The sequence below is a fragment of the Delphinus delphis genome, chromosome 12, assembly GCF_949987515.2.
Source record: "Delphinus delphis chromosome 12, mDelDel1.2, whole genome shotgun sequence".
Taxonomy (NCBI): Eukaryota; Metazoa; Chordata; class Mammalia; order Artiodactyla; family Delphinidae; genus Delphinus; species Delphinus delphis.
The window spans coordinates 19,516,750-19,588,838 of NC_082694.2; positions in this window are offsets into that span (position 1 = coordinate 19,516,750).

Sequence of the window (72,089 nt, forward strand, 5' to 3'; positions counted from 1 at the left end):
TTGCTGGAAGTGGAATTGAGTATGAAGGTAGTGGACATGGTAGTCATTCTCAGTAGGGGTCAGGAAATGGACAAAAGCAAGGAGGTGTGTGTTATTGGCACTCAACACTAGGCCATATCTTCTATCATTTGTGTTCCTACTGATACTGTGCAGGACCCTATGGGGCTACTGAGCACAAAACCCTTCCTGTGTCCCCAATTTCTTTGATTAGGAAATAGGTTTCATTCAGTCTCCATGGCCTTCCCTGAGTTCCAATGGGCAGGTTCAAATAATTGCTAAATAGGGAAGGGGGGGGATGCCAGACAAGGGAGGAACAGTCAAGAGAAACAGTAGGGCAGCTTTGGGGCAAGGTCCTGGTTCCATATCAACAGACACACACAACAATATCTTTGAGCTGTTTTGTAGATACTGAAGCCCCCTCTAGATAGGAGAAGTTAACAGTTAACAACAGTATGCTGCCCAGAAGCACGTAGACCCCAGACCTGTTGTAACAAGAAGGTTGATGATGCTGACTCCCACTTACCTCACCACAAACCAATAGGAAGAATGTCCAGGAGCTGATCACACCCTCTTTGAATCATTACTGTAAAATTTCTCACTACCCCCTCCATGTTGGGACACACAGTTTTGAGGGCACTAGCTTGCTGTGGCCCCCTTTGCCTGGCAAAGCCATAGTTATTCTTTTCTACTTCACCCACAACTCTGTCTCTGAGATTTAATTTAGTGTTGGGGTAGAGGCTGGATTCAGCTTCACTACCACCTCCAAGACAGAAGAGCAACAACCAGTGTCACAGACCAGCACTTGAATACAAGGTGCTGCATCCAGGGAGGATGGAGGTGGAGAACTGGACCCATATTACCTACGTCAGCTGGGATCATACCTTCTCTTTGACATGGTAAGAGAATCACTGCTAGTGAATAATCATTAAATATTTATACAATAATCTAGATGACACTGGGCCCTGTCTGCAGTTGGGCACTTGGAAAAAATAAATAAATAAATAAAATAACAGCATACGAATGAGTCCATTTGGGGGTACCAAGTGAGATCTAGCCAACAGCCATTGCAAGAGATAAGCCAAACAAAGAAAAACTTAGAAAGGAAAACTAGTGGCAGGAACAGCAGGGACGAAGGAAGAGGCAAAATAAGCAGGAAACTTTAGGTAACCTCAGAGTTTTGCCTTGTTTGTTTTCCCAGTGGAAAATAAAATGTTATCTTGTGTCTTCATCAAAATTAAAACTGTTTGTCCCTTGACCACTACCATACCCACACACTGGCTGGTTTCCCCAGACTCTGTTTTTGTTCTCTTCCTGACTAGTGTGTGCAAGAAAATCATACAAGGTTAATAAGAACAGCAAAGAAGATTAATAAACCCCAGCATTTATCTTCACTATTTAATCAGAATACACTAGGATGTCCCTGTAAGAGGACCAGAGGAATTTCTATATTTTTGCAGCTGAACTTTGGTAACAGAATTATCCAAAGTAGGATCTTTTCTATTTAGTAAATGTGGGACATTGGATAAAAGTAATTGTACATTCTAACTTTACTTTCCGAAAATATAAAAATCTGTGATGTTCAAACATAATTTGCAGGGACATTCTGAGGATTAGGGTGATATGTGATAGTATTTAGCACAATGTTTTATTCATCACAAATAACACATACACACACACTAGAAACATAGCTTCTCCTTTTCTTTTCCCTTCCCTACTTGGAAACAAAGACTGGGTGGTAAGATTTAGGTAAACAGTGGTCATAACATAGAAAGAACATTTGACTTGGGGATTTGGTTTCTGGAAACTGTTTTGCTATTAAATAGGTCAAGAATAATGGCAGATGATTCTCAATCTACAATTAAATTTAGCACAGTTACATAAGATGCTAAGAGTAATATAACCTCTCCAGATTTCAGTAATTGTCAAGGTCTTTCTTGGCACTAGTACTGGAACTCTGGCATAGAGTAATTATACAACAGGACAGACATGCCGTCTCTGATCTCTGCATCCAAAGAAGGTACAGAATGTTGTGAAGTTAAAGATGAAAAAAAGACACATTCCCTCATCAAGTTATAATTGCCACCTATTTTACAGATTTATACGAATTGTTAAAATATATAAAAACAAATAGAATTATACCATGATCTAACATACTACACAATAGCCCATTGAACTGAAGAGCAATGACATTTATTTATTCATTCATTTATTTAACAAAAAAGTATTTAACACCATCTATGAACACTATACTGCCTACGTGTAGCCTCTTGTTCTATTAAGTTATAAAACTTTCTTAATAATAGCTTGAGATCTGCTTTTAGGATACCAGTTATACCCTCAAAATCAGATAAATTTTGTAAAACCACTCCTTTCATCCAACCTTGCTTCACTTGAGTGGTGATGAGGATTACATGAAATAAACACCATCAATTCTAACTCAGCTATCCACATCACCATGTAATTAGCCTTCATATTTATAAAAAATAAACTTCTCAAGTGCCCCATACCTTACTTAGCTGCCGGAGTCCTTGGTTGCTGTCATACAAAGCATTGCAACAGGTCAATAAATGCCACAGAGAAACTGGAGTATATTCATTCAAATAGAAGAGAAGGTTGTTTGTAAATATATATTTCCAGCTAGGTCATGCCCACCCCCATCCTACACCCTCTCCATCATTCATATTAAAATGATGAGGAGACAGTAATTTTAACCAGGCAGTGGGGTTTCCAGGGCATTCTCCCTTCATTGTCCATCATATCTCTTTCATCTCAGACTTTAATTCAGACCACTCTTGGTTCTTAAAGACTTGCTTTCTCAAAAAAATATTAAAATTGAAGGTGTCAAAATATTTTGGCCTTAATGTTCTGGGAACAATTTCTCCGTCACATTATTTTCATTTCTTTGTATGTGACACCTTCCTCTAGAAAGTAGTTTTGCATTCACACAGTGACTTAAAAAGTCCTAGATGGAGTGGGAGTGGTATTTTTAGTCTAAACAGCACCTTCTAGTTCACTCAATGAAGGTAGTCACTTAATCTGCCTATTTACACAGCCCACTTTGGCAGGGATCCTAAAGACCACAGGTTAGTGGTAGTCTTCCCTACTCTGTTCTGATTGTATGTGGATGTGCTTTTTTTGAGAACTCAATCAATAAAAAGCTATATCTACAACTAGGTAAAAATCTATCTATCTAGACATGTATCCATATTTGCTTTGTAATATGAAAGAGAGCTTGAGGATGAGCTAACTATATAATGAGAGTCTTTGGAACCACAGCATCATCAAAAACATAGTAGTAAGTAAAAGTAATTCTGTTTTGTCTGGTGTGACAAAATTGAGATCTTTATTTTTTAAACCACTTAAAAATTACATGGCTTTTTCCATTTCAAAATGGAAATTTCATCACCCTGGCATCAAGCTCTATGACTCCAAAGCCAGTAAAGACTATATAAGGAACTGGGATAATGAAAGAAATTGAAGTTAAACATAATTGCTTTAAAGAGGGTATGAAAATCCATTAACATATCCTTTGACAATAGTGGAGCAGCTAATTTGCTGTATTTTCTAAGTCGTAAACTAGAATACAAAAAAAAAAAAATCCTCATAATGAATCCAGTCTGTGGGAAGTAATTAACATATTAGCAAATGTTCATTTTCTGCATAGTTCTTTGCTAAAGACGTTAAGTGAGTCATGTATTTAATCCACACAACAGTCCTGTTATGCAAGTACTTATAGATCTCCATTTTAGAAATAAACAGAAAATGAGTGAAGTTGGAAGTCTGTGCCAAGTCCACAGCTAGCAAATTTTAGATCTGAATTTAGAACCTCTCTACCACAAAAGCCCAGCACCTAAAACAGTGCAAGGCTCAAAACAAGCTCTCCCTTAATATTATCAGTGCTAGTTAAATATTACTTTCTACTGTTTTACATATAGCTGTAGCAGACAATGCACATAGATATGGCTGCCACATAGCTACTGTGATTTTGTGAGCTCTGTAGGCTTTGCTCCAATGAATGATATATTCATCCCTCAAAGTTAATTTTAAAGTTCACTCTTGGATTGTATCTCTTTACCATTGTTCTTTGATTTGCAGAAATGTCAAAATTATTTGGGAATGTGAACCATAAAGTAGGAGTTTTATGGAAATTGTTGCAGTTGGGTAGGGGAGGAATAGTCATGAGCCTCTTAACAAGCAAGATAATTTACTTTGTAGATAAATTCCACTCCATCTCCCAATCCCCAGACCCACCGGAACCAATAGTAATGGACAAATAGTAATACAAATAGTAGTGACTTTGTCTCTCTGTTAAAACTTCTTAGGACAGGCTTCATGAAATTAACAGTGTTTTGGGGGCCCCATACCACCTTGTTCATGCAAAAATAAAGGTAAAAAATTATAGTTGGCAGTTGACTAAAAAAAGGATAGAGACTGGAAAGTTGCTTGAGTGGGAAAGGAAGTATTATTCTCTCCATCTTGGAAGTAAAGCTATTAATAAGCTACTGAAAAGTCAGCTGATAGTATTATGGGAGTTCCCTTGTATGTAAATTGTTGCTTCTCCTTGCTGCTTTTAATATTTTCTCTTTACCTCTAATTTTTGCCATTTTAATTATAATGTGTCTTGGTGTGGTCTTCTTTGGGTTGAGCATGTGTGCGACTCTGTAATTCCTGGACTTAGATGTCTGTTTCCTTTCCCAGATTAGGGAAGTCTTCAGCTATTATGTCATCAAATATGCTCTCTACCCCTTTCTCTCTCTCTCTCCTCCTTCTTGCACAACTATAATACAAATAATAGTATGTTTGTTGTTATTCTAGATGTCTCTGAAACTGTCATTTCTTTTTATTCTTTTTTTTTCTTTTTTTTGGTTCAGCATCAGTGAGTTCCATTACTTTTCTAGCTAGCTGACCTGTTCCTCTGTATCATCCACTGTTGATTCTTTCTAGTGTATTTTTGTTTCAGTTATTGCATTCTTGATCTCTCTTTGGTTCTCTTTATATTTTCTCTTAATTGAAAATGTCTAACTTCTCACTCTGTTCATCCATTATTCTCTCAAATTCTTTGATCATCTTTATGATCATTACCTTGAACTCTTTATCGGATAGATTGCCTATCTCTAATTCACTTAATTCTCCTGGGGTTTTATCTTGTTTCTTTGTCTGGAATATGTTCCTCTGTCACTTCATTTTACCTTATTTGCTGTCTTTATTTCTATGTAGCTGGTAGGCTGGTTACATTTCCTGACCTTAAAGAAGTGGCATCTCTTAGGAGACTTCCTATGCTTCCCAGCAGCACACTCCCTATGGTCGCTAGAGCTGTATGCTCTAGGAGTGCCCCTTATGTGGACTCCATGGGTCCTTCTATTGTGGTGGCTGTGGGCAGTCTGGTGGGCATGGCTGGCTCCCTGCCCAGTTGGTTGCCAGGCCCTGCCACTATTTGGTGGAGCCAGGTCATGAGGTGGTTGGCTGCAGAACCCCAAGGGGTCTTGGGGATGGTGCTAGCTCAATGGTGGACAGAGCCAGGTTTTGGCATGTGTGGTTGTGTGGCCAGAGTTTCTGAATCTAGAGTCAGCCTCCTAGTGGGTAGAGCCATGGCCCAGGGAGTCCTGGGGCTAATGCTAGCTCACTGGTGGGCAGAGATGGATCCTAGGGTCTCTAGCTGCAGGGCCCTGGGGTCCTGAAGCTGGTTTCAGCCCAATGGTGGATGGGGCAGGATCTGGGGGCTGGTGCCCATCCATAGGTGTATGAAGCTATGTCTGTGGCTAGCTGTGTCTTGGGGCCCAGTGGTGGGCAGAGTTGAATCTTGATAGGTGAGGCCGGTTCCTGACACAGCTTGCTACAGTGTCCAGGGTGTCCTGAAGCTTTTGTGTGCTCACTTCTTGGTGGAACTGGATTCCAAGAAAGTTGGCTGAGGGGCCCAATGTGTCTCAGAGTTTGTGTTGGCCTGCTAGTGGACCAGGCCAGGGACCAGGGGATCCAGGGCTGGTGCTGGCCTGCTGGTGGGAGGACTGGGTTTTGCCACAGCAGGCTGAGGGGCTACAGTAGCCTGGGCCTGGTGTCCACCCACAGTGGGCATTGCCAGTGCTCTTGGTGTCCTGGGCTGGTGCCTGCCCACTAATGTGTGAGGTTGGTCCCAGGACCAGTTCTATCTCTCTGGTGGGCAGAGCCAGGTCCTAGTGTCTCTGCTTGCAGTGCCCTGGGGGGGGGGGGTCCCTGAGTTTATTGTCAGCCTGCTGGTGTGCAAGACTTGGGCCCATTGGGTCTTGGGGCTGGTGCCAACTCACTGGTAGGCAGAATGGGGTCTCATGATCTCCAGCTGCAGGGCCCTAGAGGTCCCATGGTTGGTGTGTCATCCCACTGGTGGTCAGGGCTGGGGCCTAGTTAGGTCCTGGGGTAGGTGCTTACCCACTGGTGGGTGAGGCTGATTCCAAGGCTAGAGCTGCCTCACTGGTGGGCAGAGATGGTTCCTGGGGCCTCTGGCTGCAGGACCCTGGTTGTCCTGGTGTTAGTGCCTGCTCACTGGAGGGTGGGGTATGGTCCTGGGTCTTTTGGTGGATAAAGCCATGTCCCAGAGGGGCTATGGGATTAGGGAGTCTTAAAGTGTCCTGCTTACTGGTAGGTGGGGTAATATTCAGTGCTAATAAGTACAGGGAGAATTAAAAGATATCACTCGCCTATACCAGTATCCATGTTGTAGAGTGAGCTCCTGAAAATTGTTGCCACCAGTGTCTATGCCTCCAGGGTGAGCTCCAGTTGCCTCTTGCCTCTTTGGGAGACTCTCCAAAATCAGCAGGTACGTCTGACCCAGACTTATTTCAAATTACTGCTTCTTCTCTGGGTCCCAAAGCAGCTGAGATTTTGTGTGTGTCCTTTAAATTGGAGTCTTTATTTCCCACAGCATCTGGGTCTCCTGAAAGCAAGCCCTGATGGCCTTCAAAGCCAAACTTTCTGGGGGTTCATCTTCCCAGTGCAGAAACCCAGGGCTTGGGAGCCCAATGTGGGGCTCAGACCCATTACTCCTTGGGGAGAACCTCTGCAATTATAATTATCTTAGTGTTTGTGGGTCACCCACCAAGGGGTATTTGTCTCGATTCTACTGCAAGTCCATGCTCCTATCTCGTGTTGTTCCTTTTTTATATCTTTGGTTGTAGATCTTTTTTGCTGGATTCCAGTATTTCTCATCAACAGTTGGTCTGTAAACAGTTTTAATTTTTGGTGTGCCTGTGAGAGGAGTTGGAGTCAGAGTTTTCCTCCTCCGCCATCTTGGTCATTCTCCAGGAAATCCTTTGTGAAGGGATAAATGCTCAACCCAGACCTTTCATAATTCTCACAAAAGCCCTAGAAAATATGAGTTCAAAAAGAAGAAAATTCACCATATGAAACTCTAAGCCAAATCAAAGCAAACAAACATGGACATACAATTATTAAACATAGCTATAAATAACTATGTGACCCAAGTGTTTAAAACAGAAAACATAAAAATGGACAAGAAATAAATAACAAAAGTATCAAATTGGTTTGATTTTAAAATAACCTTCTACTACTTTATCCCCATTAGAAGGGCTATAATTTTAAAAGAAAAGAAAATGGCAAGTGTGTTGGTGAACATGTAGAAAAATTGGAAACCTTATACATTGCCATTGGAAATGTAAAATGGTGTAGTCATTGTGGGAAATATTTTGATGCTTCCTCAAAAAGTTAAACAGGGAATTATGCAGTTGTGGGGGCTGGGAAGTCTCAGTTTTGTATGGCAAGCCAGCACATGGAGAGGCTAGAAATTTAATCAAGAGTTGATATTTCAATTTTGAGTCCATATTCTGTGTGGCAGCAGTCTAGAAACTCAGGCAGGATTTCTGTGTTATAATCTGGAGGCAGAATCCTTCTCCTTTAGAAAACTTCATTGTTGATTGAACAACTGGGCACCATAGTCTAACTACTTTGACACATAAAATTAACCATCACAGCCACTTTCTGGTAGGAGCTTTCAGTGCCAGTATCCATTGGCCAAATCCCTTTCTTTTGTGAGAATGATAGTAGAAACACATTTTGAGACAGAACTTTTGTCAGTCCAAGATCCTGACCAACAGATGCTGGGCATGTAGCACTAGTTAGAAACACCCACCATTGGTTACTTGGGGATTTTTATTACTGTAGTATAATCTAGCCTCTCCTACATGACACAACAGTAGTGTGTGTGTGATATTCTCTACTCAAATTAAGAAAATATGCCTTAAAATGGTGGCATTTTAGGAAATGCAAAAAGGTCTGAATCTACAATATTGTAGCAAATCAATCATACTAAAGACATTTAAGTGGTATTACTAGTGACTCTTAAATTTTTGACATTGTCAATGACCTGAAACTCATCAGACTGTGACCAGTTACATTTAGTTGAGGAACGTCTGAAAGAATATTTATTGGATGCAAGACCATTCTCTTTACTGTTATGAATTTGTACGTCTAAAAACATCACTGTGATATGAAAGACTTATCATTGATTGTAAATATTTGGGCAGTGTTAACCTACACAATGAAGAAACACAATATAAGTTGGGTATTTTGTGTAGGACTTAATTATTCAGCTGTATTACTGGGAAGAAGTATAGCTGGAAAGTAAATTACATGCTCCTCTCCTGCATGAACTCAAAAATTACTCATCAATCAAATAGTAATGTTAAATATGTTTCTTTTCTCAGCACAATTCCTGATTAAAGATCTACCATAAAAATGGACTTCTCTCTGGCCAGCATTATTGGTGTTATAGTCTAAGCAGCATAATAAAGGTCCCTGCTTCCATTATTTTGAGAACTTTCTTATCTAATATATTATTTATAATATAGTTAAAAGAAATCATGAAACTATCTGCACAGTGGCTGAGCAATGAAAGAGATATTTGGTAGTAAGTCAGTTCAAAATAGCTCAAATGCAGCTTCCCTTGTGACACAGTGGTTAAGAATCCGCCTGCCAATGCAGGGGACATGGGTTCAAGCCCTGGTCTGAGAAGATCCCACAAGCCACGGAGCAGCAAAGCCCATGTGCCACAACTACTGAGCCTGTGCTCTAGAGCCTGTGTGCCACAACTACTGAGCCTGTGTGCCACAACTACTGAAGCCCATGTGCCTAGAGCTTATGCTCTGCAACAAGAGAAGACACCACAATGAGAAGCCCACGTGCTGCAACAAAGCATAGCTCCTGCTCGCCTCAACTAGAGAAAACCCGCATGCAGCAACGAAGATCCAACACAGCCAAAAAATAAATAAATAAATAAATAAAAATAAATTGAAAAAAAAATAGCTCAAATGCATGTTGTAGGCAGCATCCATAAAGGCAGTCGGGTCTGAGATGTGATTTTTTTTATGCCTTGGAACAGGTTCACTGCATACTTAGTAATGTGCTTGTACTAGCTTTCTTCTTAATATAGGGAGATGATTTGTGACAAATTGTAGATAATATGTAAGTCATGTCTTCCTTTCAGTATGTCTGACTCTTCAGACTTTGTCTGTGTGTAGAAGAAATAAAAATGTTCAATTAATATTAAAAAATTAAACATCTCCAGAAATAGTACTCAAAAATAAGGGATGTAAAAATGCTTTGCTTTTTAGATTGGTCAAGATTTTTTAAATTATAATTGATGGGGAATCTCGTGCACTGCAGGTAGTAAAATACTTCCTTCCAGAATATTTAAGAGAAATATTGGATGTAAAAAAATACGCACAAGTGTTGATTCAAAAATTCCACTCATAATAAATTGTCCTGAAGAAAATATAATGGAGAATAATACATGTGTTTTGCGAAGTTGTGAAAAATGAGGCAAAATCTAAGTACTTACTTGTAGATATTAAATAAAACATGGGTTAGCATTTGGATAGATAAAATTTTAGACATAATGTTGGTCATCTATATGGAAAATATGTATATCATCCCATTTGTGAGGCAATCATTTAAATTTTACAGAATATAATCATACAAACATGTCACATTGGATATCTATCAAAATATTGATAGTATTATATGCAGACAGTGTGAGTACATGCTTATATATAATTAGACTGTTTGCTTAATTCATTTAATCCTTTTCCTTAAATGAGCATGTACTATTTTCATAACAAAATAACATTCTTATACATATTAACTGAGTCATCTACAGGTGGTCTCTAAGTTAGGCTAGAGACTGCACATTTAAATCTAAGTAGCCTATTTTTTATTGACTTTTTGTGGTAAAAAAGATGACTTTATTCAAGAGTGTAAACCAGTAAGCACAGCGGAACAAAGTTCAGGTGATTATGAAATATAAAGTTATGTCATTTTGCTTATATATCTTTTCCCCTCATTCATGTGTCACATACAGAATTATTCCCATTTATTCCAATGAGGATAAGTATGGTGAGGAGGGAGAAGGGGATGTCAGAGTAGGAGAAGGGTAATTATGTCTTTTTTTTATTCCAGGTAATTTCTTGATATAGAAATCCATGGGTTAAAAAATAAATAAATATAAATATGAGGTGCACTGTATTCTTCAATGGAATCACTTTTCAAGTATGTGGTTTTTAAAAATGCTAACTATAGGGCTTCCCTGGGGGCGCAATAGTTGAGAGTCCGCCTGCCGATGCAGGGGACATGGGTTCGTGCCCTGGTCCGTGTGGATCCCACATGCCGCGGGGCGACTAGGCCCGTGAGCCATGGCCGCTGGGCCTGCGCGTCCGGAGCCTGTGCTCTGCAACGGGAGAGGCCACAACAGTGAGAGGCCCACGTACCGCAAAATAAATAAATAAATAAATAAATAAATGCTAACTATAAGGATGACAGAAAACACACACAAAAATTTAAATAGAACTTTATTTCCAAAGATTGCTCTACAATTGAGATAAATGCACTCAGTGAACTAATGGTCTTTATTGCTCTTCTTAATCTTCTTAATTCTAGTAGGAAAAATAGCTCATGTAGGCCTTTGGAGCTTAACCATTCTGAACATGACTGAAAATTAATTTAGCAACTGAATCGATTCATGGGTAATCTTTTAATTGCACAATCCCTCATTTTCAGTGATTTTGGATGGTTCTATAAAATGCAAATTGTTGAAAGATTAGAATTACTATGCGGCTGATGGAGGTAGTACATTTTTGTAGACTTAGGACGTATTTTGATGTGTATGTTTTTTCCATGTTTAAAATAGATTTAAAGGCCTATAGCAAAGACTTTCAAATTATCCCATGCAGAAAAGAAAAGCTAAGAAAATAGATCTTAGGGCCCAGCCTCAACTTCAATGACAAAAGACTCAGTTTTATCTATAGGACAAAAAAAAAAAAAAAACAACCAAACTTGAAAGGCGTTGAGACTCTACCCTCAGACTCCAGTGGGTAGAAGCTCATGAATTTTTACTGTAGTTGCCAGTATAAAAATATACAGGGGTAACGACATGATTATTTTCCAGGCAAAGATAATGTGAAAAGTAGCTTTAAACATGACAATACATTTTACACTCAAATTAATCCTATCCTCTTAACCAAAGTTCATTAATAATTAAATGTAATGTAACCCTTAGAAGAGTTTATTAAGTTCTTTAAGATTTTGATTAGATCATTTTCACCTCCATGTCCTCAAGGCAGTAGGTTTCTTAGATAGCTCTCTTCTGACAGGATGATACCTATCTTCACCTGTGTAGCAACTTTACTTGCAGCACCTTTAAGTGGAAGGAACAACCCACTTTCAAATTAGGATATCTTACTTTAAATCACACCTGTGTTATTATCTATATAAATTTGAGCAAATCTGTTAACTTTGCCTAGTCTCAGTTTCTCAACATAAAATGTGAGTATCTATGTCACAGTTATTACACAAATTTACTGAGATGGTTTACTAACAAATTTGTTCAACAAACATATATTTTGAACCTACTATGTGCTAAACCATTAGTAGGTGCCTGAGATGCAGAGTTGAATCAATCAGAATGAGGTTACAGGCATATAGGGGAGAAATACTTTAATATGTCATGCAAATAGTGGTAGGAACTGCTAAGATTCCAAAAAAGAAAGTATGATAAAGAATTAAATGGTGTATACTGTAAGGAAGAAGAAAAGCTTCTATAAGGAAATGATATGTAAGCTGAGACCTGAACAATATTAAGAGACTTCCAGGCAAAAAATGAGAGGTAACATATCAGAAGCAGGCCAGATGGTAACTAAGGTGAGAAAAAAACTTTAAAGTCAAAATAAATATTCTTCAATAGGTGACTGGGTAAGCTAACTGTAGTACATCTATATGATGCATTGATTAAAAAAAGTGAGCTATCAAACCACAAAAAAAATGTTTAAATCTTAAATGTATATTGCTAAGTTGCAGAAGCCAGTCTGAAAGGACATATACAATATAATTCCAATTATATGACATTCTGGAAAAGACAAAACTATAGAAACAATAAAAAATATCACTGGTTTCCAGAGGTTTAGGGTTGGCTCACTAAATCACAGAGGATTGTTTAGGGTGGTGAACTACACTGTATGATACTATAATTGTGACTATATTACATTATGTATTTGTCAAAAACCATTTAACTTTATATAAAAAAAAGAGTGAACCTTAGTATATGCAAATTAAAAAATATTCAGGAGTTCAGTGGAAAAAACAGCATGTAATTAAGAATGTGAAAAAATAATCTGACTGTATTATTAACATGTGAAACAACCTCCTTGAATGGGGAAAAAGCTGCTGACCTAAGTGACTTTGGAAAGTGGAATCTATAAAACTAAAGGCAAAAGATACTTTTCACAAACACTGTACTCCAGTTGATAAACTTATGTCTCAAGGGGATATGAATTAACAATTCAGATGCTTTTATTCATGTATACCAGAAATGAAAAATTAAGTAAATGGTTGGCAATTGTGATAGGTAAGTTTTTCACTGTTGTAGTGGAAGTGTACAGATAAGCAAGAGGAGGAGGTTGTAAAAATCAAAGTGGTGATAGATTAGAATTGGAGATATCAGTACAAACTCATTTTTAGCTTAATATAGATGCATATTGCTATTACAGAAATACTTATGGATATAAGTGTGAGCATATACACAGGTATTTCCGTGCTCTGTCAGCCGACAGAGTCTAGAAGTAATGATATCCTAGTAGTAACCTGGTGCCTAGTAGGCACCAGGTTTTGGTTTCTAATAGCATAAATGGAACCAGAGGTTCTTGGAGAAATTGCTGGTTCTAGGACAGGGGCAATGAATAAATAAGATCAACTTGGAGCATCTTGTAATGCAAAGAAGTAAGGAAATGCGCAGAAAGACAAATCAAAAGAAAAACCCCTCAATAATGGGAATATGTCAAAAGGAAACAGGAGCCAACAACAAAAAAGCTACTAATAGCCAAAGCTGGAGGAATTTGACCAAAAAAAATAAAGTAGCACTGGATTAAAACTCAAAGTATAAACTAAATATCCAGAGTGTGTATTGACACAAATACATGCCATACATACCTAAATACATTACGTAAATTGATAACTGGGGGCGGGGGGGGGGAGAGACAAAACTCCCAGTCAGAAGAATTCCAAATAATGTTTGTATATATTCTACCCTGAAAGAAGTGGAACACAACTCCTCACTCTTTAAGTGTGGGTTGTGCGGAGTAACTTCTTTCCAAAGAGGAGAATTAAAAAAGTGAAAAAGAAAAGTAAATTTATGGTGGAGAGCCCTGACAAACACTACCTTAGTCAGGTTATCAAGGTCAACATCAACAGTGATGAGTCTTGTTGAAAGTAGATATGCTTGATATAATGAGATCAGAAGAACGTTTTCTCTCTGTGGTCTTTCTCCCCAAAACCCTAATCTCAAGTGTGATCATGAAAAAAGAAAATCAGACAAATGCCAATAGAAGCCCATTTACAAAATCCCCAACCAGTATTCCTCAGACTCTTCAAGGTTATCATCATAAATAAGGTAAGTAAATCTGAGAAACTGTCACAGCTATGAGGAGCCTAAGAAAACATGATGACTAATTTTTTTTCTTTTTTTTTTTAATATTTCCTGGAGTATAGTTGATTTAAATGTTGTGTTGGTTTCAAGTGAACAGAAAAATGAAGCGGTTATACATATATATATATATATATATATATATATATATATATATATATCTCCACTTTTTCCTTTTTTAAGATAACAAAATAATGCAATTTGCAGCAACATGGATGGACCTAGAGATTGTCATACTGAGTGAATTAAGTCAGATACAGAAAGATAAATATCAGATGATATCACTTATATGTGGAATCTAAAAAAAAGTGGGGGTACAAATGAACTTATTTACATGATGACTAATTTTAATGTAGTATCCTAGATGGAATCCTGCAGCAGAAAAAAAGGTCATTTAGTAAAAACTAAGGAAATATTAACAAGGTATGAACTTTGGTTATTAATAATATATCAAGATTAAGTCAGTAATTAAAACAAATATACCATATTACTATAAGATGTTAACATTAGTGAAAACTGGCTGTGGGGTTTATGGGAATTCTCATACTTCTCTCAGTTTTTACATAAGTGTAAAACTGTTCTAAAAACTAGAGTTTATTTTTAAAAAACTGAAAGAAAGAAATTGGGAACATGGAAAGCTAGGTAAGGGTCAGGTCACACAGGGCTTTGTAGTCCATCAAAAGGTGTTTGGAATATCTTCTCAGTGTAATGGGAAGCAATTGGACAATTTAAATCTGGTGTGTGATATGATTCATTTATGATTTAAAATTATAACAAAATTCTAGAAGTATTGAAGAATGGATTGTAATTGGAAGTAGGGAGGACAGGGATGTAAGGATTAAAACAGGGGCAACACAAAGGAAGTTCCTGTAATAGTACAAGATAAAGATGGTGGTAGCTGAGAAGATTTGGATGGAAGTACATGAATTTGAAATACATTTTGGATATAAAATGGAAAAACTTGGTTATAGATTGAATGTTGGGTTGAGGTAGAATGAATAATGATATAGATTTCTAGCATTCTGGTCGGAGAAAATTTACAGAGATATATAGGACTATAGGAAAAAGTTGGGAGGAAAACATCCAGAATTTTGTTTTGGATATGTTAAGTTTGCAAAATTTTGAGTCATGTAAGTAAAGTTATCAAGCAGTCATTGAGTATGCTCAGAAGAAAGGTCAAAATAAGAAATAAAATTTGGTAGTTAAGACATTGTAGATGATAGTCACAGACATGGAAATGAATGAAGTCATCTAGAAAGAGAGACTACAAAGCAAAAAGATGGAACCAGGAAGAACTTAGGCATTTGGATAGCATAATAGGAGTTAGTAGGGAAAATAAAGAGAGATTGATAATCTGGGTACATGGAAACGTGTTTCAAGAGGAGGAAATGGTCAACTCTATTATATGCTGCTGTGAGTTCCAAAAAGATGAGAACAGAAAATGCTCTTTTGGAGGCATGAATATAGTGTTCATTTTCATGTTTTAAGAGCAGCTTTCACGTAATGGTCTGCACAGGAATCATGCACTGAAGAGTGAATGGAAGGTGAGAGAGCTGATACAGCAGATGTTGAACATACTAGAGAAATATAATTAACCACCTTGCACTGCCAAGTACTCTTTAAAGGAGGTAATTGTGACATTATAGAGACAATAACATTCAGGGGGTTTAGTGAAGAACAGAGAATGCAATTGGTTTATTGCATCTCAGGTAAAGGTTTTGACAGAAGTAGAAAAAAAACAAGTATAGATGTGTGAATTAATAAAATGCTAAATATAAGTATGGGTCATAAAATACCAGCTGGATGAAAAGGGAAGTAGAGGCAGAAAAAGTTTGTTAAATACTACATAAAATGTTAAGGGGTCAATTGATTATAAATGACAGCAGATTGTATTAGTTGGGATAATTAACACTGGTTGCTACAACAAACAAATCCTCAGATTCTCATTGACAACACAACAAAATGTAGTTTCTCTGGCAAGAAAGGTTTGAAATGTACTAGTGAGGACTTTATTCCATCTAGCAACTGGTTGGTTTAGAGTCTCTCCATTTAGTGGTGCTATTATCTCAATATGTGTCTTCCAAAGTCATTTAAGTAGAATAGGTAAGGAGTAGAAGATGCACATCCTCTCTTTACTGTCAATACTTTAACCAGAATTAACCACATGAACTGAATTGTTCTAAGGGAGTTTGTTGTATGGGATATTTGACAAATGTTTTCTAGGTTGCAGACGCCAAAGGTTGCTTTCAATGCCAAAGTAAATTAGATACGCTGGAAATATAGAAAGCTATAGAATATTTGAATTCATTGTGTTGGTAATTTGAAGTGTTTGTTAACAACAAAAATGTCCCTGGGATTGTGTGGCTGAGATAGAGAGGATGAAAAGGACTTTGGAGATAAGGTTGTTAGTAACTAAGCACAGATGAAAATTTAAATGAAAAATGTAGGTTTCAGCAATCAGATAGGGAAGAGTAGGTTATAGGTTATGAATAAACTTGAAAACAGCTGATAATCTTAGAAAATGAAGAAATTTATGACCTAGAAGAGACACTAAGAGGATGAAAATGAAGACATTCCCACTCTCCACCATGAGATACTTTGGGTGTGAGAGGATGTGAAGTATCCTCTGGAGCAGGGATTTGATGACACATCAGAAGAGAGTCAGATTTTAGTTAAGGCAAGATGATTGGGGAAATGTTCCAGAAAAAATATCTGAGAATACTAGGGAGCTTGTATAAACACAAGCCAGCATAGAGGTAGAATTTGGGAGGGAAGGGTGTAGTGAGATCAGCTGAAGAGATAGGGTGTGTGTAGGCCATTATGTGGCTGACATTTCAGGGAACAATGAATAATCAAAAGGATCTGAACTCTGTAACTGAAGTTGCAGTCTTAAATACTATAAAAACTTATGAAAGAAAGAAAACTATGTTGAAAATAAATTGTATAAGAAATAAAATATAAATTTATTCTATGATTACTTTTTGTGTTATTTCAACTTTTTTTTTCCTTTTTGCTTCTCCAAATAGTCTGCACATTTTCCCAAAGAAGAGATCATATGAATTTCCTTATATGTTTTTAGTAATTATTGAATATTTTTGACATATTATCTATGTTTTCCTTGCTAAGATTAACTTAACAAAATAGTCATAGCTTATATTTACCAGGCCATCCTTGGATTAATAGACCTTTTCAGTGACTAAAGTAACAATATAAAGGAAAGTCAATGTGATTATTTGAAGTCTATAATTTTCCTGAATAACTAAAGTGTTTATTCTCTTTTATGTTTTCCTCTTATCCCTCTCTCTCTCTCTCTCTCTCTCTCTCTCTCTCTCACACACACACACACACACACACACACACACACACACACACACACATACACACTTGTTTCCTATACACAGCCTTAGACAAACAAAACTTAAGGATTTGGTGTTTGTTATAGAAAAGGGGTATGTATAAACTTGATTGAAATCCTTTCCTCTCAAAATGAAATTAACTTTGATTACTCAAGTAAGGCTTTCAAACTTCAAATCACTTGATCTACAACTCTACAAAAAACATTTCTGCATTATAGCTCTCTTCTTCAAAAATCAGGGGTAGTGGTGAAAAATAAGAAACTGTCAAAAATTGGATGGAACCCAGGACATGTTCCAGTATGCTGTTTAAGAAATGAGCTACATCAAACTGAAGATAATTATGGGACATAGATTTCTAAATATTTCTGAAAATGAAAAAAAACAAAAACAAAAGCCCAAAATTATTTAATGCTCATAAACCAAGACAATTTATGAGCAACATCTATCCAATTTTAACAGGCTCTCTATGCCACATTTATACTCACCTCCCAATCCACCATTGTCAAGGGTACCATGTTTACTGTTATTCTTCTTCATGGAGAATAGAAGGAAACAAGTTTCCATGAAATTGAGAAATATAGCTAAAGCTGTCCCACAGGAGAATGGACTGTTTATACCAATAGAGAGGTCTCCAATCCTAGAAATGGTGAAGTCCACATGACCATGTATTAGTTAGAATGTAGTGGTAATCTTTCACAGGTTGATAGACCTAAGTGTCTTCTACTACAAAAAATGTAGGTCAATAACTTGACTACAAATGCATGGCATTTCTGCTGGTTTCACAAGCCTCAAGTACAAGTTTAACTGAATGATGGGTGATTGACATTTTCATTGATTTGTTGTCAGCACAACATATGTTCAGAGAGCCCTTCTTCCTGCCTGAACTTAGAAGACTCCATGTTGAAGGTTTGCTTTGAACTTGGTTCCTCTAAAATTCATGCAGCTTCAAATCAATGTCTGCCTACTTAGAGGCTCAATCAAACCCAGGACTGCTGCTGATTGCTAAAGGGAAGAAAAAGGCTCCATAAAGAGAATCTCATGTACCCCTGCCTCAGCAGCCATTCTCCTGTTTCTATGGAAACATTCACTAGACAGCAGCATGCTGTACTGTGCAAGTGAATAAGAAGGTATGTTCCATTCATCACCACATCTCCTAGAGTGCAATCACCTCTTAGAATGAAAGAATGTGGTGCATACAATTCTTTATTCTGACAGATAAATTTTTCAGGAGAATGGTGAGTTCTCTTCAGAAATTCTGTAGTGTTAACTTTTTTTTTTCCCTCCCTCACAGTTGAGCATTTCCTTCAGAACAATTTATATAAGATTGGGGAAATGAGGAAGGAAAATAGGCCACATTTAAAAAGTGCCTACTGTGCACTAGAAACTTTGCACACATTTATTTTTAACATCTCCCCAGGAGGAAATGGAGATTTAGAATTTACATGGTTTGCTTAAAATGGCACAACTTTCAAAATGGAAAGCCAAGACTAACATCAGTCTAGGTCTGATTGTGAAGTCCAATGTGTTCTTTGTTCCTCTGGCAGAAATGAAGGCCTCTGGGAGGTAGGCAGGCAGATAGTGGGGAAAGGGGACAGGTCCAGGACCCAAAAAGCATGCTTTAGTCCTTTGCAGACAACCGTCACTCATTCTGGGGTATAATAGAGTAATACCAAGAAAAACATATCATTTTATTAATACTAAGTGCTGTTCACTTTAGGGAAAAGAGCTTTGGAAAAAGGCTGACTTAATACATGGCCTCAGCATATCATACCAAATCTATATAGTTCTATCAACATACTCAAATATTCTGAGATAAAAAGTGGTGATTGGGTAAATTCCGTATATTAGCTGCCTCTTTGAGAAATGTACAAAGCGATGTATCACACTCCATTCTTGCCATTGCTGAGGTCTTTATAGGTGTTCAATCTCTTTTCTGGGTACCACAGCCTTAGTAGCCCAATCCTGTCCTGGATTTCTGATGCCCACTGGAAGAGAGGGATCTCTGGGCTCCTCCTACACTTCACTCAATTTATCTCACAGGGTCTGCTCCAAGGAAGAGTCAGCATAAAGTTATGGAAAGTGATTAGATCATAATCTACTACTACTACTGCTTCAGGTTTCTTTGCCTAACAAAGCAGAAAACCTGCTTCTAACACCTGCATATCTTCTTCTTCTGAATGTGTGGGTTTGTCCTCTAACTCCAACCCTGTTCCCTGCTTTTAGTAAGCTTCTGATCTCTTCTTCCCATTCATCACATATTCTCATTAGCCATTTTTCTGTCTTTTCAGCTAAACTGTAAATTCCTTAAGGCCAAGGACTTTGTCTCATTCACATTTATATTCCCAGTATGTATCAGAGTGTATGATATGCCACATATTTTTTTAACTGTTTGTGAATTAAGTTGCACCATCTATGTTATTGGATCTTACATTGCTCACTGGGTCCTCATAAACAACTCTAATCCTTTTTCCACATGACAATTTTTGATATACATAAGACACTTAGAATGCAGCCCGTAATTAATCATTTGTTTTTCAATCCTTACATCTCCTGTTATTTCACCCATTTTCCTTATAGCATAGTTTTGAGCTTGTTCATCATTTTGATGGCCTTCTTTTCAGTGTTTCCCTAAAAGTATGGCAACTCCATGAGGAAGGTGAGGTGGGGAGGATATGTCACAAGGCAAATTCTCATTCTCTTTGTGTTTGACTGTAGTCCTATGTATGGGTAGCTATTTCTCAAAGGCAGATGAAAAAGCTGAAAATCTTGATGAGAAGGAGTGTCCTATTTCTTTCACTTTATCTCTATTGAACTATTTTCTTATAGATTTCAAATTTCTTCCCCCTTAAGATATGTTTATATTTATCTTTTGGTACCTGTGTCCTCCCTTTATGCCAATTTCCAGTTTCTCAGTTCCAACAAGAGCCTTTCATTTCAAATGCTGATATGCCTGAGTTTTGTCAAGTTTAGATAATGAGTATTATTTATTTACCCCTCTTCTTTTGATCAGACTGCACACAGCAAGCAAAAGGAATGCAACCTTCACTTAAGAAGTATAGCCCAAAAAATTCAGTTTTGCATTAAAGGTTTTCTATCATTTTTACCTAAGGAATTTCTCTATCCTACATTCAAATCCAAATCTCTCGTCCCTCCATATGCCCCACACTGTAGCCAGAAGTGCTTTTTCTGTCTTCCAGCATGTGCATTTCTATCCATTTGATATGCTCATAATCATTCTTTCTAGAACAAATCTAAATATGCTCGATAAAACTTTATCAAAATTGTTTTCTTCATTTTGCCTATTCTCACTTTTTGGTGTTTTCAAAAGGCATCAAATTATATATATATATATATATATATATATATATATATATATATATATATATATATATACACACACATACATATACATATATATATACATTTTTTCTCACAGGGTTACAATCCAAATGTTGGGGTTGAGTCATCTCAAAGTATCTACTTCCAGGAGCACATAGTTATTAGCAGAATTTAGCCCATAAAGAGCTGTTGGACTAGAGGTGGCCCACAGCTCTACTTGGACCATGTGGTCCTCTCCAACATGGCAGTTTGCTTATCAAAGTGTATAAGACAAGACAGTAGAGAAAGAGTGCTAGTAAGAGTCACTATCCTTCTTAACCTAATCACGGAAGTGACAATACATGACACTGTGACACTTTCTGTTAGATAAAAGTGAATCACTTGTTCCAGCCCACATGGAATGGGACAAGATTAAATACCAGATGGTATCATTGGGGGACATCTTAGAAGTCAGCCTACCATGAAGGCCTTGGGTGGGATCCTATATCTGGTTAACCTAATAGTGTTAAATTAGTGTTGAATTTAATTGATGTACTTTTTCACATTTTTCTCTTAGTGGATGATAATTTAAAGTGTGAAATTTTCAAGGTCATGTTCATTAAAAAAAAATGCTCTATGGGCCTCTCCCATAGAGACAACTGCTGCCTTACACTCTGCCATTTTTTCTTCTAACCTGTAAGCTAAACTCTCTCAATGGCTGGTTTTCTTCCACTGAATCTCAGTTTCCCTGTGACTAGGTTTCCAACATCAATTTCTCTCTCACTTTTAAATGTTTTTTTTTACTGGATAAGTACCAAATTTTCTTGGCTAGACTGTTACCTCAAATATAGCAATACATTTGTATTTTTGATGATTTATTGATTTGTAACTTGGGAAGTTCATATTTCACTTCAATTATTTTAGCATGTACTCCTTTTCCTCAAAGCAGTAGAACCATTTTGCTTTTAATTTCAAGTCTCTGATTTTAGAAAGTGCCTTAATTCCAAGTTCTGTACTTTCTTTTCAGCCTCTGCCTGTTCAAACTTCACCCAGTGGCCAACAATGAAAGCCTGGTCTCTAAGGCTCAGCCCTTTGTCCTGAGACATTGAAAACCAAGCCTGGCATTATACTGAGACATTTCCTTCCACTGGTTAGTGGAGTCAAGTAATATTTTACATACTGGAGCCCAGTTACAGACTGTCTGGGATGGATAAAGCCCTTGGACAGTATATTTATTACTTACAGATTGTGCTCCGCTTCATATCATAGATAAATCAAATAATAGTGATTAATTGAGATTTGTTTCATTTTTATATTACTCAAAGTCTTCATACGAATGGTTGCTGACATTGATTCAGTGATCTGAGGGAAACAGAGCTGAAGTCTGAGAGTTTCTTGGACTTTTTTTCTATTGTATCAAGATGGTCGTTTCTGCTTTACTCATCACAGAAAGAAGAAAGGACTAGATTACAAAAGTGCTTATATCCGTTCTTCTATTTCTTCTTTATTAAGAGAACTCTGAGTTTGTTGGGGGCATCAATGTGCCCAATTTAAAATAAACAGATAAACAAACAAAGAATTAAAAACAAACAGAAAACAATCCTATATTTCCTACACTCTCTTGCAGCTGGATTTTGTGATGTAACAAAATTTTACATATGAGATACATACAGAAGTCACAAAGTAGGTTTTTTGGAAAAAAATTTAGAATGAGTGCTGATTCAGTTAACACATACCCTTCTGTTATTTTCCTTTCCTCTTGCTCTTCCTTTCTGCCAGAAGCATTGGTATAAAATTTGAATTGAAGCCAGAGCTCATATTCAGCTGCCATATCCTAGTTCAGCTGTGCTGGTTGTTTATGCCCAGAAACCATTTTGGCTGGCCAGGTATCTATTCTTATTAGTTCTATGCCCATGCCATACTGGTAGTTCTACTGGTAGTTGTGAATATTGAATACCATGTATGTTTTTGCCACATCTCTTGAATAGTCATCAAAAGAAGCCTCATGAGAATTACAATCATCTCAGCACTTATACACTTGAGCCAATATACCAGTTCTGTGCTATTTACTTACCAAATGTTTTGTTATCTAAGATGACAACACTTTTATCTTGTTTAAGTCTATGATGTCTGCAGTTTCTATTTAAGCTGAATATAAATGTTGACTAATAGTTACTTAAACATTGACCTACAGCCTCTTCACAGAACTCTCTTTGAGTATACACACAATGTGTTTAATACACATATTACCTGGAGTGCTTTCATTCTAAATACCTTCAGAGTTTAGAATCTGACCCCGAATCTGAGTCTAGCCAGCTGTGTAACCCTAATCCCAATGTCAGATTCTTTTTTATATATATTTTACTGAAGCATAGTTGATTTACAATGTTGTGTTAATTTCTGCTGTACAGCAAAGTGACTCAGTTATACATACATATATTCTTTTTCATATTATTTTCCACTATGGTTTATCACAGGATATTGAATACAGTTCCCTGTGCTATACAGTGAGACATTATGGTTTATCCATCCTATATATACTAGTTTGCATCTGTTAATCTCAACCTCCCAATCTTTCCCTCCCCCACCCCTCTCTCCCTTGGCAACTGCAAGTCTGTTCTCTATGTCTGTGAGTCTGTTTCTGTTTTGTAGATATATTCATTTTTGTCATATTTTATATTCCATATATAAATGATATCACATGGTATTTGTCTTTCTCTTTCTGACTTACCTTGCTTAGTATGATAATCTCTAGGTCTATCCATGTTGTTGCCAATGGCATTATTTCATTCTTTTTTATGACTGAGTAGTATTCCACTGTGTATATACACCACATCTTCTTTATCCATTCATCTGTTGATGGACATTTAGGTTGTTTCCATGTCTTGGCTATTGTAAATAGTGTTGCTATGAATATAGGGTTGCACATATATTTTTGAATTGTAGTTTTGTCTGGGTATGTGCCCAGGAGTGGGGTTGCTGGATCAGATGGTAACTCTATTTTTAGTATTTTGTGGAACCTCCATACCATTTTCCATAGTGGCTGCACCAATTTACAATCCCACCAAGAGTGTAGGAGGGTTTCCTTTTCTCCACACCCTCTCCAACATTTATTATTTGTAGAATTGTTAATGATGGATATTCTGAGTGTTGTGAGGTGTCAAATTTTTGATGTCTGCATTTTACCTAAATCCCTTCCAGACAGTAAGTTCTTTCTTCAGCTTAAATATTTGATTTTGATGTTTTTCTGAAGTCAAAATGTTTTCCTGCTCTGGAGCTCCTGCCAGTACATGTTTAGATACTTTGGGTGCTGAAGGTAAATTATACTGTAGTCAGTAGTTTGTTAACTGAACACCTGGCTTATGTAATTTTCAGGTTTGATCCATAGTTAGCAGACCTAGAGGCTGAAAAGCATGGCTTCCCATTCATAATAATGCTTTTTCAAATATTTTGTTTCTATCCTGGTGTTATCACAATTATTCTTTTTTGCATAGTTCTGATGTAGGTTGGGTAGTTTGTATTATTTATTTTATTTAAAGGAGGAGGAAATAGAAACCTAGATGGCTTGTAGAAATCCTGTCAAATATAACACTATTAACCAATGGCAGAGCTAGATTAAAATTGTGGAAACCATCTAATAAACTAACATATGCTTACATTGATGCATTTTGCATAATAGGAAGAATAATAGTTATAAGACTATAAGTAATTGGATAAATTTATTTAATAGGAATTCTAAGGCATGTAGGATATCTATCTTTTAATTTCTTATTATTCTAAAATAAGTAGATGAAATAAGACATACTGGTTTTTGTTCTGACTCGAATATATATTTTCAGTTTGTAAGGTAGATATTTGGCAAATTATTAATGATAATTTCTTGCACATAAAAGTAATTCTTATATACTTAAGTATATAGTTAAGTATATAGTTAATATTATTTATTTTCTACAAGACACCCTTTTGTGGTGTAGCCATGATGCTAACAATGGAACGTATAACAATTCATCATCTCCAAACTGGAAGATTTTTGCTATCACCATCCACCAGGGGTCCTATGCCAGAAACCTAGGGGTTAAGTTCTGTTTCTTCTTTCTCCTTACACATTCCTATTAAGAGTAGTCACCAGATCCAGTGGTTTTTATTAAATATTGCTCCTGATAACTTTTTCACTATGTTCCTACTTCTTTCACTATTATTCTGATCTTCATCACACGGACCCACTAGAAAATATCCCCTAAATTTTTTTCTGCCTTGAGTTTTTTCCTCTTTCATTCTGTTCTCCACTGAACTATATGAGTTAATTTAATTAAACAAAAATCAAATCTCTTTCTCCAAAACTTAAAGTACTTGAATGGGATATTTCACTACTAAATAGAGTCTGTGCACACTTTCCATTATCTAAAAAAATGTCTCCTTCAACTCTCTATCTGTTTTTCCAAAGCTTCTTTCTATCTTTGAGTTTTAACCTGAGCCACATCTAAATACATATTACTTTCCAAAGACAACATAATGCCTTTTTATTTTTCTTTTCTTATTTTATCTCATATTCCTTGGGCTCCTCTTCCTCCTTTTAACTGTGTGTTCTTTGAATGTGGCTTCATCCACTAGGAAGGCCATTCCATGTCTATTTTTGTTAAAAGATGTCTTTCTCCAAAACTCTGCTCAGCTGTTGCTTTTTTTTTTTTTTTTTTTTTTTTTTTGTTTTGTTTTTTGTTTTTTGTTTTTTTCAGCTGTTGCTTTTATTGACAAGATTTTTCTGACTTAGGAAAAATAAACACTCTTCCCTTTGTCCAATTCATGTGTCTTATGCATACTTTATGATATGTGTCACTGTGGATCATATGTTGATGTTACTTTTTAATCTAGTCCCCTTCATCCTCCTGCTGTTTGAACTAACTCTACCAAACCAGTACTTACTTAATTAATGTCTGATGCATGGCTAATATGCTCCCAACAGCTAGTAAACTTATGGAATGATAGAAAGATGAAAGGAAAGAATTAAGTGGAGAAAAAATTTGCAAAGCCTCTTTTAACAGGGAATATTTCAAACAAAGTAGCTTACCAAAACTGCAGATCAAATCTATGTAAGTACAGCTACAGTTAAACTTTTATCTACCCAAGAAATTATTCTATTTATCACAAACTTCTTTATTTTGGGTGGGTAATATAGTTGAAAATTGATAAGCTCCACGATGATTTTAATACATTTCTGGACAACATAGTATCTTTTTTTTTTTTCAATTTTGTGATCAAAGATATTTTGTTAAGTAAAAAAAAATAAAATAAAATAAATCAAGGTTCAGAATAGGAACTATAGTGCACTATTATTTATATAAAGAGAAACAAAATATGTATCTGCATATGTGTGCATGTGTTAATTTCTATATTAAAAAATAGTTCAGAACAGTTGTTACCTTTGAGGAGAATACTATGTGGCCAAGGCCAGGAATGGGAGGAAGATTTAGTTTTCACAGTGTACTTTTCTAATTTGTTAGTTTTATTCCATATAAATATGTGCATAATTAAACATTTAGTAGTCATGATATATTCAGTCAAATTATGGTGAAAATAGAAAAAAAAGAGTCAAATGAATAGATAAGTTTTCAGATTATTTTTTGAGCAGAATCACCCAAAGATTTACATCCATTATCAAGAATTTTAGATGCCTTCAGGTTTAGTTTTTAACAGGATCACTGGACCTCCTAAACAGACCAAATAGATCTGTTTTGCTGACTTTTCCCTCTGTAAATTAACTAAATTCACTCATTTGACAAAGTGTTCTATCATCACATACATAGAGTTCAAGCTTTCATCTCCAGGAATAATAAAGCAAAGCCACTGGTTCATTTAATCTGTAGAGACATCTTTCATGGATAAGTCACACAAACCTAAATGATTTTTTTTTCTCCATGACATTCATTACCTAAGCTCCTACTTTCTCAAGTTCTTGTTCCAGTTGGTGAAATTAAACCAAATAAGATAGTAGGAAATGTCAAAAAGAAGCAAGATTATCCTGCCAAAGATGGGAAACAAATGCTTTGTGTTAACTCTTCTATCAGTGGCAGATTTTTCCCAGCAGAAGTGCATTTCAGCATGAACTCAAAAGTTAACTTTTCTCTTTCTGACTTAGTTCACTCTGTGTGACAGACTCTAGGTCCATCCACCTCACTACAAATAACTCAATTTCGTTTCTTTTTATGACTGAATAATATTCCATTGTATATATGTGCCACATCTTCTTTATCCATTCATCTGTCGATAGACACTTAGGTTGCTTCCATGTCCTGGCTATTGTAAATAGAGCTGCAATGAACATTGTGGTACATGACTCTTTTTAAATTATGGTTTCTCAGGGTATGCTAACAAACACATATATATGGAATCTGAAAAAAAAAATGGTTCTGATGAACCTAGGGGCAGGACAGAAATAAAGATGCAGAGGTAGAGAATGGACTTGAGGACACAGGGATGGGGAAGGGTAAGCTGGGACGAAGTGAGAGAGTGGCATGGACATATATACACTACCAAATGTAAATAGATAGCTAGTGGGAAGCAGCCACATAGCACCAAGAGATCAGCTAGGTGCTTTATGACCACATAGAGGGGTGGGATAGGGTGGGTGGGAGGGAGACACAAGAGGAAGGAGATATGGGGATATATGTATATGTATAGCTGATTAACCTTGTTATAGAACAGAAACTAGCACACCATTGTAAAGCAATCATACTCTAATAAAGATGTTAAAAAAAAAGAAAATAAATAGTGATAGTACTACATGTATATCCTAAAGAATAAAATAAATAGCCATAAAAAAAGTTAACTTTTGAGGTGATTTATAAAGCAGAGGTAGGTCATAGCTATCCAAAGTAAATCCATTGAGAAACATCGACAAAGCAACCATTTCCTACCCTTTCATCACATCGTGGTACTTAAATGGGAATATATTCTTCTCAAGAGGACACTATCAGACTGAACTGCTGGTCTTTTGAATGGAGTTATAGCTTTGCTGGTGTGAACTCATTCTCCACAATGGTTTGCTATCAGCTATGAATCTCCATTCACTTCAGGGAAGCTGTAGTTCTTGAAGAACTAGGCACTGCACATGAATGGATTGCTATTGACAACAAATCTTTAGCAATAGGAGTAAAAGAAAGAAAGAAAACTCTCCTAGTCATAATACCTGCAGCTTAACCCAAGTATGACATTGCAATCAGTATACAAGGCTGAGTGGTTGGGCTCCTTACCACTCCCTTCCAGAAAGAATAAAGTCAATGATACTTCTTGGGTGAAACTTTCTTTTATTCCTCACATTTCTCCTTGGGTATAGGCTTCCTCCATGAATCTGGCTGTAAACTGATTCCTTATGTCTCAGAGCAGCTCCAAATCCCAGATACAACATGATTTCTAACTCTTAGCAAAGCCTGACCTCTAATTACCAACTAAACATAAAACATGGTCACAGGCTAGTTGGTAATGCCCTTTTGAAACCAAGCAGAACCCTATGCCTCCCCGCCTAAATAAAAAGCCTCCTCCGTGTTCCCTGCCTCTTGTTTGTAGAAAAGCTGAAATCTCCCACGCCTCCCTAAGTCACAAAAGAGCAAGTTCAAGTAGTTAATGACTAGGACAATAGAGTCACAGACTCAATGTTTGATGCACATTCCTGAGTCATTTTACAGACACTATAACTACACCAGAGGGAAAAAAGCTAACTGCAAGAGATGACCAGACTGCAGCCATGACATAAGCTGCTCCATCATGAGCAATACTGAATCTATGGCTAGCGCAATTCCAATAATTGGATTTAAGAGAATAGGATTAACACTATTGCTTAAGAGAATAGGATTAACACTATTGCTCATAGTAATCTATATCTTTGCAAGCATCAAAATAACCGTAGCTTTCTCTGCCCATGTATGTAATCAGGCAACTAAAATTATCAACATAGAGACACTACAGACCCATGTTGGCATCTTCCACTCTAAAAATACAGTGCCCTATGTTAGCTTGAAGAATTTACAGAAGACAAATAGTGACCTATAATCCCATAGACATGGAATGATGTTCTGACAAGTGGGGATTTGTAAGCAACTTTTGGCAGAAAGAGCTCTTTGCAGGAAGAGCTCTTTTTTATTATTTATTTATTTATTTTATTTATTTATTTTTGGCTGTGGTGTGTCTTCATTGCTGCGTGCATGTTTTCTCTAGTTGTGGTGAACGGGGGCTACTCTTCGTTGTGGTGCACGGATTTCTCATTGCGGTGGCTTCTCTTGTTGCAGAGCATGGGTTCTAGGCACATGGGCTTCCATAGTTGTGACTCGCGGGCTCTAGAATGCAGGCTCAGTAGTTGTGGCGCAAGGGCTTCGTTGCTCTGTGGCATGTGGGAACTTCCCAGACCAGGGCTCGAACCCGTGTCCCCTGCATTGGCAGGCGGACTCTCAACCACTGCACAACCAAGAGCTCTCTGCAGGAGGCCCCTTTTGTCTTGTCACTTTAGCAAAGCAATATTGTAACTAACCTTAAACCAGGCATCACCATGCTTTACTCATTGCTGGCCCAGGCACACCTTTCAAATCTTTTTTTTTTTTTTTTTCCTTTCAAATCTTTTGATCACACAATACCTTGCCTAACCTGTTGGTTCTTTCCATAGATCTAAGAAGTAGAAATGAATAATAAGTAATTAACAGATGACCAAATCTCTTCCCTAGCTTTCCCTTCAGTAATCACATGAATAAACGGTATGAACGAGATAGCATCTAAAGAAAGATCATGAGGAGTCGGCAAGACTGCACACAAGCCTGCACACAGTGGGAGCTGTTGATGAGTCTGACTCCCTATCTCAATGATTAACTGAATTACCTCCCTTTTTCCCTTTAAAAACTTTCATGGCTGAGCAGAATCTTTGGTTGGTTTGGGGACACAAGTCTGCCTTCTCACCAGATTGCTGGTTTTCCAATTAAAAGCAATTTTTCCCATTTCTACCAACACTTGCTTCTCAAGTATTGTTTTCTCAAGTGGCGAGCAGGCAGACCTGAGTTTGGCAACATGCTCACATATTTGAAAACTGTGGTCAAATAGTGAATGTTTAGGAATCCCTCCAGCACTACTCATTCACGTTCACAGAAAAGACCCTAGAAGACCAGGACCATGTTACAAAGCAGATATTGAGAAATAACTTCAGATGCGTTATTTTAGAATATTCAGAAGAATATATCCTGTTCTTTCTGAAATAAGATATGATCTATAGTACCTAGGAACACCTACCCAGTTTAAAACACTTTTACATTCACTTCCTCCTTGAATCTTCACAACAACCTCAGTGACAAGTCAAGTTTTCCAAAAGCAACTCTGAAGCAGAGGTTAATAGACAGAAGTTAATACTATAAATACATCTCAGAGGAGAGGAGGCAGCAAGATTGGGAAAAAGAGAAGCCCAGCTGCATAGAGCCCCAAACAACCACTTAGACCAACCCCACAGTAGCTCTGAAGCTACAATGTCCCGTCAGAGTTATCTCATACTGGCCTGAAATGGCCAGGCTTGTTTCCATCCGTTACTCATGTGACCTGTCCCCAGAAGGACCTGGCCTTAGGTAAGTGGCAGCTGAGGCAATCTTTGAAGAGGTGGCCAGCTGAAGGCTGTTTGCAGATACCACTATCATCACCCAGGGCAACAAGTCTTTCTTTGAAGGAGAATCTGGACAGCATGTTTCTATGTTCATTCTCTTTTTAAAATAGAAGAGAGATTAAAAGAAGTTAATGTGTGTAAGATCTCTTTGCAAGTGGTAGATCCAGAAATCACAAAAGGGCTTGTGGATTCTAAGTTCACAGCTCTTGCCAGTAGGCTAAGTTTCCTCTTCAGAACTTAAAAAATTGGGAACTTTTTAATAGCATCCTATTTAAAACCACTTGTAACATCCTCCTTAAAAACCACCTTCCCTTCTTTCTATCAAAGCATTTCTCAAAATAGTCATCATATTGACTTTTTTCCTTGTCTCAGAATAATCAGCTTCACTTCTGTTTGAAAAATCCATTACCTGAACATTTCATTTACCCTATCTCTTCCTCAGTATATCTGAAAACTTGCACCATCCATTATTCTTTCCATCTGATCTTCCATTTCCCCCTCATGGCTTACTTTTCTCATCATATTTAACATACATCCAAGGTTTCCTGCTTCTGAGAGAGAACTTCCTCTATGGCGTTCCTCAACCGACTGCCTCTACTTGCATCTACTTGAGGCCAATTTCTAGAATCTTTGAAATTTAGCTTTATCCCGATTGTCTATATTCAAACTGTTTCTCACAGTGCACTGATGATATAGAAATTTGCAAATGAAATTCTCTTTTTTTTCCCCTTTTGTCTTCTTTCTGAAAAATCAATCTTTTTTTCCCTTGCTTTTCACATCTTTGCATCTTTCTTTGATCCTCACACCTTCTCCTCAATTCTCTGGCCAATTTTCTGAAGATTGAAATTCCCCACACTTCTCTTCTGGTCTCCTACTTCTTACCAGTGTTGCTCTAGTGGCGAGTACATTTTCATCTACATCTCAAGATATGATTACATTTTGTAGCTCATGACAGGGATTTACAGCTCTATTGTTATACATATGGAGTTAATTTTCAAACGATAGTGAAGTAATCTTACTATGCATTGAAAACAACAATGCACTTTAGTTGTTTAATGTCTTTAAGTTCATTGAGTCCTTTCCCAATATTTTATTTTCCACCTATAATCCTTATTGTTCTTTAAGACACTGCAAAATCTCAAATCACTTGTTTTATTCACATATTTGAATTTAGTGTGTATGTAGTGATCTTATAAGTTCCTTGAAAACTCATCATCTTGTAACCACCAGTGTATAAGATATAGAAGGCATTAAAAATGTTTGTTCAATGATCTAGATAAACAAAATATCATTGATTAAGGGGCTATGTGGAAATGTTCCTTGACTGACATGAAATTAAGCATTCAACAAATATTTCTAGAGTGCTTATTATGTGCCAGGCACTGAGCAAGTTGTAGAGGACACAGAAAAGCAAGGAGATTTCTGTACCTCCGGAATACATGAATAGTGTGAAGATAGACATAAATAATATATTATAATGGGGTTCTATGGTAGAACACTAAAGAGACATATCTTATATGCCAAATTGTGTAATCATCAAAACTGCTAATTGTTCAAAGGATAAAGTGTATTATATTTCTTTCTATTTTCCCATTGTGTTTTAATTTTTATTTTATGCCCTCAGTAATTTTTATTTTATGCCCTCAATTTTATTCAAGATATTTCTCTGTATATATAATATACAGCACACATACAAACACATATATATACAACATATACACACATATACCCATTTAAGATGTATGTTGTTCATAAAAATAATTGGATAGTATTCAAACATGTATTGTACAATACAAATAAACAGGTCAAATAAGTCATTGATTATAAGCACAGAGAATTTTTGTAGTAAACTTTTCTGGCAGCATTTTCTGCATACTACTGAATATTTTAAAATAGTATCAAGACTGGTTTATTAAATGAATAAAATGATTGAATGAATATATTTTTTAAATGAAAATGCTCAACAAGCAAATTCTCAAAATTGTTGAGAAGCATAAAATTATTAATTATAACAATATATTATACACACTGTTGATCTAAAACAAATAGACTGCTAGTTATTTCTTCAGCAAAAATAGGATTTTGGGGGATCAGCAAAGAATTGCGTTTGGAGTCTGCAACCATGATGAGCCACGTGCAAGTCCCCAGAAAAATAGAGAGAAGAACTCTTCTGTGGGGGAAAAGGAATTTGAGAGGATGATAGTATACAGAGTCTGTGACTTTTCATTGGCTGAGTCCTGACAGTCTCTGGCAGAGCTCTTATCAGGAATGAAAAGAAAGTCTTTCCTCTTCCTGTTGGGCTCTGCTATCACCTTAGGACATGAGAGCTTCCCTTTCTGGTCTCCCAAATTTATTTAATTGAGATTTCTATTAATTTTTTTACAACACATGCACACACACACACACAATGTTTATTTTCATGATTATTTCTGGCTCAGTTTGCTATCTATGTACAAATTAAAATATGTATTTATTTTGTCAGTGAAAAAATGTTGCCTGCCATGTTGGTAAATAAAGGATGTTGCAGCCGTCAAACCATCACATTACAGCCACCTCCCAATGGTGAGCCCTGAGTAAACTCAGGATGGAAATGGGATGCCTGCCATCCAGCAGTCAGTCACTGCAGCCATCCTTCAACAGTGCACCCTGAGGAGACTCAGGATGAAAAAACATAAGATACTGGCCCCAGATAGCTGAGGTGCATATCGTAGGAATGAGTTCAGTGAGCCCAGATTCTTGCATCTTCCCATATACATAAAAAAGCACTAAGTTTTTTAACTTGAGTTGTCTGGTTTTCTTTAATTAACAGTAATCTTTTAAAGTTCCAACTATTTGGTGTTTGTTGCAAAAACTCCTACATATCCTGGCTCCTCCCTTACGTCCTTGGAGCAGTCTCTGAGAGTTATCTGAGAGGCTGCATCATGGGCTTAAGTTCTCAGTTTTGTCCACCAAATAAAACATCATTCTCATCTTTTAGGTTGTGCTTTTTTTTTTCAGTTGACAATTTCCTCCAGTGGTGAAATGCAAATAACAATATCCTAGTTTTAAACGCTGTATCTCAACTAAGGGACAGAGCTACACAGTGGGAGAACAAGTTCCACTAGAACTCAGGTGGTCAGAAACGAAAGATGGAAGTCATTATGACAGAAAGGTATTCAGAAACACATCTTGTATTTAGGAAGAAATCTCATGTGGCAGCACTGTGCTAGAACTGACATGCATGAGAAACAATAGTAAAGTAACGGGAGCAATAGTATATGAGAAGTGAACACTGCTCTTAATAAATTTACAATACATTGGAAATACAAGACAAACAGCAAACAAATAAGCAGCCTTCAATTGTGTTTAGTGTTTTTTGAGTGTTCACTACAGTGCTTCTCAAATTTTTTCACCAAATTACCAATGATGACAAAGAAAGATAGCACATAACCTCAGGGTGGTACATATGTGTTGTGTTAGGGACAGAAAAAAGAGAAAGAAAGAGAAGGAGAAAATGGGAGAGAAAGGGAACAGAAAAATTAAAAAGTTTTTTTTTTTGTTTTTTTTTTTCGAGCAACATAGCTAAAAGAGTGCCAGGAGACACAGGTTGAAAAGAATGGACATTAGCTTTATATCCTGTTCACACTTCCTATGTTATACCTCCTAAATCCTCTGCTCCACCAAACACCAGTATTTAGATATGAATTCATTAAATAAGAATACCCTGCTTGATGACCTTCAGCATTAGCAAAGAAATAGGAATAAACACTGAGGAAAGGTGGGGTATGAAGATAAGTTTTATACTTTGCAGCCATGTTGGGATGGAAGGAAATCCCTCAGAGAAGAGATCGAAGGTAGATGTTAGAGAATAAAATAAAATAGATTAAAACTCTATCTTTATGCCCAAGAAATGCGGTTGAGAAGTACATCAAAGTAAGCTTGTTGGAGAATATTAATCACAAAAACCACCTCACCTTAAGTGGTAGCATCTGTAGTTTGAGAGAGGATCAACAAAGAAAAGAGAAACAATGAGGGAGAATGGAGGAGATTAGTGGAGTCTCTTTATTTCGATCATATTGTTTCAGGTCTTCTGTGATGATTCATTGTAACACCCTAAGTATAGTCACCTCCACTACATTAAGTTTTCCTGGATCAAATGCAGATCTTGAAGTAATTCTCCCAATTCTTCAAAATATACATCTGTAGTTGTCAAATTGGCTTTAGAATTATATGAGAGCTTTTAAAAATACAGACATTTGGGGCCAAACCCACAGACTTAGTTCACTAGTTATGGGATAAGACCTGAGAATTTGTATTTCTAACATATTCTCATGTGATACTGATGCTACTGCTCTTGGAACATCACTTGAAAGACAACTGCTACAGGGTCACTGTTGCCACTATAAAATAGACATATACCACTTCTGGGCCCAACTGAAAGTTACATTTGCAAAGAAGACTCTATTTGTCCAGCTGCACAAACCAGTCTGCATTTTAGAATGCAAACTCACAGCACACAAATCTCTTAGCTAGAATACTTTAGAAGTTAAAAATTATTCAATCCTGGACCATTGTCTTCACAAATAAGAAATAAATTGATTCCAATAACCAGTTGCAATTACCTGTCTTTGCTCGTGCTCATACCTTAGACCCAAATGAGAAAATAATGAGGCCAAGATGGAGATCTCTTTTAAAGAAATCAACCAAATCAACTTCTGACAGTATAAGACTGAATTCTATTTATGTAACAGAAACATTCCCAAAATAGAAGGGCAAAGGTCATAAAGAATACCAATACTTGCCTTGAGCTGCATTTTCTCTATGACACAAAATGTACTATATTTCCTGTTAGTGTCTCAATATTATCTCCCCTTGCTTTTGCCATCTTCTCAGTATTGCAGAGGCTAGCAACCTGGAAAACATTTCCCAGACTCCCTTTCTCTGCAGGGCACTGGTTTATATTGTACCAGTGAGAGGCTCTTGCATAAGCCTTGAAAGAAGGTAATTCATTACTGCTCCTACAGTGGCAGCCAGGTGTCTGGCCCACTGAGAATAGGCATGGGGGCATTGGTGGAAGGCAGGTGTGTGCACTTTGATGGAGGGAAGCTTCAAGATTTTACCAGTGATTTCCTATTTTCACTCAATTTGATGCTTCAGGCAGGTAAGGTCACTGCTGGGTGTTCTATGCAGGTCCAGCATTTCCTTAATTCCTGTACATGAGCAGAGTCATCCATACATTCTAGTGTATCTACCATTTATTGATCTTCCAGATTTTTTGTCATACATTCGCCTGTAGAGTCTATTGCAAATAATATATTAATGGAGTCTCTTTACTTATATCTTAATATCAATGAAAGGTAGCTATATACACATAAAATAGTATCAAATAAGTTTGATTTTACTAATGTTTAAAGCTCATTGTGATCCTGTGACATAAATAATAAATTATTACTATTCATTTGTTTTCAAGACTTTTGGTGACAAATAACTTGTACATGACTAGGACTCTTTCTAATTTGCAACTATGTTTCCAATTTAAAAAGTTTCTCTCCACCAACTCAGCTTAATTAATCTACGTACTTGTAGATGAATGAACTAGAGATAAAACTTGGGGACGTTTCCTGTCCTAGAATCCTGAGTCACACGTACTGTTGATGTTCCTTCACTTCCCAACATTAACAGTGCCAGTCTTTTTCACCGCAGAATCATTATTTGATTCTTGAGAGAAGGTAGTGGTTAGTCCTTTGTTATGGATCTCACAGTTTCAGAATGTATATTTCCAAAAAAGTTTTGCTTTAAAATACATCTAATAATTTATCTAAACCCTTTCAAAATCTGTGTTGAGTATAAGCATGTACAATTTTTTTGAGATTTACAATCCTGATTGGTATTTTTTATTGCCCAAAATTACATCTATCTTAGACCCTTGAAATACTTTCTAAATCTAACATCATGGATAGAGTAAGATAGTACATATTCTGAGATTAAAAATCATAGATTGCTTATCTCAAACTCAAGAGCTAGATCGTAAGCTTTGTTGTCTTAGGGTCTCAATTTCTTGGGTTATATAACTCTTGTAAAACCACAATGCCTAGACTAAAACTTTGGCTTGACAGACATTTCCTGAAGCCAGTCAATCATTAAAATTTATACAAATGACAAAGTTCCAAGTCTGGTTTATCCACACTTATTCTAGCCAGCACAAATAGCATGGGCACAGACTGCTCTGGAGAAGAGATTTTGAGACAAGATTCTAGCCCCAAGTGTTTCAGTAATGAGCTGTATTTCCTGGGCAATGTGATTAACCGCAGCTTCATTTGGTCTCAGTGTTCTGTTCTGCAAAACAAAGCACTCTTTAACAATAGATGGAAAGTTCCAATACAATTATAGTATTTTACAACACCTATAATGAGTTCATGATATTCACTTGGTATGGCCTCATTTACTTTTAGAATCAGTTTTTAAGAAAAGTCTTGAATGTGATTCTATTTCACTGGAACAAACTTGTGCTGTTATGTACTTATTCTATTTTATAGTTACAATTAAGACTGATATTCAATCAAGGATACTTAGTTGTAAGCAAAAACCATACTCCTACATGGCAATTAGCTCACAGTGGTCCCTCTATAATGATAACCTAGGCTAGTGATTAATCACTTTCAAATAAATACTGCCTCTATTTAGAGTATATATAACTGGCTTTCACAAAAGCTGTGCAATTCAAGATACTGACTTACATTTACCATGACAGTTGGATTTGGATTAATTGTCACATTTCACCAGATCTGCGTTGGAAGTAGCTGCAGAATCTCCTAAAACATTCTTGTACACCTAGGATCAATACAAAAAGTAAGCTATCATCCAGGCACTCTACAATTAGCACTTGACACCCTGCATTAGACAACAGAGAAACACTGTCACTCAACCCAGGACTAACTTTCTTCTTTAGGGTGATCTTTTCCTTTAAGACAAGTTCCTTGATGGTTCCTGACATCTGGAACAAAAATTAAAAAAATAAAATAAAATAAAATCTAAAAAGGTCAAAAGTGTTCTAAAATCATGTTGTGTAAAATGTTTATATCTTGCTAAGCGACAGCTGAAGGAGCTCTAGGTACTGTAAAATGCAAACACTCCTTTGCATTAATGCAACACTAAGCTAGTTCCAGCTTAAAAGTCAGGAACGCAAAGAAATTTTGTTCCCATAGCAGCAACCATATTTTTCATTCTCTGTAGATGATTTGTGAGATTAGTAACCTGCCAGCTAAAAATAAACTCAAGTGTCCAAAGGATTGTGAAAGGAGGACTGATATTGTTGTGAAAATCTAAGCCCTAAGCATCACCTATATGAAGCAAGGAATCATTTTAGTTCAATTAAACTAAAGGAGATGAATAAATTCGAGGGATCCACCATACAACACTGTACCCACAGTTAGTGATATTGTATTGTACACTTGAAAATTTTGTTAAGAGGGTAGATCTCATGTTAAGTGTTCTTACCGCAATTTAAAAAATATATATAAAACAGAAGAATTTTCTGTTTGAGCATCTTACACTCAGTATTTACCAATCCCAAATACAACAGGAGGAAATATTTTTCTCCTGAGTTTATAGTGGGGATCATTCTCCATAAAACTAACATAATTCCTATCTTCAATACAAAAATCACAAAAAAAGGGATTGATTTATTTATCAACTAGTCTATAAAGTAAATAACACATTTGATTTACATTCCCTTCCCAACTGGGAAACCAATCGGTTCAGCAAAATCAAATGAATTTTCTAACAGACATTGCATTCATTTGTCCATTCATTTGCTGTATACTTAAACATTGGATGCTTAAAGGATGAAATGATAAATGAATGAATGAATGCCCCAAAGGGAAAGATAGGAAGAGCATAGATTATACACCATATAACACCATAGATATTTAAAGTAGTCTCTGGCCATCCTCCACAATACCTTTGGCAAAGTACAATATATGCCCTCATCCTGCTTGGGCCAAGGGACTCCTGCCCTAGGCCTCTAAGGCAGAGCATTATGGGTGTAAGGGAGGCATCTGAATCTGAGGTGTGTGATTCAAGAGAAGCACAGAGTGCCAGTAATGGAATGAAACTTAGGGATTGCAGATGAGGAAACTGAGGCTCAGAGATAACATTCAGCTGATACAAAGGCAGAATTGGCAGTAGGAAAGAAATCTTTTTGAATTCAGGCCATAGATGAGAGAGAAAAAATAAATTGGGTTGGGGGACAATGGGATAAGAAGTTATGTTTGGATGATATGCCAAAATATTGAGCTGGGTTGGAGGGAATGTGTAATTGGCCTATTTATTTTCAAGGCTATTTTTTTTTATGAAAGTGATGATATGTAGTGTAATAAAAGAGAGAATATGAACAGGGAGAATTGAAATGAGAGAAGAGTTCAGTAGGCATAAAAGAAAGCAAGAAATAGGAAGGAAATGACACTCATTGTAAGCAGACTACACCTAAAAGAGGTGATGGCATTGGATATGAAATATTTTATTCAGAGTTATGTGAAACAATCTATTAAGGGTGTTTTTGCTTGTTTTTTTTTATAGTTTATCATTTATTTCTTGTTTGCTTCTAAGCTAAAAGAAATGTAATGCAAACAAAATCCTCAAGGAGAGATGAAGGGAAAGAAAGAAAGACTTTCTTTTTATTGTGACTCTTGATTCTATTTCTAAGGCTAATTTAATTCTTCATATATCAGAGCTTAGTAATATGGCTTTTTATTAGCCATTCCCTATATGCAGCCATTCATGTTTTCTTAAAGAATCAGGAGGGACTTCTAAGCTTTTACAGACAAATTTAGAAAGGTTCAAAATAAATAACTCTTGATGGGAGTAATTTTGGGTATTGGAGGAACAGTTTCTTAGAACTACCTGCTGGGATTATTTTTTTAAATTTATATAGCATCTCTCCTCTGGCAAATCCTGAGAGTTCCCCCCCCATCAGCCCCTCCCCTTGTCAGTGGCTCTCACTTCCCTGATGATCTACTGTTACCTACGGAATTAGACAAAGCCTTTAGGTATATAAGGGAAGGAAAAAAGTACTTAAAACCTAGATGAATTATAAAGTTAGAGTTTAAGCTTTGTTTCTTTCTGAATTCAACATTAAAACTAACAAACAAATGAAAAACCAACAAAATTATAAAACTTCAAAATAGTTTGATTTCTTTTTTTAATTGAATATTTTTCATTATCAATGTATTTGTAAGACTGGCTTAAAGAGTTTTAAAAAGAATGAAATGAAGATACTTTTTATTAAATTATGCACAAACCATCTCATTCTGGCTGGTATGAAAACAAAGAATAACACAGAAACAATTTGTTATTGTTAACAATTTGAATAACACAAGTGAGTCAAGAGAGACAAATTCAGGAGATGATCAAAAATGGAGATAAATGGGTCTAATGGTGAATGCATCCTGAATTGGATGGGGTTTCTAAGTTCCAGCTGCTTTTTCCATGTCAAAGTGTGGGTCTACCATTATTAAAAATAAGCCCACAATACTGGTTTAAACGTAAAATCTTACATTTAAAAATAATGGCAATTAAAACACAGCTTTAAAACTACTATGCTATTATACAAAGTACACCTCTGGGCCAAGTAAGGACTGTAGGCTACCAGTTCTTAACCTCTGTGTTAAGAAAATAAAACAGTCTTGCTTTATTTTTGTCTCCTCTTGGCTCTTGCAAGTGGCTACCTAATTTGAGTTAGGTATACATAGCAATAGGTATGTAGAGAACCCAGGATGATACCTTTCCAAGCTGACTGAAGGAGAAAAAGATGTACTTGCTCTAGTCTAAAGGAGAGAGTCCTGAGTTTTAGGTTTTCTTTTTTTTTAACAATGCAAAATTTTTCACAATAAATTTTGAGGACTTGGCAATGTCAAGAACATTAAAACAAAACAAAAAATAATTAAAATGCCATATGCAATTACCATAATTAAATAAAAGGGTCTAAACACCTTTCATAAATAAAAGGGTCTAAACACCTTTCATTAAAAAATGAGCAGTCATTTGAATTTAAAAACAGGGATTCTTAACAATGATCACAATAAAAACTTCTTCCAACCATTTCCTCATTTTTTTCCCTCATATTCTTGCCACAGATGAGTGACAATTTAGACACCACAACTGTTTAGAAACTCTTTTGAAATTTCTGAAGAACTCGCTCTACATTAGTAATTCTCAGTCAGGGGCAATTTTGTATTTCCCCCTTCCAATGAAATTTGACAAGGGAGGAGGGGAGTGGTTGCTATTGACATCTACCTCTAACAGGGTAGACACCAGAGCTTCTGGTAAATTTACTACATTGCACAGATCAGTCCCCTTAACCAAAGAATTATTGAGCCTAAAAGGACAACAGTGATGAGGTTTAAAAATTGCCTGTGCATAATTGGTCCTCCATTGACAGGAAAGGTTAAAGTCAGTACAAATTTAAGCTGCTGGTATTTGTTCCCTTACCAACCCATGTCAGTAATCACAAGTCACTCCACTACATCACCTTCCCTATCTATACACAATTCTCTTACTTTCAATGGGCTTATGACAGAATTATTCCACTGACATCCAAACCAAGAAAACACTGCAACTGTAAGTTTAGGAATAAACTGATGCAGATACTTTTCAAATATCAAATGTTCATACAAATTATCTTTTAAAATTATAAATCTACAATTAATGCATTATTGAAACAATTATTGAATAACTGAAATAATGAAACATAATTGTTGAGTGTTTTTTTCATTATTGAAATGAAATTCACATAACAAAAGTTAACCATTTAAAAAAGTGAACAATTTAGTAGTATATAGTAAATAAACAATATTAGGCCATTATTACTTTAGTTTCAAAACATTTATCATCCCCAAAGCCGAACGTACTCAGTTAAGAAGTTACTCCCCGTGTTCTCTTACCCCTCCACCAGACCCAGGCAACATCCATGTGCATATTCTGGCTACTTCATATATACGGAATCATACAATATGTGATATTCTCCCTATGGTTTATTTGTTACCATGTTTTTTAGGTGTATTAACATTGTCACATATATCAGTATATCATTCTTTATGATACCTGAATAATATTATACTTTATGGGTGTACCACAAGTTCATCCATTGATAGAAAATTGGGCTGCTTACACTTTTTGGCTATTGTGAATCACGCTGCTATGAACATGTGTGTACAAGTATTTTTGAGAACTTGTTTTTGATGTTTTTGGTTATATACTAAGGTGTGAAATTATTTAGTCATAGGATAAATTTATACTTAACTTTCTGAGAAACTGCCAAACTTTTCTACAGGGCCCAAACCATTCATTTCCACCAGCAATTTTTGAGGGTTCCAATTTTCCACATCCTTGCTAACACTTTTTTTTTTTCTAATTTATTTATTTATTTTTGGCTGTGTTGGGTCTACATTTCTGTGTGAGGGCTTTCTCCAGTTGCAGTGAGCAGAGGCCACTCTTCATCACAGTGAGCGGGCCTCTCACTGTCGTGGCCTCTCACGTTGTGGAGCACAGGCTCCAGACGCGCAGGCTCAGTAGTTGTGGCTCAACGGGCTTAGTTGCTCCGTGACATATGGGATCTTCCCAGACCAGGGCTCGAACCCGTGTCCCCTGCATTGGCGAGCAGATTCTTAACAACTGCGCCACCAGGGAAGCCCCTTGCTAACACTTTGAATTTTCTGGTTTTTTTTTTTTTTTTTTCTTTGCGGTACACAGACCTCTCACTGTTGTGGCCTCACCCGTTGTGGAACACAGGCTCCGGACGCGCAGGCTCAGCGGCCACGGCTCATGGTCCCAGCCGCTTTGTGGCACGTGGGATCCTCCCGGACCGGGGCACGAACCCGCGTCCCCTGCATTGGCAGGCAGACCCTCAACCACTGCACCACCAGGGAAGCCCCCAATTTTCTGTTATTTTGACTGTACCCATCCTGGTGGGTATACCTCATTGTCTTTTGATTTGTATTTTTCTAACGACTAATGATGTTGAACAGCTTTTCATGTGCTTGCTGACCGTTTGTATATCTTCTTTAGAGAAATGTTTATTCAAGTCCTTTGTTCATTTTTAAGTTTGTCTTTTTGTTCTTGAGTTTTTAAGTGTTCTTTATATATTCTGGATATTATACATTTATCAGATATATAATTTGTAAATATGTTCAGCCATTATGTCTATTCACTTTATAACAACCTTTGATAAATATATATATATATATATATTATTTTGATGAAGCCCAAGTCACCTATTTTTCCTTTCATTGCTCAAGCTTTTGGTATCATATCGAAGAATCCATCACCAAACCCAACGACATGATCATTATTCCTATGTGTCTTTACAAGAGTTTTACAGTTTTAGATCTTATATTTAGGCCCTTTATCCATCTTTGTTTAATTTTGTATATGGTATCACATAGAGGTCCAACTTCATCCTTTTGTGTATGGATATGTAGCTTTCCAGCAGTTGAAGAGACTATTCTTTCCTCATTGAATAAATGGCACTCTTGCCAAAATTAAATTGGCCAGAGATGTAGGGGTTAGTTTCTGGATTCTGAATTCTATTCCATAGATCTGAATTCTACCTTATGCCACTACCACACTGTTTTTGTTATTATAGATTTATAGTAAATTTTGAAATCAGGAAGTGTGAGGTGAATACCTTTATATGCAGGGCACTGTGTGAGGTATTATGTAAAAGTTAAAAGAAATGAAAACCTAGCATCTGTCTTTTTGGGGATACTATAAAAATAAATTTAAAATATAAATGCAAGATACCATAGAGCTAAATATCAAAGTGTGTTGTTCATACATTAAAAATTATAAAGTCAGATAATAGAGAGAGACACAGTAAGCCAAAATGGTTCAATGTATTATGGGTGAAGTGGGAACTCATATTCACCTTTAAGGAAAGGTTAGAATTTATATGATGAAAGACAGGAACCTGGATTAAAATGTTTGTAAATGCTTACATTTCACTTTCTCCATATCTTTCCTAGCTCATAATGATCTGCTATTACTCTGGCTTTTATGAAGTAGGAATCTGGCAAATAAGTAAGATCAGGAAAACTAGCTTCTTTTGAACTATGCAGACAATTGAGTAGTGCAGAATTTTAGATGCTAAAGATCAATGAATATTGTCAATATTGGTGGTATAATCAAGAATACCTTCCCATCAGACCCTGAATCACTTTTCAAGACCCCCATTCTTCTCTGGCTTTGCTGGAAAACTCAATGTTCCCGAAGTTTTCTTCTGTAATTATTCTTCTTGCTTGCTTTGCAGGACTTCATTTTGTTCAAGCTCTCTGATTCTAACATACCATAGTAAGGGAGTAAATGTTGACGCATGCAAGCTAAAATGGTCCATGAATTTGTCTTTTTTTAAAAGAAGGTGACCAGCAAATTCAGCCTTCCCCAATTTTTGCTTTTACTTCCCAATATGTGGTTAAATTATGGCCAGTTTCTTATGTTATCTTTGATTATAATTAACTTCTTTCCTTCCTTCCCTCCCTCTCTTCTTTCTTTCTTTCTTTCTTTCTTTCTTTCTTTCTTTCTTTCTTTCTTTCTTTCTTTCTCTTTCTTTCTCTTTTTCTCCCTTTCTTTCTTCCTCTTCTTCTCCTCCTTCTTCTTTCTTCCCCCCTCATTCTCTCTCTTCTCCCCACCAATCTCCTTCCTCCCTCCTTTCCTTCCTTCCTCCCTCCCTGGCTTCCTACTGCTGTCTTGCCTTCCTTCTTCCTTCTTTATTTTTGGAATTCACTTGCTTCCCCATGTATCTCCTTGCCTCTACCACAACTCTGGGACTTTTCTCACTCACATAGGAGTGTTTAAAACACAGATTTCAAATAATTCTTTCTTCCCTGTATTTTCTGAGAATGTTATTAGAAAAGCTGGGTTAATGTGTCAGTTGTGACATGTTTTCCTCAAGTCATTTTCACTTTAGTCTATATCAAAGTCTCCATCTTCTCTTCTAAAAGGTGATGGAGAAAAACATTGATGTCACTATTGTCCTAACTCTGCATCATCCCTGAGAGAAAGTATGTTTCTTAAACTGATTCTGGGGCTCATAGAACCAAAGAAATTTTTGAGCTAGATAAGACAGGCTCTCTCACACTCAAAACCAAATCAAAACAAAACAAAAGAAAAAAAAATAAGAAGAAAACACAGAAAGGATTTAGTCAATGGACTTATGGCTGCCCACTCTTTGAAGTAGAGTTTGGAAAATCAATCACCAAACTTGGTGAGTCTTTTTTTGAAGTTCTAAATATTTTCCTATTAATAGATACTACTGGTCTATTTTCTGTCTTGAGGGAGAAATATATATGCATAAGTGTGTGTATATGTGTGTGGGGGGTGAATACATCTGTGTGTCGTATACCTATTAAGTTAAATGTCTTTGAGGTGAGCTTTTTCAAACAAACCACTAAAGTGGCTAGGTTAATAAAAATGTGAGTTCCAAAAGAAATGGGTTTGCATAAGACTCAGATAATTGAAGGGAGAGTATTCCCAAGGAATGTATTTTAAAAACTCCATTCTGGCATTTACTTGAATTTGTATGATAATAATTACCAAACAGAATTGGTCTTCTCTTACTTGACAGATAGCCTTATGAATATCCAAAGACATTCTCATAACCATGAGCTATGTAAAAGCATGTACATTTAGAATGGATTATAAACATCTTGGGCAGCTTTGGGCCTTAGAGGACATGGAGGGCTGATGGAACAGAAAGGAAGCACTGATTTATTGTAAGGCTAAATAGTATACCAATGTGTCTGTGATCCAGCTCAGGAAATACAGAGCTAATCTAAGGCAGAGACTCCTGAGAATTGTACTCTAACTGCAAGTATAGACAAAATGTTTGATGCCACTTTGTTTTCTATAATTCCTTCATCCGCACATAACTGAATATCATGCTGGGTTTGTAGAGGAACAAAGGCAGCCCCTCCATGCCCATAGCAGCAGGTGATGTTAGGTGCTTTGCAACTGCATTGGCACATCTTAGTTAAATTCATCTGTGCCTTAGTCCTCTGTGGAGCAGAGTACCTCTCCGGGTTAGTTTCTCTCCATTGTAATTTACTCTTTTATTTGGACTATCTGTGTAGTTTTGACAAAGCTGCTAAACCTTTCTGAATCTTAGGTTGCATAGTTGTAAACTGAGAAACTTCACCATGATGCTATTTAAAGTTAAAACACAGGTAAAATCCTGTGTAACTGTTCTATGACCAGCGAAATGAGCTAACACTTGTGTTTCAATTAATTTAATTAAAATTTAGCTCAAAACTTACTGTTGAGAATGAATAGCAAGGTCTTTTGGCATAATTTTCACAGTATAGTGGAGCTGACTGCCTCAAAAAGATATTCTATCTCACTGTTGTGCCATAGAACTTTCTATATTGTTGAATATTCTATATCCTTTCTGTGCAATACAGTTGCCACTAGCACCTATAGCTAGTAAGTCCTTGAAATGTGGCTAATGTGAATAAGAAACTAATTTTTTAATCTTAAATAATTAAATTGAAACTGAAATAGTCACATGTGGTCAGTGGCTACTGTGTTGGACAGCACAGATTCTAGCCTTTACCTCTTGAAAATCTTGATAATATATGCAATTATGAAGCAACTGTTGTGTAGTGTCTTCTCAACCATAGTTTAAAAAAAAAAAAAAAACAGGAAACACTTAGGATCTTAGTTTCCCCAGTTTATCTTCTTACTGTTGTTTAGTATCTCTATGTGCCAGGGGCTGTGGTTATGACTTGATGTAGCATGTTATTTAAGACATGGTCCACAGTCCTCAGGTAGTGCATTGCCCACTAAAAACAACAGGAATGCTTATTAAAGATCCTATGACACTCATGTGTTGCTTGATACAAGAAAGTACGGGGTGCTACAGGAATACAGAGACTAAAAGGAAATGCTTCCCCAAAGAGGTAACATTTGAACTGAGTTTTAGAAATAAAAAGAAGTAATGGGATACAATCAGTAGAAAAACTGCCAGCAATAAACACTTTGAATTTCTGGATAAAACAGAACAAGATAGTTTTAATAGAATAAGTATACCTACAAGAGAAAAATAAATAAGAAAAGGAACTTCCTAGCTTTTAAAAAGGAAAGAAAACTGACAACTAGATTAGTAAATACCTGTACTAACACTGCAGCTGGGCTATATTGACCCTGGAGGTTATTGCTTTTTGTAGTCTAGAGTCTTTGAAATCTCCTCTGGATACTAGACAAGGTCATGGGAGTGGAAACTGAGACCTCCATAACACCAGCCTCCCATAGAAAAGGGCTGCACCCTCAGTGAAAGGTCTCTGACCTTTCAGAGAAAGTCAACCAAGCACTCTCTCCAAGGAAGTGATTCTAGACTTGGCTTCACACTAGCATCACCTGGTGGGGTGGAAAAACAAACACACAACAAAGGAGCAAAAAAGAGGGATGTCAAGGCTAGATCATGTGGACTAAGTAAATAAGAATATCTGTGGGCATTCACATTTATTTAAAGCTCCATGGGCAATTCCAAAGTGCAGCCAAGTTTAAGAACCGCTGTTGGAGGTGATCTTCTCTGGGAATTTAGAACCCCACATATCACACAAAGTGGGGATTTAAATTTATTCTGTTGCCTTGAGCAAAAAATCAAAATCAGAAATGCTAGCAAGAATATCTTTCCTGAATTGTTGATATTCCTGGGGCTCCTGGCAAAACCACCCTGAAGAGATTCAACTTGGGATACAAGGAATTCCCCAGATAAAAGCAACTTTTCCAAAGCTGAAGTAAAAAAAAGAAAAGAAAAGAAAAGAAAAGAAAAGAAAAGAAAGAAAGAAAAGGGAAAAGAAAGAAAAAACTAAAAAGATAAACAAAAAAACAAAACACACAAAATATCTCACCTTCATTCTTGTTTTTCCCCACACAACTTGGCACAAAAATGTGTTTAACAAATATATATGGATATGGATATAACAATTGTTTTCTATCTCATAGGACTATGGGCAGGATTTATTATCAGTCCCAGTGCCCTTTGAGTAGCCCTTTATTTCTCTGAGTTTCCTGGTACCAGGATTTCTTTTATGTTTATTCCTTCAGTAAAGTCAAAATGTTAAAGTCACACTTATCTTAGAACCACATTCACAACACTTCTTACATTGATTATAACTTTCCACATCCATGTCATCTACTGAGGGAATCAAAGCAGTCTTTACATTCTCAGGTAGAGGTGCTGGTTATATATTCCCAACTCCACCTGATTTCAGTGTCCCTTTAATAACCATCCCCACTAATAATATTTACCCTGACAGAGACAATCAAGAGAAAGTAGAGAGATATATTTTAAAAAATCACAGCAGAAGACTTATGTGTCTTACTTTCCAGGGTTGGTGGTTCATGGGTGACACAGAACATGAGAAATTAATAGTAATCCTGCCTTCATGATGGTTTCAAGTCATTTCCTTATATCAATCTTTACTTCAATGTTTTCTCCTATTGTCCCTTCAGCATTAGCCTCCTCTGCAACTTTAATTTATTCTCTTTTGCACAAATTTGATCTTCTCATGAACATTTTTTTTCCTCTTTCTTGCACATGACAACTATTATTAAGGAGTTTTGCATTCAACTCTGAGCAAGGAAAATTGGACTTTCCTTATAATAGCAGTAGGTCTAGGCTCTTGAAGTTTATCCAAAAGAGTTTTAGACAGAAGAGTACAATGCATTTACTTATGTGTACCTCAATAATATATTACACATCAAGAAAAAAAATGGTGAACTACTTGCTCTTTGCTTATAAAATGGATACATATCAAGGAATCAAATGCATAGTGTTTTACAGATTTTTCTTCTCCTGGCTGTCTTAGAAAGTTTGTTGTCAGTCAACCAAGAAAAAAATATTCACTAGGTGCTTTTGACGTACAAGTCACTGAGAGGAACACAGAGACTCATACTCAATGAACATGAAATGATGTTTCATAGATCAGACACAGTATTAGATACTTCCCCAGAACATATACATATAAATATATAGGTGTGTGTACATTTGAACGCACATAATTTATCATTTATAAAAACATCGATAATTGTAAATATTGTTATTTAAATAATTCAAATCATAAGCATTTCATGGGCATCTTTAATACTAGTATATAAAAGTTTAAAGTTTTTTGATTGAACTGTTGTTCAGTTGCAGATTGGTGTAATTCCATTAGCTCCAACCGAGGGTTTAATAATTTGAAAGAAATTTATATTATGAGGACTATAAGGCCATTCAGAGATTAATGGACAATTTTCCCTTATATAGTTGAGCATAAAAATGATTAAAAGTCATAAAATTATAAAAAGTGTATTAGAGAGGAGGACCTTCAAGATGGCAGAGGAGTAAGACATGGAGTTCACCTTCCTCTCCACAAATACATCAAAAATACATCTACACATGGAACGATTCCTACAGAACACCTACTGAACACTGGCAGGAGACCTCAGACTTCCCAAAAGGCAAGGAACTCTCCACATACCTGAGTAGGGCAAAAGGAAAAAGAAAAAACAGAGACAAAACTAGAGGGATGGGACCAGAACCTCTGGGAAGGATCTGTGAAGGAGGAAAAGTTTCCACACACAAGGAAGCACCTTCACTGGCAGATAAAGGGGATGGGTGGGGGAGGAAGCTTCAGAGCGACGGAGGAGAGCACCGCAACAGAGGTGCAGAGGGCAAAGCAGAGAGATTCCTGCACAGAGGATTGGTGCCAACCAGCACTCACCAGCCAGAGAGGCTTGTCTGTCCACCTGCTGGGGCAGGTGGCAGCTGGGATCTGAGGCTCTGGCTTAGGAGGTCAAATCCCAGGGAGAGGACTGGGGTTGGCTGCATGAACACAGCCTGAAGGAGGTTAGTGCACCACAGGTAGCCGGCGGAGAGTCTGAGAAAAGCTCTAAACCTGCCTAAGAGGCAAGAGAGCATTGTTTCAGGGTGCATGAAGAGAGGAGGTTCAGAGCACCCCCTAAACGAGCTTCAGAGATCTGCATGAGCTGCAGATACCAGCTCAGACACCAGAGATGGGTGTGAAACGCTAAGGCTGCTGCTGCAGCCACCAAGAACCCTATGTGCAAGAACAGGTCAATATCCACACCTCCCTGGAAGCCTGTGAAGCCCGCCACTGCCAGGGTCCCATGATCCAGGGACAACTTCTCTGGGAGAACACATGGTGCACTTCAGGCTGTTGCAACATCACACCGGATTCTGATGCCACAGGCTTGCCCCGCATACTCTACCATTCCCTCCCTCCAACATGAAAGAGCCAAAGCCACCTACTCACCTGCTACTTTAACCCCATCCTGTCTGGGCAAAGAACAGATGGCAGAGGGCAACCTACATGCAGAGGCAGGGCCAAATCCAGAGCTGAAAACCAGGAGCTGTGCAAACAAAGACGAGAAATGGGAATTTTTCTGTGCAGCCTCAGGAGAAGCAGATTAGATGTCCACAATCAACCTGAGGTACCCTGCATCTGTGGAATACCAGAATAGACAACAAATCATCCCAAAATTGAGATGGTGGACTTTGGGAGCTAATGTAAACCTGGGGTTTGCTGTATGTGACTGACTAGTTGCTGATTTATATGTTTATCTTAGTTTAATTTTTAGTGCTTGTTATAGTTGGTGGATAGGTTTATTGGTTTGGTTGCTCTCTTCTTTTATTTCTATTACATTTGCATTTTATATTTTAATAATATTTTTAATTTTTTTTATATTTTTAACTTTATTTTATTTTTCTTTCTTTTTTTAAACATCTTTATTAGAGTAAAATTGCTTTACAAAGGTGTGTTAGTTTCTGCTTTATAAAAAGTGAATCAGTTGTACATACACATATGTTCCCATATCTCTTCCCTCTTACATCTCCCTCCCTCCCACCTGCACTATCCCACCCCTCTAGGTGGTCACAAAGCACCAAGCTGATCTCCCTGTGCTCTGCGGCTGCTTCCCACTAGCTATCTATTTTACATTTGGTAGTGTACATATGTTCATGCCACTCTCTCACTTTGTCACAGCTTACCCTTCCTCCTCCCCATATCCTCAAGTCCATTCTCTAGTAAGTCTGTGTCTTTATTCCCGTTTGCCCCCAGGTTCTTCATGACGATTATTTTTTTCATAGATTCCATATATATGTGGTAGCATACGGTATTTGTTTTTATCTTTCTGACTTACTTCACTCTGTAAGACACACTCTAGGTCCATCCACCTCACTAAAAATAACTCAATTTCGTTTCTTTTTATGGCTGAGTAATACTCCATTGTATATATGTGCCACATCTTCTTTATCCATTCATCTGTTGATGGACACTTAGGTTGCTTTCATGTCCTGGCTATTGTAAATAGAGGAGCAATTAATATTTTGGTACATGACTCCTTTTGAATTATGGTTTTCTCAGTTTCTTTCTTTTTTTATCTCACTTTTCTTCTGAGCCATGTGGCTGATAGGTTCTTAGTGCTCCAGTCAGGTGTCAGGCCTGAGCCTCAGAGGTGGGAGAGCCGAGTTCAGACATTGGACCACCAGAGACCTCCTGAAACCACAAAATCAATGAGAAATCTTCATCTCAACACTAAGACCCAGCTCAACTCAATGAACAGCAAGCTACAGTGCTGGACTCCCCATGCCAAACAACTAGAAAAACAGGAACACAAGACCACCATTAGCAGAGAGGCTGCTTAAAATCATAATATGTTTACAGACACCCCAAAACAAATCATCAGAGGTGGCCCTGCCACTAGAAAGACAAGAACCAGCCTCATCCACTAGAACACAGGCACTAGTCCCCTCCATCAGGAAGCCACACAACCCACTGAACCAACCTTTCCCACTGAGAGCAAACCCCCAAAACAAGGGGAACTACAAACCTGCAGCCTGAAAAAAGGAGACCCCCAAAACAGTAAGTTAAGCAAACTGAGAAGACAGAGAACTATGCAGCAGATGAAGGAGCAAGGTAAAAACTCCATAGACCAAACAAAAGAAGAGGAAACAGGCAGTCTACCAGAAAAAGAATTCATGGCAATCATAGTAAAGATGATCCAAACACTTGAATACAGAAGAAACAACAAAATAAATGATATTAAATATTCTTTACAAGGATTCAATAGCAGAATAACTGTGGCAGAAGAACCGATAAGAGACCTGGAAGATAAAAGAGTAGAAATAACTACTGTAGAGAAAAATAAAGAAAAATGAATGAAAAGAATTGAGGACAGTCTCCGAGACCACTGGGACAACATTAAACACACCAACATTTGAATTATAGGGGTCCCAGAAGAAGAAAATAAAAATAAAGGAACTGAGAAAATATTTGAAGAGATTACAGTAGAAAACTTCCCTAATATGGTAAAGGAAATAGTCAATCAAGTCCAGGAAGTGCAGAGAGACCCATACAGGATAAATCTAAGGAGAAACACGCCAAGACACATATTAATCAAAATATCAAAAATTAAATAAAAAGAAAAACTATTAAAAGCAACAAGGGAAAAGCAACAAATAACGTACAGGGGAATCCCCATAAAGTTAACAGCTGATCTTTCAGCAGAAACATTGCAAGCAAGAAGGGAATGGCAGGACATATTTAAAGTGATGAAAGGGAAAAAAAAATACAACCAAGATTACTCTATCCAGCAAGGATCTCATTCAGATTAGACAGAGAAATTAAAAACATTACAGACAAGCAAAAGCTAAGAGAATTCAGCACCACCAAACCAGCTTTACAACAAATGCTAAAGTAGCTTCTCTGGCAGGAAACACAAGAGAAGGAAAAGACCTACAAAAACAAATCCAAAACAGTTAAGAAAATGGTACTAGGAACATACATATCGATAATTACCTTAAGTGTAATTGGATTAAATGCTACAACCAAAAGACATAGAATGGCTAAATTAATACAAAAACAAGACCCATATATATGCTGTCTACAAGAGACTAACTTCAGACCTAGGAACACATACAGATTGAAAGTGAAGGGATGGAAAAAGACATTCTATGCAAATGGAAATAAAAAGAAAGCCAGAGAAGCAATTCTCATATCAGACAAAATAGACTTTAAAATAAAGACTATTACAAGAGACAAAGAAAGACACTGTATAATGATCAAGGGATCAAACCAAGAAGAAGATATAACAATTGTAAATATTTATGCACCCAATATAAGAGCACCTCAATATATAAAACAAATACAAACAGCCAGAAAAGGGTAAATTGACAGTAACACACTCATAGTAGGGGACTTTAACACCCCACTTTGAACAATGGACGGAACAAGCAAAATGAAAATAAATAAGGAAACACAAGCTTTAAATGACACACTAAAGAATATGGACTTGATACTTATAAGATATTCCATCCAAAAACAACAAAATACCCTTTCTTCTCAAGTGCTTATAGAATATTCTCCAGGATAGATCATATCTTGGATCACAAATCAAGTTCTGGTAAGTTTAAGAAAATTGAAATCATATCAAGTACCTCCCCAACCACAAGGCTATGAGACTAAATATCAATGACAGGGAAAAAAAACAGTAAAATATACAAACACATGGAGGCTAAACAATATACTACTTAATAACCAAGAGATCACTAAAGAAATCAAAGAGGAAATCAAAATATACCTAGAAACAAATGACAATGAAAACATGACTGCCCCAAACCTATGGGATGCAGTCAAAGCAGTTCTAAGAGGGAAGTATAGAGCAATACAATGCTATGTCAGGAAACAAGAAATATATGAACTAAAAAAACTAACCTTAGACCTAAAGCAATTAGAGAAAGAAGAACAATAAAACCCCAAAGTTAGCAGAAGGAAAGATATCATACAGATCAAATCAGAAGTAAATGAAAAAGAAATGAAGGAAATGATAGCAAAGATCAATAAAACTAAAAGCTGGTTCTTTGAGAAGATAAAAAAATTGATAAACCATTAGCCAGACTCATCAAGAAAAAAGGGGAAAAGACTCAAATCAACAGAACTATAAACAAAAAAGAAGTAACAAGTGACACTACAGAAATACAAAGCATCATGAGAGTTTACTACAAGTAACTATATGCCAATAACATGGACAACCTGGAAGAAAGGCACAAATTCTTAGAAAAGCACAACCTTCCAAGACTGAACCAGGAAGAAATAGAAAATATAACAGACGAATCACAAGCACTGAAAGTGAAACTGTGATTAAAAATCTTCCAACAAACAAAAGCTCAGGATGTGATGGCTTCACAGTCGCATTCTATCAAACATTTAGAGAAGAGCTAACACCTATCCTTCTAAAACTCTTCAAATATATAGCAGAGGGAGAATCACTCCCAGACTAATTCTACGAGGCCACCATCACCCTGATGCCAACAGAAACAAAGATGTCACAAAAAAAGAACTACAGGCCAATAACACTGATGAACATAGGTGCAAAAATCCTCAACAAAATATTAGCAAACAGAATCCAACAACACATTAAAAGGATCATACACCATAATCTAGTGGCATTATCCCAGGAGCACAAGGATTCTTCAATAAATGCAAATCAATCAATGTGATGCACCATAATAAAAAACTGAAGGATAAAAACCATGTGATAATCTCAATAGATGCAGAAAAAGCTTTTGAGAAAATTCAACACCGATTTATGATAAAAACTCTCCAGAAAGTAGACATAGAGGGAAAATACCTCAACATAATAAAGGTCATATATGACAAACCCACAGACAACATCACTCTCAATGGTGAAAAACAGAAACCACTTGCACTAAGATCAAGAACAAGACAAGGATTCCCACTCTCGCAACTATTATTAAACATTGCTTTGGAAGTTTTAGCCACAACAATCAGAGACAAAAAAGAAATAAAAAGAATCCAAATCAGAAAAGAAGAAGTAACTGTCACTGTTTGCAGATGGCATGATACTATACATAGAGAATCCTAAAGATGCTACCAGAAAACTACTAGACTAATCAATGAATTTGGTAAAGTAGCAGGATACAAAGTTAATGCACAGAAATCTCTTGCATTTCTACACACTAATGATGAAAAATTTCAAAGAGGAATTAAGGAAACACTCCCATTTACCACTGAAACAAAAGGAATAAAATACCTAGGAATAAACCTACCTAAGGAGAAAAAAGACCTGCATGCAGAAAACTATGAGACACTGATGGAAGAAATTAAAGATGATACAAATAGATGGACAGATATACCATGTTCTTGGATTGGAAGAATCAACATTGTGAAAATGACTATACTACTCAAAGCAATCTACTGATTCAATGCCATCCCTGTCAAACTACTACTGGCATTTTTCACAGAACTAGGACAAAAAATCTCACAATTTGTATGGAAACACAAAAACCCCAAATAGCCACAGCATCTTGAGAAAGAAAAATAGAGCTGGAAGAATCAGGGTCTCGGACTTAAGACTGTACTACAAAGCTACAGTAATCAAGACAGTAAGGTATTGGCAAAAAAACCCAGAAATATACATCAATGGAACAGGATAGAAAGCCCAGAGATAAACCCATGCACATATGGTCACCTTATCTTTGATAAAGGAGGCAAGAATGTACAATGGAGAAAAGACAACCTCTTCAATAAATGGTGCTGGGAAAACTGGGCAGATCATGGAAAAGAATGAAAATAGAAAACTTTCTAACACCATACACAAAAGCAAACTCAAAATGGATTAAAGACCTAAATGTAAGACCTGATACTATAAAGCTCTTAGAGGAACACATAGGAAGAACACTCTTTGACATAAATCACAGCAAGTTCCTTTTTACCCACCTCCTAGAGAAATGGAAATAAAAACAAAAAGAAAAAATGGGACCTAATGAAACTTAAAAGCTTTTGCACAGCAAAGGAAAGCATAAAGAAGATGAAAAGACAACCCTCAGAATGGGAGAAAATATTTGCAAATGAAGCAACTGACAAGGATTAATCTCCAAAATATATAAGCAGCTCATGCAGCTCAATATCAAAAAAAACCCCACAACACAATCTATAAATGAACAGAGGTCTTAAATAGACATTTCTCCAAGGAAGACATACAAATTGCCAAGAAACACATGAAATGATGCCCAACATCACTAATCGTTTAGAGAAATACAAATCAAAACTACAATGTGGGGGCTTCCCAGGTGGTGCAGTGGTTGAGAATCTGCCTGCTAATGCAGGGGACACGGGTTTGATCCCTGGTCTGGGAGGATCCCACATGCTGTGGAGCAACTAGGCCTGTGAGCTACAACTACTGAGCCTGTGCGTCTGGAGCCTGTGCTCCGCAAACGAGAGGCCATGATAGTGAGAGGCCCGCGCACCGCGATGAAGAGTGGCCCCCGCTTGCCACAACTAGAGAAAACCCTTGCACAGAAACAAAGACCCAACACAGCAAAAATTAATTAATTAATTAATTAACTTCTACCCCCAACATTCTTCAAAAAAAAAAAAAAAAAAGAAAATCACAGCTTTAAAAAAAAAAAGAAAAGAAAAGAAAAAATTACAATGTGGTATCATGTCACACCAGTCAGAATGGCCATCATCAAAAAATCTACAAACAATAAATCCTGGAGAGGGTGTGGAGAAAAGGGAACCCTCTTGCATTGTTGGTGAGAATGTAAATTGATACAGTCACTATGGAGAACAGTATGGAAGTTCCTTAAAAACTAAAAATAGAACTACCATACCACCCAGCAATCCCACTACTGGGCTATACCCTGAGAAAACCATAATTCAAAAAGAATCATGTACCACAGTGTTCACTGCAGCACTATTTACAATAGCCGGGACATGGAAGCAACCTAAGTGTCCATCAACAGATGAATGGATAAAGAAGATTTGGCACATATATACATTGGAATATTACTGAGCCTTGAAAAGTAACAAAATTGAGTTATCGGTAGTGAGGTGGATGGACATAGAGTCTGTCATACAGAGTGAAGTAAGTTAGATAGAGAAAAACAAATACTGTATGCTAACACGTATATATCGAATCTTAAAAAAAAAAAAAAAAGGTTCTGAAGAACCTAGCGCCCGGACAGGAATAAAGATGTAGACGTAGATATTGAACTTGAGGACATGGGGAAGGTGAAAGGGCAAGTTGGGAAGAACTGAGAGAGTGGCATTGACATATATACACTACCACGTGTAAAATAGGTAGCTAGTGGGAAGCAGCCGCATAGCACAGGGAGATCAGCTGGGTGCTCTGTGACAACTAGAGGGGCGGGATAGGGACGGTAAGAAGGAGATGCAAAAGGGAGGGGATATGGGGATATATGTATACATATAGCTGGTTAACTTTGTTATACAGCAGAAACTAACACAACAATGTAAAGCAATTATAATCCAATAAGGTGTTAAAAATAAAATGTTAAAAAGAATACTAGAATAGATGGCTATATTGACTTATGTAGTGTTTCAAAAGGTGTTTAAATCATGGTCTCTCTGAGGAAGTGCCGCCCCCAACACACTCATACACATACCATGTGTCCTTTATGTACAATGACATTTGAAGAGCCATTAGCAATATGGGTAGAAGTAAGTGACTGAGCTATAGTTGTAAAGATACTTACATATAAAAGGATTTGAATGGCTACAACTCATTCCATGGAGCTGTCTTCACTGTTAGCAACTAATTTTTCTCTTCCAAGTCTCAATTTCTTCATCTGTAAAATTGAAATAATAATAATTTGTTCTGTCCTGCAGAACTTGTGAAGTTCAACTCTTATAATTCTGTGTGATAATGCATACATAAGCTAAAACATTACGCAATTGTAAGATCTGACATTGAAAGTTGTTATATGTATATGCATATGTGTGTGTATATAAACATATGTAATTATAAAATGGTATAGATTACAGTAATATCCTCATTATATTTAAGTGATTGTTTTTCCTAAGATTTTCTAGACCAGGCTTCCTATGAAACATTCTGATCCAACATTATGTTTCTGGTCAATCCATGTTATCACTTTTTTGTTGTAGTTTTTGGCTTCTATGTTATAGTCACTCAACTACTGAAGGATCTTCTAAGTATTCTGAAGGTACTTTGTGATGGTACAGTTTTCACATGACCAGTTAAGGAATACTAGTAACTCACCTTAAATGTCCTCCTCAAATCCAAGACCTTGTCTTCCCAAAATGATCTCTAAGGTGGCCAAATACATACATAGGCCACTCTTGGGGCTTTTAGTAGATGAAGACATTGATTTTCAACTCATTACCTCCTCTTATTTGAGTACTTTTGTTTCTGGGTTTTTTTTGTATTTTATTTATTTTTGAATCTCCAGAAAATACAACTTGTTAACTTAACCATTGAAAGGCCAGGATCAAGATTTGTATATTTGGTGCTTTCCATTCCCCTAAATGTGAAGGATTTTAAAAATATTTCTTATTTATTGTAAAGAACAGAAGGTTTGTAACTCACATTTCATCCTTCATCAGATTTGTAATAAAGCCATGCTCTATTGTCATCAGCATCACCTTTAATATTAGATTTAACATGTGTATATTCTCTGTAATATACAATCGTTACATACCTAGAAGTATTGGCATAAACTCCAATATATATGAGATCAAAATAAAGGAAAGTGGACCATTTAAAGCATTCTATTATTAATATGACTAACATTATAAAAGTAGCATATAGCAGATACCTATTGTTGAGAGAAATCAGGATAATAAGATAAACAATAAGTGAATGAGTGAGATGGATAGAGAAAACATTTTCTCTAAAGGATAAGAATAAGTCCAGGGAGGAAATTTGCAGTGCCTTAGTTACAACAGTACACATCATGCCCCAGTCTGGGAAAACAGGTAAGTTAACATTGTCAGCCTCTACTTGCTAGGATGGGCGGAACTCTCAGTAATTATCATCTGCAAGTCTTGTTGTTAAAGAAATTTAAGAGTGAGAAAACATATTAGTTGAACCCTAAGGGAAGTGCTATTTAGAAAGCAAAGGAGCTAAAACAGTGCAGAAGTCTGCAAAGCTAATGAGTACTCTGAGGAGTGGATCTCTGTAGGGGAGTTTGTCAGGTCTAGTCACTTACTGTGTATCGTTTTAAAATTTACAACAGAATAGGAGTAGTTATATGCTCTTCCTGTGTAAGACCCGGCATAGGGGGATATCAGTGCACCTGAGAATTTCATGTTTCCGCAAATATTCATGTAAAGCATTATATTAGTGAGTATGGCAGAGAAAAACAATTCATAGATGTACAAGACAACTTGCAAAGTGAACATTAGACCCTACATTAAAGACAAAAGCCATTTAGAGAGTGTGCAGGCTTTAAGTTCAGAAAAAAACACATACGCCACTTCCCATGCCTACCTCTGCCCTTGATTCCTGTGCTTTCTGCATGGTAGCATCATCCGTGGCCTTAGTAACTGGATGTGCTAAATGGTTGTGGGGGAAGCTTAAACGATTTATTACCAGTAATAGTTCAAGCATCTTTTGCTGGTGAGTACATTAGTTATATTAAATTGAAGCAGGGTAGGATTTACATTACACACTTGCATTGAGATACCCTAATTAGAATGAGAAAGAAAATAGGGAGTTTGAGCTCATCGGGAATTGGACCCACTTTGAATAGGATCATTGAAAACATAAAATACATTGGAACAACAATATAAATGTTTGCAGTGACACTGCCAAGAGTTTGAATATTTCTCTCTCAGCCAGGCAGAACTCCTTACCATTTTTTGAAGTACTTTCATTCCTTAAACCTCTCCTTTGGACTGAATGTCCTTCTTTGTCATAATACCTCTACTACCTCTATCATTTTCACCAAAATTTCATCCTCATCTTTTGCTGTATTTACATGATTACAAGATATATCTCTACCACTTCTTATACAGAATATATTATGAGTGCCTTATCATTGGACTTATTATACTGGTGTTGTTATTGTTTATTTATCACTTACAAGACTACCAGCCCCTTGAGTTTTGAATCTTGTCTAATTTATATCCAGATGCACAAAGTTTAATGTAAGATTTTGGATACCATCAGTAAATAGAATATATATATATAAAGTATAACTTGTTTTCTTGATTTTATGTAATATAAAGAATCCAAAAACTTTCTTAAAATAATTTTCTGTTGGGTCTCATTACATTTTGCTCATCACAAGGGCAGATAGTACCAGATTACATCTTTTATTTTTCAATCTTTTTTTTTTTTTTTCTGAAATGAGTTTGTAAAGTGATAGTGTATTTAGCATGTTCAAAACTGAGACTTGGTGATCTGAAAAGGCCAGTTTCTGTCTCTGAGAAATACAATAGCAGAGGTTCCAGTCAATCAATAGTAATTGTCCAGCTGATCCTAAAACCTGACCTTGGCCCACCATGGGCACTCTTGGCTTCATCACGTCAAAGCAACAAATCTCAGGCCCTGTTCTGATGACAAGGGTTCTGCCTTAGAGAATTCAGCAGAATCTCTCACCAACTTCCACCACTTGCAGGTAGGTTTCCTTCCACTCCAGCTCTTCATTAGAAACCTTCATAAAACATGTAGTAGACTGTTACCTAACTACTGTTAACATTAGTTTTGTGGCAGTTAATTTAGCCAGAAATTATCACTAATATAAGTATAGCATGGTAAATAAAAAAATTATGTGTCTTAAAATGGGCACTAATACAAACTAGCAATTTATGGATTTTTTTTTTTTTTTTTTTTTTGCGGTACGCGGGCCTCTCACTGTTGTGGCCTCTCCCGTTGCGGAGCACAGGCTCTGGACACTCAGGCTCAGCGGCCATGGCTCACAGGCCCAGCCGTTCCACGGCATGTGGGATCTTCCCGGACCGTGGCACAAACCTGTGTCCCCTGCATCGCCAGGCGGACTCTCAACCACTTCGCCACCAGGGAAGCCCTGGATATATTATTTCATTGCCCATGTATGAATGATAGATTGAGCAAAGGAGTTAAGAATATTCTTTGAAGCCTGTGTTCAGTAACCAGCCCTGGCAAGTATTACTCCACAGGCCTTTCATAAGTGATTTTGAATCCCTAATAGTAAATCCTTTTATAGTATGGTTTTGGAGGATTGAAGAGAGAATGCATTTAAAGGGCTTTTGCATAGTAAACACTCTTATTAAGTTTGATTCTATATGATTTTTTTAAGTACTTCATCTTTATTTAGTTCTTACTATGTTTTAGATAATAAGCTGAGTTGTTTACATCCATCATCTCATTTTAGTCTCACAATATATTATTATTTTTCTCTGTTTTGGGTACCTCACTGAAGGTTACATATGTTTAGTGACTTCCTAAATTTTCTGAACTAAGGAGTGATTGATATTCTACTTTGAATACAAATTCTCTGACTCCAAACCCAAATCCTTAACAACTGTACTATAAGCACATGAATGAACATTATACCTGTTTAAAGAGAATCAATTTATTACATCTTCTTACTTTAATAGCTAGGAAACTTACAAGCAGATTTTCTTTTATCTATTAGTAATTCATGAATTACTCGTTTATTCCTGTCTCATGTTGTTGTCTGTGTTTCTTTAAGCCATCTCAAATTATTTCTGAAGAAATAATACAAATAAGAAATTAAATAGTCAACCCATAAATATTTACCGATACAATTGTCCAATGCATTGAGAAAATCTGTAAGAAATTGATAACTGTTTCTTTAATCAATACTCCTACAGCAGAGTTAAAGTTATGTACATCAATACAGATAAAGTAGTGTAGGAAATAAAAAGATGGAATTGTGTCAATGAAAAAGAAAGGAGCTCCCCAAAAGCAGTAATTTGCAATGCAAAAAGCATTGATGCTGGAGTTATGGGCTTTGATCTAATTCCTTTAAATCTGACCTGGGCATAAGGGTCACTGCCACTGAGTAGGGGGCCAGTTTCCTCATCTGTAGAATGTATAAAATTTATTCATCTGATATCAGCACCCTATTCATACTGCAAAGTGAACTTCTAAAATAGATGTATAAAGTGTAATGAGCCTCTTTTCTTTACTGTTGTCATTTTACTGTTGTTTTGGGTATTGTATTTAAACAATGTTTGAGGTTCTCTTTAGTATTCTCATATTAGGATCGTGGGTCCTAATCTGAATTTTAAATTTATCTTACTTTATCCTGATCTTTGTGTTATACAAAAACTTAAACTACACAGAGAGCTTGCCAAATATCAAAGAGCAGCCAACTTTCTAATTCCTGGAATACCCAAAATATAACAAATTTGGAGAGCAAATAAGGCATGTGATGTAACAGTTGTATTGGCTCTCTTATAAATGGACAAGGAAGAATTGTTTAACCAGCTTATATCTGTATGTGTGTGTGTGTGTGTGTGTGTGTGTGTGTGTGTGTGTGTGTAGCAGAATTTGAATTGCAGAATCATACATATTTAATAATTTTGATCTCATATCAAAAGTAGATGTTATTAAATATAAGCACAAAACAATAAAACACAAGCAGTAAAACAATAAAAATGGCACTTTGTTTCAAAATATGTGGTAATAAATCATTAAAGAAATTTTTAATTGCTTTAGTTAATATACATGGAGCAAGACATTGGGGTTCATACTATGAACGATTTCTAAGAGAGTCATTGGGTAGGAGCATTTTCCAGCCTGTTGCTAAATGTGATGTGGGAGAAAATTGAGAGGAGATATCCCACAGTGAAGAAGATGTCTTAAAATATATCTGTGCCTCTTTATAAGACCTTTACTTTATTTCCCACTTTGGCAAATATATGAGAGCTCACTCTAAATTACACTGCCCAGAAAAGTGTCCGAATTTTCTGGCATTTCTTAGAATAATTTCAAATATCACATCTATCAATAGCTAGTAATTCCATGGGCGTAGGTGGGAGGATGTTGAATGGTAAGAAAAATATACATATAAGTATATAATACTTATATACTATAAAGAGGTTTAAGCAAAGTTGTGCTTCTTGTTAAAGAATTCTCATAAATGTCTGCAAATTCCATGAAAGCAGAAAATATATCTGTCTTTTCATTTATGTATCTACAATGTCTAGCAATGTTTATGGCACATAGCTGTTACTTAATAACTGGATTTTCATTAAGAGACTAGTTGACTGTTTAACTGACCTAAAGAATTAATGTAGTCTGGGAACGGAAAAGTGGGCAAACCAAGCTTACTCGAGGGAAAAATTCATAATTGGGAAGTAGTTTTGAAAAAGACAGGTTGAGTGATAGAAAACCAGATTTTTGTGATCTTGAGAGCCAGGCAAAAAGGTTTCAATTTGATTTGGTGGAAAGAGAGAGCCAGTAGAGAGGATGGCAAGGATGAACTGAGAGACAAAAGTGGAGATTATTAACAATGACCAAGGTGGGTATTCCATTGATTACAGTCTTTTTCCTCTCAAAATTCTTTTCTGTAGTCTTAATTGATTTCTCTCTCTCTCTAGAACAGAACAGAATAATGAAAACATAAGGGGATGGGAAGAGGTTTATTTGATTGAAGATAAGAGGGCAAGAAAGGGAATAGGTGGCATAAAAGAAGACTAGAAAACAGAAACTGACAATCTGTGATGCCCATATTGTATTCTCACTGCTACAGCTTAATTGGGGAGTAGCCTACTGTGTCAGGGGTCCCTCAAACAACACTCAAGTTAGATGATTTTCTGGAAAGACTCAGAAGTTTTTATACTCATGTTCACTCTTTATTAGAGCAAGAGAATATAGATTAAAATCAAAAGAGGGAAAAGATGCATGAGGCCAACTCTGGAGGAAACCAGTTGCAAACTTCCAAGTGGAATCACATGGAATGCATTTAATCCCTACAGTAATGATGTGCGACAATACACACAAAATGTTGCCAACCAGGAAACCTCATGCTAATCTACATGTCCATATTTTTTACTGGGGAGGGGTGGGGGTCGGTTATATAGGTATGCAGCACTTGTGTGACTGACCTCAGTTACTGAAGCTCTGGACTGTTCACTATAAATCATACTGTTAGTATAAACTATCTGGAAAAAACTAGTGCAGTGTGGCCCCAGGCCTCAGGCATACAAAAACACTCTTATTGAATGGAATATTTCTGGAGCTTGGTTCCCAGGAACCAGCCAACTGCCATGCCTGAAAACAGACATTTCCTAGGAATGTACAAGGTTTGAGCAAGCCAGGCCTGCAGAGTTAACCCTTTCCTGGGTACTCATATTTTAAAATCTACCAGTGCAATCGTCTGTGCAAATTGAAAGGTAGAAGAAATTGTAAAGAGAAAACAGAAAGGGTCCAGTCTACTCACAAATTACTTTAGAAGCAAAGTAGGCAGTAGGGAATAAGAACCCAATACTATAAAAAAAAAGTAAATGAAAATAATTCCAAGTAACTGCCTCCACTTTACAAATTGAATGGAAAATGATTTAGCAAAATCCATTTGCTATTTTATTGAATCAACAATGCAAGACAGTCAGTGAATACCTAGTATAGCCTGTCCTTTTTGTGTCCATTCTTGAATCATGAGAGAATTATAAGAGATATAAGGTATTATTTTAGCTTCTATGGATGCTGTATTTATGCCACCTAAGTCAATGGCAGAAGATGCAGTTAAAAAACAAGCCAGCAAATATGTCATTACTTTTAAACACTTTCTTTTCATTCCAACCTACTAATGGCACCATGCATTTTAATGCCAGCTCAGATTTCCTTCTGCTACTTCAGTTAATATTAAAATGTATGGTCCAGTAGCAAACACTCAACTTTACTTTTTTAAATATATAATTATGGAAATATAGATAAATATAGCATTCTGCCTAGTGAATGTGTCTAAAGGGGACACTTAAATTAGGAAGTGATGGGTAAACTGCTATGATTCTTCCTTAGGAAATCTGAGGAATGTTGAAATTTAAGGACATCTGGGAAATAAAATATAAATGTGACTCCCACATAGTCATGTAAATATATCAAGGGCCACAAAAAATATTCTAGCACCTAAAGCACAACGTTTATCCCACAATCGAATTCATATTGTTTTTCTTCTCTTTTGGAGATGAACATGTCTAAAAATTATATACAAGCCTAGCTAGAAACTGGAGATAATTCACATTGACCAGGCTGTAATTATCCTTGACTCATACCCATTTAAATTAAGATTATTCAGATAAGGAAGGGATGATGGGCTTTTCACATTTTTGCACATGATAGCAATTTATGTAGAAATGCTTATTACCTACATAGCATCTAACTAAGGATTTTGAAAGACAAATTTCATCCCCAAATTACCTTCTCCACTAGGTTGGTATTATGCCTTAAATTGCCCTGTATCAATCCACTAGCCTCTCCCCTTTTCATAATCTGAATGGGAATCCATAAGTAGATATTCCTTAGTGCATAAGGTATAATGACTTTATTTTCAGTTTTACTTCTTCACTGTCTGGTTGTGAACATTGGTGACAGTTATAAAACACCATGAGTATCAACATTGGTTCCTAGTTCATCTATTAAGTAAAACAATACATTGAGAAGAGTTTTTATAGATCCTGCACTCTAACTTATAAAGTGACTTACTTTCTCCAAAGACTTTCACCAACCTGATATGTCTCCTTCATGTAATATTTTCTTCTCATTGGGTAAAGAGAAAACAATGTTTTTTGAGGCTGATGCAAAAGCATATTCAAATAAAATACATCCTATTTAGTTTTTGATGTTAGGGCAAATCACAGGACAATTAAGAGCAACTAACAGGTGGTCCTATCAAACAAGCACTGTAATTTTATACCACTCTCCTGTTTCCCTGTTTGAGATCAATCTCTGAGAGTGGAGAGACCTCATTTGTGAAGAGCACTTCAGAAATGAAACCTCAGGGTGTTTATAAGAAGGAAAATAATGAGTGTGGAGAGCCAGTGGTTTCACTCTTTGAATTAAAACAAGTTGAGAAAGTTTGATCATGTTTCAAGATTTGTGAAAATGTACCTAATTATTATTTTTAAACTTTGTTTGTAATATGTTTTATGGCTATTATTTTTAGCATGCATCCCCTGATTTAATAAAATTCTATAGTTAATTAAAACTAAAAGCAAAAAGGTTTTTTTTTCATAAACATGATTATAAATGAAATGTGTATACTTTGTACATGATACTATATAAATAGGGGGCTGCTGTCATTAATTGGTGTCTCTATATTGTCTACCTGAAGCCAAATGTCACCTGAAACAGCATTTCCCTCATACAACTTCAACCCCATTATTATTTATTGAGCACTTACTCTGTGCTAGCACTTCCATAAGTATTTTGCATGAACGTTCTCATTCAATTCTTAGAACAATATGAAAACAATATAAAAATGAAGAGCATATTATCCCTACTTTAAGGAAACTAGAATTCAATAAAATTAATAAAAGTGCCCAAGGTTATTGCCCAAGGCAGGTCACAGAGAATGGGTATAAACCCAGGTGTGTCTCTGAAGCCTGTGCTCTGAGCTTCTGAGCTAGGTTTCTTTTCATGAACTTTACTTGTGGCTATAACTTTAAAATTTCTGTTCTGAGTCATAAGTCCATGAAGCAGGAAGATAAGATTTGGATTCCTATTTATGATGAGCAGGTAAAGAAAATGAAGCTCAGAGGATTCAAGCAGCAAAACCAGCATTATGCACTATGAGGGCATTGGAAAAAACACTCTAACCTACGTCTACTAATTCCAGGTCCAGAGCTTTTCCCATTTGCTCCACCAGTCTAGACTCTTCTTGTATAGCAAGCATCTCTCAAGATAAAAGCATCATTTCAGTGAGGTTTCCCGTTTCCATCTACCAGTCATCTCTGATTTAAAGCCAAAATTCCATTTGTCAATAGTTTCCACTAAATACTATGAAAACTGTGATCGTGAAAGGACACATTCCTTGTGCTCAAACCAGACACATAAAGGAACAAAGATAATAAAAGAAAAAACCTAATAACTGCTATGATGGGGGAACATAAGACATTGCTGTATGTTGTTTTAATCATTACAAATAATGCTGTTATAAATATGTTTTATATATCAAAAAAAAAAAAAGACATTGCTGTAGAAGCACAGAGAAAGGGATAATTAGGTCTCTAGCTTGCAAGAGTTGACATCTTTTATTCTCTTAGACTAATTAGCTGTTCTTTAGGAAGAAAGGAGGAGGAAAGAAATTTAAGTAAATACAGATGAGTAAGTTGTGAAACTCTCCTGGGCATGGTATATGTATAAAATAATAATTTGTACAATTTTCCAGGAAGGAGTACAAGAATTTGGAGGAATCAAGTGAAAAATATGAAACTGGGATACTACTGTATGGCGATGACATTTTATCAGAGAACCTGTATGATCTACTTCTTGTTGCTTCATTTGATGGAAGCTATAGAAGACACAAACATCTCTCAGGTGAGAAAATATTCTAGAGTGCTTCAAAATTTTGGTACAATAAATTTTTAATCTAAATTTATCAATTTTGTAGAAGCGGAAAAAAAAGCAGCTATTGCATATTAATTTGTTTACTTTTTAGAATTTCAAAGAATTTTTGCTCAGTATGTGCTTGGTGAGCATAACCCAAGAAGTAGACGAAATATTTGTATTGACAAAAATATGTTATACACAATAAATAATATCACCACAGTGATACAAATGTGTTGCATATTTTCATCTGTCATTCAATCCATTAAGGCAAATGGACAAACAGGAGAAGTATTATGAAAAGGGAGAATGAAGAGACAGGAGTGAGAGAAAATTTGGGCTCAACAGAATAGAAAGTATGAAATCGGAAACAACAACAAAATTTGTAATTAAGCATGACCTGACCCACTAAGGTAGAACTAATATTAAATATTGGCATAAAACTTAATGCTTGTTTCCAAATCTGGTTGAAAATATGTGTCTTAAAAGAAAATGAAAAAAGGCATTCATTTGCATTGTACAGAAAAGAAGTGTCAATAAAATTACAAATAATGGCATGTGCCATTTAAATTAACTTTCACTTTAAAAAAGTGTTTCTCTTAATATAATTAAATAGAACATTTAAAAATATTAATTAAAAGTCTCATTTTAAAAATCTTAATCTTAATTTGTCTACTACTATTACATTGTTTTCTACTGCAGAGATTAGTTATCAGGGAAGTGTATGCATGTATGTATGCAACGCACATGGGCATGCATGTATGCAGAGTTTATTGCAGCTAGTTAGCAGTACTATTTACATTAAGAAGTATCACACTCCACTTAATAATTTACAGACAATGTGGAAGACATTATCGTACATTATTTATGGCAGCAAATGCTCATGGACACAACAATACAGAATATGTTTCTCAAGCTCCAATTATTGTCTTTTGGGTCACTTCAGAGAGAAAAGTTTCTGAGTTGTTATTTAGGAAAGTCAGTATTCATACCAGCTGCTGAAATAAACATCACAGATTAATTGCACTCTCTGGAATGTGGTAAACAACAAAATTAATGAGGAGGGTGAGGGGGCAGCCAATTGTCTCACTAGCATTATTCCAGAGTTGTACACATCTGGAAATTTTCTTTAAGCAGGGTTGAGGTTGAGACACTTAAAAAAAGGATATTTCTAGATGACAAGAAACGATCCATCCCCTGCCAAAAATATCTCTTCCATCTAGCTCACTAAAGCCTGTGAACCATTTTTTGTTTTAAGGGGCATACTGGATGCTGTGGGGGTACTACAGAGATGCCACTTCCCACTTCAGAACTGAGACACTCATTCTCCCAGTTTCTGAGAAGTTGGCATTATGAAATTTCATCTGAGACTCTCTCTGGAAATTGCACTCCTCAGAAGACCACTGACTTGCCCAAGGTTATGCCTCCTTGATGAGGAGCAGCCTACGTCCAATGATGGGTCGATGCAGGGGTATAAGGGCTTGGCTTCTTGGCTTTAAGCAAAAACTTTAAGATTACTCCAACTCCAGGATTCTTCATGGAACCAGATGAAGGCTTGTGGTGACTACATCTCCCTCTGCCTTGTCCTACTCCTTTCACTCTCCTGTTGTTGATCCCAGAGGTACTCCTCAGTTACATTTTGCCCACAAATCTAAGCTTCAGAATCTTTCTTGGGAAACCTGACCTAAGAAGGTGCCAATAATGCCTGAGGAAGACGACTTTAAGTTGAATATTTGGAGCAGGATCAGCCACCAGCCAAAGGTAATGAGAATTCCATCATTGGTAGAATGTGGAATATTGTTAGTGCCTTGCCTGTACTAGCAACACAATTGTTGAGACCTTAGCCCTGGTAAACCAAAAAGGGCCATATGCACTAGTAGGGGCATATCTCAGGTGTTTAAGAAATTATGTATAAATATTAATCATCAGGATAATGGAACTGAATGGTTCTTACTAGGCGCTTTGATGTATTAGGTAAAGAAAATACACGGCAGAGTCTGATTATTCACCAACTGAAAGCTAAGAATGAAAGCTAGAAGGCTTCCTTGGTAGCATATATACTGAAATTCTCTTTTTCAACAACTGAGAAACAGAAAAAAAATAGTTTGGGAGCAAGCTTAGGATGTAAGTATATAGGAGTAAAGTTTAGAGGAGATTCAATTCTCAAACTTTGAATATGTTCCTTACTAAGATCAGGTTCCTAATTAGTAAGGAGTGGGATTCAGATGTATGTGATTGGGTTATCTGGGTAAATTCACTCCAAAATATTAAATACTCAAATACTTCTGAAGACTTAGAGCCCATATAAGAGGTCCACTACTCCCTGTTAAATGCTAGACAACACAAAATGTCCATAATTCAGAGATTGAGAAACCCTGCTGTAGGTATAAAGAAAACAGAATCAAAATAACCCAAAGGTGGCTCATGAAGAGGTTGTGGGCAGTCATTCCCAAATAAGTCATAAATCCTGGATTAATTTCCAGGTTAAGGCCAGTTTTCCATATCCAGAACTTTTTGACTGTAAGAAACATTGGGTTTCCTGGAGGAAAGACATTACAATGTCTTAGGTAATGTATAATGTAATGATTCTCAGAGTCATTCCCCAAATACATCTATGACCATTTACTCAGGTAGCTACATGCTGGAAAAGAGGAATACATAGCATTATGAAGATTTCTGGACAGAGAAATCAACCTGATATTTCTATCCAGAGACCAAAAGAGTCATGACACTAGTAGAAACATATGGAAGACTGGAAAATAAACAAACTTTTGACACATGTTGTGGTTTCAGTGTGTCTGCTATTCCCACAGATCAAGTTAGCAATTATTTTCCATGTCCCCAAAGGTTTATTTGAAATGAATATATAAAAGCATTGGCAGAACTCTAAAATTGGCTACATGGTCTGTATAAGAGTTATTGAAGAAGTGGAAGCCTCTATAACTACCTCTCTTCAAAGCCAATCAAATACTAAGCCAGAGAAAACATCCTATCCCAGTGAGAATGGTAGAAATTTTTTCATCTTCAAAACATAAAGGAGGGGGTTTCCCTGGTGGTGCAGTGGTTAAGAATCCATCTGACAATGCAGGGGACAAAGGTTCAAGCCTTGGTCTGGGAAGATCTCACATGCCACGGAGCAACTAATCCTGTGAGCCACAACTAATGAGCCTGTGCTCCAGAGCCCGGGAGCCACAACTCCTAAATCTTGGGCACCTAGAGCCCATGCTCTGCAACAAGAGAAGCCACCACAATGAGAAGGCCACGCACCACAACGAAGAGTAGCCCCTGCTCACTGCAACTAGAGAAAGCCTGTGCACAGCAACAAAGACCCAATGCAGCCAATAAATAAATAAATAAATAAGTAAATATTTTTTTTAAAAGATAAAGGAGGATTTTAGGCAAGATGTTGTAATGGACTACTGCAGGAAGCATAGACAAAATGAGAAAATTTATATGAAACAACTGTCTTTAAAACAATAGATATCAAGAAACAAAAGGGCAGTATTTCCTGAGATACAGGAGAAAAACAAGGAGAGCCCTGAGATTGTCCAAGTTCACTGCTTTGAAAATACAGGACAAGAAAATGGAATCCAATAAAAATGAAAATGGAATTGCAAAACCAGGTAGACCCAGGAGGATAGACTTGGATGAACAGTGCAAGAGGAAATAAACAGCAGCATAGAGAGCTAATTCTGGAGGTCTGCAGAGGAATAACTCCAGAGATCTGCAGAGCATTCTCCTTCAATAATCATCAGAGTAATGGTCACCACATGTATATGAGAAAGCTATCTGAAACCGAGGAAAGAGCCTCTTGAAAGGATAAAAGAAATAGTGTCAAATGTTAACATAGAGGGGGAAAATTTCCTATCTCCATTACTCAGATTGCAAGCCTTATAATCCATGGGGCACAGAGTAGTCTAATCAGAAGGTTTTGGAGGACACATTCAAGATACCTGAGGAGTAAGATATGGAAATCATTTCTACCCACAAATACATCAAAAATGCATCCACATGTGGAACAACTCCTACAGAACACCTACTGAACACTGGCAGAAGACCTCAGACATCCCAAAAGGCAAGAAAATCCCCACTACCTGGGTAGGGCAAAAGAAAAAACAGAGACAAAATAATAGGGATGGGACCTGCACCTCTGGGAGGGAGCTGTGAAGGAGGAAAAGTTTCCACACATTAGGAAGCCCCTTCACTGGCAGAGAAAGGGGCTGGATGTATATGTGGGGGAACTTCAGAGCCATGGAGGAGAGCACAGCAACAGGGGTGCAGAAAGCAAAGCAGAGAGATTCCCACACAGAGGATTGGTGCTGACCAGCATTCACCAGCCTGAGAGGTTTGTCTGCTCACTCTCCAGGGTAGGTGGGGTCTGGGAACTGAGGCTTAGGCTTTGGAGGTCAGATCCCTAGGAGAGGAATGGGGTGGTTGCGTGAACAGAGCCTGAAGGGGGTTAGTACACCACAGTTAGGTGGGAGGGAGTCCAGGAAAAAGTCTGGACCTGCCTAGGAGACAAGTGACCATTGTTGTGGGGTGTGCGAGGAGAGGGGATTCCTTCTCTGACCACAGGAAGCCGAACATTGCTTAAATGAGCTCGAGATGGACATGAGCCACGGCTATCAGCTTGGACCACAGAGATGGGCATGAAACACTAATGCTGCTGCTGCGGCCAACAAGAATCCAGTGCCTGAGATACAGGTCACTATCCACACCCCCTGGCCCAGAAGCCTGTGCAGCACACCACTGCCAGGGTCCCATGATCCAGGGACAACTTCCCTGGGAAAACACTTGGTGTGCCTCAGGTTGTTGCAATGTCATGCCGGCCTCAGCTGCCACAGGCTTGCCCTGCATTCCACTTATAACAACTGTACCCCTCCTTCCCCACAGCATGAGTGAACAGGTGTCCCCTAATCAGCTGCTCCTTTAATCCCCTCCTGTCTGTGCAGGGGACAGTTGTCTGATGGCAACCTACACGCAGAGGCAGGGCCAAAACCAAAGCAGAACACCAGGAGCTGTGTGAACAAAGAAGAGAAAGGGAAATTTCTCCGTGCAGCCTCAGGAGCAGTGGATTAAATCCACACAATCAACTTGATGTACCATACATCAGTGAAATAACTGAATAGACAAAGCATCATCCCAAAATTGAGAGCAGCTGTAGACTTGGGGTTTGCTATCTGTGACTGACTTGTTTCTGATTTTTATGTTTAGCTTAGTATAGTTTTTAGCACTTTTTATCATTGGTGGATTTGTTATTGGTTTTGTTACTCTCTTTTATTATTATTACTTTTTAATTTTAATAATTAAAAATAATTTTATTTTAATAATTTTATTTATTTTTAAATTTATTTATATTTTCTTTCCTTTTTCTCCCTTTTGTTCTGAGTTGTGCGACTGACAGGGTCTTGATGCTCTAGCCTGGTGTCAGACCTGAGTCTCTGAGGTGGGAGAGCAGAGTTCAGGACATTGGATGACCAGAGACATCCCAGCCCCATTTAATATTAATTGG